At 41.8% G+C, this 72,089-nt stretch overlaps 1 protein-coding gene across 2 annotated transcripts; it reads right to left on the reverse strand.

Moving 5' to 3' along the window:
• Window positions 1-708: 708 nt before the first annotated feature.
• On the reverse strand, window positions 709-41,305 carry SLC22A15 (solute carrier family 22 member 15). 2 transcript variants are annotated; one of them, XR_009116011.1, is made up of 13 exons: window positions 41,155-41,305; window positions 27,743-27,955; window positions 24,502-24,634; window positions 23,333-23,497; window positions 21,746-21,875; window positions 19,784-19,999; window positions 18,338-18,478; window positions 17,486-17,571; window positions 15,882-16,002; window positions 14,914-14,986; window positions 12,154-12,342; window positions 7,153-9,122; window positions 709-6,015 (listed from the first exon to the last, which is right to left on the reverse strand). XR_009116011.1 is itself a non-coding variant. In XM_058045478.1 (12 exons), the coding sequence occupies exons 1-12, from the start codon at window positions 41,239-41,241 to the stop codon at window positions 9,036-9,038; spliced, it is 1,641 nt and encodes a 546-aa protein (XP_057901461.1). In that variant the 5' UTR covers window positions 41,242-41,305; the 3' UTR covers window positions 6,069-9,035. The 2 variants fall into 2 exon arrangements, 1 of the variants encoding a protein (XP_057901461.1); XM_058045478.1 differs by lacking the exon at window positions 709-6,015 and having other exon boundaries at window positions 6,069-9,122.
• Window positions 41,306-72,089: the final 30,784 nt, after the last annotated feature.

Genomic DNA, 72,089 nt, shown 5'->3' on the forward strand with positions numbered 1-72,089 from the left:
CAGGGACTCCATGAACTGCTCTCTAACAAAGCAAAGGCTGGCAGAGAAAACAATCAAATGGCAGCTTAGAACAGAGCACTGATCCCTATTCCCCTACAGTCACTTTTTCCAGGTACTGACAATATTTTCTTTGCTACTGGACAGGGGACAGGAAATGCAGTCAAGCTATTTATCACCTCATTGCCAGGTAATGAAGACAAATGTTCAAATTTTGCCATTCCCTGACGAGATGTTTGGCAGGAGCATTGAGGACAGGGACCACGGCCTTGTGCATCTGCATCCACTTTAAGAAGGGGTGTTTAAGAGACAACTAGAGCTCATGGGAACCCCCCCAGTACGTGTTAGTAACACCACCACAGACATTTGGCTATGCTAAACCCCCCAAAGTGTTTCCAGTCTTTCAACATCAATCAGCACAACTGAAGCCAGTAGTAAAATTGATTCTCACATTCCACTGGTGCCAGTTTTTGTTAGAAATGATTTGTGATAGATATGGTGGAATATATTGATTAGTACTGACAGTCCCAGTTTCCCAGGCGCTTTGTAGCACTGCCTTTCCAGAATGACCTGCTTTCCACCTTGTCAATTTTCTTCTGCAGAGTCCATTAGAAATATCTATTCTATTCTGAGAGCTTCATGTCCCTCCAGAAAACAAACAAAAGGGTCAGGCAAGTAAAAAAATCAGTACAATAAAATAGGTTTGTGGTGTTGCAAAAGAACTTGTTTTTATTGAGACATTTTGTGTCACGGGAAGAAAAGGCACAAAATAAGTTACAAAGACATTGGATGAACTGTACGAGTCAGAGGCAGTATTAGAGCTGTTACAAATCACCTAAAAGTTGGTTTCCTAACATAAGTTAGCCTCTACAAAATTCCTAAAAAAATATGTATTTAAAATTATTGAAATAATTCAGAAATTAAAAGAGAAAGTAAAGATAACCAATATTAACTTTTTGACTAAATTCACCTGGGCTTACCCATCATCACCCTCTCTTAGCAGACAGATCACTGGAAAATATTTAGTATTACAGAATTATTTTAAAAACTCATTAACACATTCTAAATTAAGAACCTGATATTGACTTTTCGTACCACCAGTGAAGTACAATACATACAGGTAAGGCAGTATGCATAGGAAATACATTAAGAAAACAGAATAGATAAGTGCAATTATTCTGAATATTTCAACATTTGTTATGGCCCCTCACTATGGCAAAGAACATCTTAAAAAGATGGATCCAACAGCTGTTCACAGAACATATGAATATATCACCATAAAAGGTCTACGGTGGAAAAGCTTACGCTGTCTTCAGTTGTGACTTCTCAGATGAAGTATTCTACAAACAGACTTTCCAGCAGTACAGCTCTGAGTTAACAACAGCACATTAATACAGTTAGAGAAGAGAAAGTACTTCTGAAATACATCAGTCCTCATTTTAACATGGGAATGCTTGTAACACTCAGGATTCCATTAATCCAAATTAAATACTTAACAGTACACACATCAACTATATACAACTTCATTTTTGAACTGAATCTGCTCCCCCTGCCCCCGTTACCAATTTCCTGTTACTCAGCTCTCAACTGGCAAGGACTTTTGATTGTTAGTTCACATTAAACAGGAATGAGAAAACAATGCAAGTCTACAGCATATAGAGAATACATAAAGATTCGTTTTCATGATGATGAAAGGTGGAGCAGCAAAAAAAGTAATTTACCCCTCTGGACAAGAGGAGGTCTAAGTTCTGTCTTCTGAAATCAGCAAAGATGTAAATGCACACAGACAGAGCTTGGCTATAAATGTCTGTTCATGTCCCTAGGAGTTTCAGTTACTTGACCTAAGACAACAGCAACACAGAACGGCAAGACAGTACCAGCCACCTGTCAGCCCAGGCCAAGGACTTGACGTGCAAGAAAACCCTGTGGAGTGGCGTATGAGCACGGCTGTCAGGGCTTGGGCAGGGTGTCCTGTGAGGGAAGATGCCAGGGACTGCCTGTGCTGGTCCCAGGCAGCTCAGCAGCAGCCAGCACAGGAATCCCAGAACGGCTGAGGATGGAAGGCACCTCTGGAGGTGGCACCTCTGGTGGTGCCCTCCATCCTCAGAGGAAGGCAGGCACCTCCTCTGGAGGTCACCTGGCCCAACCTCCCAGCTCAAGCAGAGCCAAGTACTAAAGCAGACTGCCCACGACCATGTCCCAGTGACTCCTGAGTATCTGCACACATGGAGATTCCACAACCTTTCCAGGCAACCTGTGCCAGTGCTCCACCTCCCGCGCATTAAAAAGGGGCTTCCCTGTGTTCAGATGGATCCTCCAGTGTTTCAGATAGTGGCCACTGCCTCTCAGGCCCAGTGAGTACTGACCCACTGCACTCCAACACTGCCAGAGGAGCTGATGGCACTTGGACAAAAGCATGTTTAAGATATGGCTGTAAATGCCAAGAAAAAGCGATTACAGTGCTACAACAGGATGAGGAAAAAGGATAAGCCCACATTAGCACAAGACAAACAGAGAGACAGATGAGCAGGAGAAACACCAAAGGAAAATCAGCCTGAGCAGAGGTTGAGAGTAGACTCAAAAGGAGCCACAACTCTAAATGGACTGTGGCTGGTGCTGGAGCCCACAAGAGAGCAGCAGAACAAGAAACAAAGAGTGGTGAATGAACAGAAGCACAACAGACTGATGCCAGTCTCCTGCGCTGCCTGTTACCTTGCTGAGGGGACAGAGCATGACAAGCAGCCAAGGAATTGGAGGATGGCATGGGGTAGAAAGAAGGAAGATCAGTGTCTGGAGAAAAGCAGCAGTATTTTCCTTAAGTGTTTTCATTATTTTTAATTCCAATACCAAAGCAGTAACAAAAAAACTCTAATTGGCAATAAATTAAATTGATTAAAGCCCCCTGACTCAAAACTTACTATTCCTGAAAAGTCATGCCTTCAGCTGACATTAGTATAGAATTAAGGGCTTTCTGTCCCTTTTAAAGGCAAACAATATAAACAGGAAAGCCATTTCCTAACTGTGTAATTATGAAGATCCTCAGAAGTTTTAAGTCTTTTAACTAAATTTAAAAAAGCTATTGACAAAACCTTTAAAGGGAAGGATGACTTGAGGACTAAGTAATGGATTCCCACACAAATAAAAAAAGGAAATATTTTGTTGTTTCCCCAAAATCAATTAAATACAAAAGTGACAACAAAAAGCTCAACATAAAAGAGGTAGCCTAAAAAAATCAAAATACTTATTTGATTCAGGAAGCAAAGGTAGTGCAATAGAAGTATCCATATGAAAAACATACTTCTCATTTCCACATTACTCAAATTTTAAGAGGAATAAAATAAAATCTGGGTTGGATTTTGAGGAGCAAAAGGGATCAAATACTAGAAACCAGTATTTTAGAGGCCTATTTGAAATCAAAGCATACACAACTCTCATCACAAATCCCCTAGCAGTTTTTGCTCTGTAACAGTTTTCATCAGTATCTGCAAAACTGATTTTTCCTACAGACTAACATCAGAAATGCAAGCCTCCTAATCAGGCTTCCAAAATTTAAAAATTTTGTTTGGAAACAGATGTACCAGATACCTCTCTGAGGAGATTTTTTAGTAAATACAGCTTTCAATACTGGCAAAGGTTTTCTTACCATCATACTTTTGCCTGACTCCTGACAAAACAGGTACAAAATGAGCACCTCAGATGCGTTCGTGGGATGCAGAAACATGCATGATAAAGACAGATTTCCTCTAGAAACCTTTAGTGAATGAGGGCAGGCAAGTATTTAAACATATTCCATCCTACAATCTTACTGTATACACCCCATGGTCACCCTTTATTGTGTACACATAGCAGAGAATGGCTTGAAAGAAATTATCTTTCTTCTGGGCCTAGTCAGCCCTCGCTGTATAAAGTTTTATCCACCTGCTTTTTTGCTGACAAATATGCAGCCATGTCAAGGCTGACTTGCAGTGAATATTAGTTGTAGTAGGGATTTAAAATCCATACATTATTATTTAGCAATGCCTCAAACAGTGTGTACATTTTATAAAAAACCTGCTAGATCCCAAGAAGCTCCAGGCAAACTGTTTACTAGCAATGCTAATTTGTAAGATTGATGAATGAACTAACAAATTCCAGTGTACAGTTTTTAACCAGGTTTTATCAGTCTTAGAGAGTAAACTTTGACACTTGCTACTCAGAATCAAAACAGGTTCTGCAGATTTCTCTGCAATGGCTACATGGTATAAACTCTGAATGTTCTACAAAAAGAACACTTTAATCCTTCATTTAATTTCTTTGGTTTCTCAGAAACAAAAGCTACTTAAGTGAACCAAGCAACGAAAGCCAAGCAAACAAAGGTAACTCTCTGTCCCTATAGTTTCAGGGATGCCTGTAAATACCAGTTCTGCGAACCAGTTCTGCATGGATAAAGTCTAAATAAAGGCAGCTCAAACTAGTTTTGGACTATTGCTCTCCAGCAAAAACTGTCTTTGGCACACATATAATCCAATTCTGTGATGCTACTTTACACATAGTCCCATATAAAACTGACGGAGGAAATTAAAGACTACTTTCACAAAACAGGCACTTCAAATTAGAACAAAAAAAATCTGTTCCCTATTAAGCAATACAGGAGCATTTTTCAGAATGACAGTAACAGAGAATAGTACCAAAACTGGGATGAGAAAGTTCAGTAAATTCAGACTACCAGGGTAAAAGTTTTACCCAGCTCTACTAGCCTTAAATAACAGTATCACCTGGAAAATCTGAAGGCTACAACAGACTAGACAAAATTAAAATACATTAAAATACACAGCATGAAAAAATTATTTATCAATTTGTTCACCCTCCAATTCCACATTTAGATCTGCCAGAGAGGTTCTCTTATGTAGATGTCTTTCTACCACATATCTTGCAGCAAGATACAACAAATGAGACTCAAAATATAGCTATACCCTAAGTCTCCTGTTTGGTAAACAGCTGAATATAGACATTTCTGATAGAAACACTGTGTCAGATCAGACTAACTTCCACCATCAAATGACAGCACTGCTCTTGGGCTTTTCTGACATCTTTACTGCAAGGCTCACAGTCTGCAGTCACAGATTCTGCTGTGTCAAAGAGCTGGACCACAGAAGTGCTCCTGGGGTGGGAAAAGGGATAAACACACAACCTTCAGCTAAAACAAAATACTGCTCACCCAGTCTGCATTCAGTGATTACTATCTGCATTCAGAAGACTTAAGAACAAGAGTTTTAGTGCTAATATTCCCTTTAACACACTCCAGGAAAATTTCCTCACTTTCCCTTTTTCCTGAGTGCAAGAAAAACATTCTCTTGCAAACGGCTTTTACATGCTTAGGTGAAATACGCTGCAAAATGTATGGCTCAACTGCATTCCCCATGGCTCTGTAAATCATGTCCTACTAAGAACATCCACACAGTTTGGAAAAGCTGGCATGGATTGCACACTTTGAGCTAATGAACACTAATGATGGCTCCCATCCTTAGAGCCTTGACTGTAACTATGGTGGAAACAAGCTGCAACCTGCTCCATGTTAGCTGGGTGTCTCTGGCGAGGCTCCTCACTCAGCATCCTGACCTGAACAGAGTCACCTCTGGCTCTCCTTTAACACAGAGCTTCTACGTTTCTGGTATCTCAGGGGTCTCTGAACTTTCCCAATTCCTAATTAGAGAACACTATCTTTGTTTTCAGGAAAAATTTAAAATTGTATTGTATTAAAGGGTATTTCTACCCAACAGCTATTTTGTGTTTTCACTTACCCTTGCCCTAAAGTGTTTCAGTTGAATCCTCCCTTTTTTTATTTTCACTTCTTCCAGCTCATTCTCCTCCATGCTGCCTCACATGACCTGTCACTCTCCTTCACTCTTAGGTGTATTCACTTATCACTTGTGGCTCCCCAGGTAGGTGAGGTGTGTTTGGGATTCTGCTCAGACCTGATTAATCAGCACCATGGGAAAAGCTCTCTTCTCTCTAGCATAATCCCACTAAGTGAGCTACCTGAAAAAAAAAAAAAAAAAAAAAAAAAAAAAAAAAAAAAAAAAAAAAAAAGTGGTACCTTAGTGCCTGCACAACATGAAAATGGCTTTACAGTACTGGCTACTCTAGCAAAAAACATGGCAGAAGATTATCACACTGCAGTAAACTATAGCAAGAACCTTGGTCTCAGACTCCTAGCACTACAACATGTAGTAGACTGATGTACCCAGTGTTCTACTTTCCACTAGCTCCTCATGGCAAACTTACTGCTCACACACTGAGATACAACTATCTCAATATTGTAAAGCATTACATATCATGGGTAAGAAGAAAAGTGATCCTATAGGTTTCTGTACCAGAAGGCCAGCTCATACTAAAAGTGAACAGCCTCAGAAAAGAAACTTAATGCACCTAATGGATCTGAACTTCAGAACACAAAGCTGGAATGCAAAGTTTGATGCTACATTGCTGAGCTCCTCCTGCAGGGATTCTCTCCTCTAAGCTTTCTGAATTAACTGATATGGGAAAGTATAAATGGAAGATTTAGAATTCCTTTTTAAATATTCCCTTTAGAATTTCAAAGGTAAAAGCATGGGACAGATTTAACGTTAATAAAAGAGCAGCAATTCCTATGCAAAAAAGTTGCTAATTTTGTCTTCACTCTTGTTTCTGCAATTTTACATATGTATACCAATACCATAAAGTGCATGAGCAGAGAGGTAAATTTAATTTTTATTTAAAGACACACAAAATCTAGCTCAGGTACTGCAGAAAGTAATCTTCTCCTCCTGAACCATTACAGCATCCTACTGTTAATGAAAATTCTGTTGAGGGTCTTGAGGCATTACACAGGGTTGCCAGGGCAGATAATGGCAGCTCCTGACTAGTTCCACCCAACACCCAAAGAGAGACAGAGGCAACAAACACCTAAAAACAAACATGTAAAAACACCTTGGCAACATGTTATTACTGCCAGGCTTACTGCTGTTTGCCACCAGCAATAAAAAGTCATTTTCCCAGCTGTCCATAAATTAAAGTGTGAGTAAAAAATTTAAAACTATTTGAATAGCTCCAACTTTTCCAACTATTTCTGAGTACTTTATTTGGTGAAATTTCCTTATACACAAAAGGGCCAAATAAGGCAGAAAGACTACCCACCTGGGTTAAAAAGTGCCACATCTATAACAACTACTCAACAGTCTGTGGGGGGAAAAAAAGGGAAGACTATGAGTGAGAATTCTTCCAGTGAAGAATAATACAGGCAAAAAACACAACAATATTGACAGACTGTTCATAGGGACTGAAGTTCCCAACTTTGCCCACAGTCAACACCTGGATCAAGTTCACACCCAATTGGAATGCTGCATGTGTCAAACTGCAGACTCTGGGCTGCTCTCTGCAGCAATCAGGGCAGATGCACTTTGCTCAGCATTACAGTTCCCAGTGAACAAAGTTCAAGCAGCTGGCTGCAAACGTCAGATGCTGGTTACTTTCACTTCCTTGCAAGTAAAGGAACTTCCCACTCTAACCAGGACATTTTCAGCAGACAGCTTTTTGGTATTTTTAGACCCACCTTTTTTAATTCTAAGATCTGCAAAAATGACTCATGAGCCTGAAAATATATTTACTGCCATTGTGAGCACTTTACTAGGAACTCAAAGTAAGAAGACTAACATTTTATGGAAACCAGTCTTGACAAAGAGAAAGCCACAGGTTAGAGGATGAAGATGGCAATGTCATCAAGAAAACTGAATCTCTGTAAGGCCTCATTTTTGTAGTTGGAACATTCCACATGTCTCACATTTTGGGATTCCATATCCCTCTAATGAAGCACCTACAGAAAGGTCAGTGAAACAGGAAAGTGAAGTTGTTCTCCTTAACAAGGTCAAGTAACCAAGTGCTTGAGCAAGCATTGGTCAGAAAACATCAAGTAACCAAAAAGGTCCAAAGAGATTTGCTGTCTTTTTAAATTAAAACCTTAGCTACACAAAAGATTTTAAAATAAACACCAGCAGCTTCCTGATAACAGCACCCAAAATATAAAAGCACTCCACAGTTCCTCTTACAACTTCAGAGTTAAGCCTTTTCCAGAAATAAAGACCCAGACAGGTCCACAAAAGTGAGCTATACATTCTATCACACCACACACACAGTATGTGATAAATGCCTCACCTTTGTTGCACCCAGGAAACGATATCCATCACAGAATTATTTCACTCCACAGAGAAGTTGCTGAGCTTCAACAGTTATGGCAAAGTGAGGACAAGGTAAAAGTAGGCAAAGCTATAAACAGCCATGCTGAGATGTGGGGAACACGTGGCAAACATACACAAGACCAAGAAAAAGCTTTGTGTATGAAAAGAAGGAAAAAAGTCAGTAACTTCCTGTATGTTGGCAGGCTTTGTGGCTGCTCTTTTGTGCAGTCCTTCCTCCCAACCTTCCATTATCACTAAGTTAAAGCCCAGCTCATGACTAACCACCTGTAGGTGTGCACACAGAAACCTTTTGTTCACAGCTGCCTCTCCTCCACTGAATATGCAAAAGCCATTTAAACATACAATTTCAGCAATTTGTTCCCACTGGAGTAGCACACAGCACATTCTCTGACCACTTTCACCCTTATGGAAAATACAGTGGCTGTTTCCAAGTTTACCAATTTGTACTGAAATAAAATCCACCACCTTGAAAATAAAATACTAACACACACACTGATGATCTGTCCAAATTTGTCTAAGCCTAGGTTATTCCAGGGCTTCTGAAATACATCATCTCACTCCTGCTGTCTCACCTGGCTTCAAATGCAGTCCATGCACTGTATTCTGAACTACAAGAATTGGAATGGCTGCCTCATATGGAGAACATCAGTGATGTCATCAGTCTGAACAGTACCCAAATCCCTCTCCAAGTAAGGAAAAACACAGGCACTTGCCCAATTACATTGCCTGGCAAGCAATACTTGTCATACAGTACAAGTACTTGTCATACAGCTGGACTGACTGGGCAAGAAGAGGCATAAAATAGGCCAGTGTTTCTTCTTTTCATTACTTTATCATGTGAGTCTCTTCATCAGCATCATAAAACTCCTCATCTTCACTTCCACTCCCTGTAGAGCTGTCTTTGTCTCCAGACTAGAAGCAAAAAGGAAGTTGTTTGTTAGACTGAAGCCACTAAAATCAATCTCAACATACATGAGCATGAACCATTACACTTATGTGGAATGCTGGTGTAGAAAAAGTAAGAAAACACAGGTCTAACCACTGTATTAAAACTTTATAAAAGACATTATGTGAATTCAGATTCAAATCCTTGGTTCCTCAAAATATCTTTAAAAGACATGGGGTTGTAGTGGATGGACTTTCTCTGCTCCACCAGTACACCAGAGAATATATGCAGGAAAGACTGGCTAGAGTGGTTCTGAAGTGGTAATCTACTAAGTTTTCTTAAATTTAGTCTAAGGTACCTACTCTGTGGAGAGCTACTGGAAACACAATAGTCTCACCACTGCTCAGAACACATATTACTTATTTAGGTAAAGCTTCTCCATCCCCAGTTCATACTTTTCCTTGGCTAGCACGGACATTTTACTGCGCAAGTTGAATTAAAAAGATTCCCCTGCAATACTAATGAAAGTGTTATGGAAAAGGGAAAATCATTACCATGCTCTATGTTCAGAAGGTAAAATCCCTATTATAGGCATACCTACTCCAGTCAGAGTCCTTTCCACAACATAATTTATACCACATACCCAAAATAAAGTCAGCTATTACAGCTAATTGATTTTTATTTGGCCAGTGCAGCATTTTTCCACGGAACTGACACAAACTATTCCAGTTTAAAAGGTTCTCCTGCTAGTATAAGCTCCATCTCATTTGATTATTTAGGATTTTTTCCCCAATATGCTTGCATCCATCCTAAGACCTCTGTCTGCCTAGTCATATGCTAAGAAGGGTGAGAGAGAGGGTGAAAAATAGAGAAATGGAAATAGTGCTCCTGACTGACAGTACCATGCAAGCAAAATCTGTAGCTTTAGATCTCTCTTCAGAGGAGGTTTGCAACGGCAATGTGCGTTAACTGCAAAGGAATTTCAAACAGTTTGAGCACTACGACCTGTCAGAAGATGTTAAGGGAACTGCGTTAGGCTTTTTTTTTCCTAGACTTCTGAAACTATTTGAGGAAAGTCAGGCTATTACTGGATGCTGCCCAACTTGAATATCACATTCATGTATGTTAACAGGAACAAAACCTCCGTTCTGGGCAATCAGAACACATGTTATCTTGAAAATGGTACAAAAAGACAATGGATTCCACAGGGGGGATTCAGGGTATGCCAAATAGATTCTAAATCTTTCTCACAACATCTTCATAAGACCTCTCATGGCCTTGTCAAATAGGGTTAATGTTTAACAGCTTCCCATTTTAGCAGTGCTTTCTTTGTGAGCTTGAAAATAAATCCCTAATGCACTGCAGATGTAACTTCACTGAAGTTACAGGATTAGTTAAGGCCTGAACCAATGACTTTTTAATTCGGATTCAGTAATTTTAATCCATCCTGGGCAAAATTTTTCTGAAAGCCATTCAGAACAACGTCCCCTTTTGTGGGTCCTGTTCAGGTTGGGATTTTTAAAAAGCCTACAGAAGGACAAGCAAAGAAGATTTAAACTTGAGGGGACAGACTGACATAAGCTAACCAATTTGTGGGAATACTAACAGAAAATACTTGTCACCTCAAAGGGTAACCAGCAAATGACTGCAGTTGGTTAAAGAATAAATGAAAAATGTGACTTCCCACCTGTAAGCTGGAACACCTGCACTGCTTACAAAAATTGCTTTCGTTGGTAAACCATCTGCACAATTAAGACGTAATAATTGTGTAATTACCAAAATAACAGCTGATGTCAACATATATGATGGATTTGTGTAGTCAGCAAGAACGTGGTGCCATAACACATTACCCAGTATGGCTGAAAATGTTTATAAAATAACCATGTAAAGTAGCTAAAGTATAAAATTAATGGTTACAGGGCTGCCTTTTTCAGCCTTTCTTCAAGGGTGCTTTTGTCACTAAACTGTGCTGTTCTATCAAGAACTATCACAGCTAAACTTGGTAAACAAGGCAACGCATTGAAGCTTCTGATAGGAAGCAAATGTTCCTATTCTAGAAGTATGTGATTTCTGTGAAAATAAATATGACTACCTGTGAATGTCAGAGTGCTTGACCAACAACTATTCAAATGAAAGTAAAGGTGTTAAAATGATCCTGTCTCATCTCAGCCTAATGGGGCAACTAACATTGTTTGTTACAAGTTTCCCTTCAAGTCTTCTGACCACCTATTCTATTTCTTTAAGTCCCTCCATACTTCAAGTTTTAGGACCAGGATTTAAACTTTAAAACTTTACCCTGATTCAAACATCCACTCCCAGCTCTCTAGCCACTTGTTTCTAATCCCACTTCATTCACAGAGAATTAACCATGTCAAAAAACCTCCACGTGAGTGGAAGATACAGGCATCCAGAGAGGTGTCCAGGAGTTTAATAAAATAAAGTGATCTGAAAATCACAGCTCAAGGAAACCTCATTGAAAAACATTCTGCTGCCACATTTATTTATGCTTATACCTGGGAGTTTTGTAGTTCCAGTGTTTTCAATGAATCTCATTTCCCAGAGTCAATAGTGGGAGAGATCTCAGAGGTTAGTCTGGCTTTAACCCATTCAGAGCCTGTCTAGGACAGACTTGGTAACTGGCACTGCAGAACAGCTGGGGCAGGTCAGAAGTAGTGTGCTGCCTTTGAGAGCAGCCCTTCACAAACAGGCTTCTGGTTTTGTTAACATCTAAGGCTTCTCAAGCTTCAGTGTCCAGCTTTGGCTGAAGCACATTGCAGCAATCAGTCTTTGAGATTAGAGATGCACAGACATCACTTTATCCCACAGGGAAATGTTGTAAGCTTGTGGCCTTGAAGGGATGAATTAATCCAGCTATATTTCAGCCTGCATTTCCAGAAAACATTTCAGACATGATGGTAGGGCTGCTACACTATCTTCTCCTTGGGGCCTATCCTCCACAGGCCAAGAATCACTACCCTAATCTATTTAGAGTGGCAGATTCAAGCTGACAGCTGATATAAACACAACAGAAAAGTACCAGGAAAAGAATGAGTATACCTGTGAGCCATCTAGGGCTTGCAGTGACATGGCTTCATCACCCAGCCTCCAGTAGGAGCACACCTGCAGGTCTGAAATAGTTTCTAGCAAAGGGCTGTTTAAGGTCTCTGGCAACAACAAGCTTAAGAGCCCAGACAACAGACCAGTTGCTCCAAACACAATATAAGGCAGAGACCACTGTACAGATTTCTGGAAAAAATAACAAAATTAGGTTGAGATTGGTTCCTTGTAGCTCATATTGCATATTAAAGGATTTAGCCTTTACAACCATTCCCGCTGGCAGTGTTTGTGTTCCTATTCAGCACAAAACTCACCAATCCTTCTGCCATGAGTTTTTTTGTTTGTTTGTTTAGTTTTTTTACCAGTATTGCCAACTGTATCCTGTCAATACTATTAGAACCCCACAGATTTTATAATGAACTTTAAAAGAAACATCTGCTGAATTTGAACTCAATTCTTGCCTCTAATCTATGTACTTTTAAACAAACGTAACATTCCTCTGTAGAAGGGAATGGATACCCCAGAAACACAAACATGCTGCTTGGAGATCTCTTGAGGTCATCTAGGCCAACTACCTACTCTAAGCACAATTACAGCCTCAATCAGATAAGCTCAATCACTGCTTCACATAATCAAACAGCAAAAAATCTCCAAGGATGGAGATTCCCCCCCCTCAAGCAGAGGCTGCAGGCTGCATTAAGCCTCTCAAAAACACTATTCTCCAAATTTCTTCTCTAACCCGCAAGCCAAAACCAGCGATAAACATATGCTAACAATGAGGGATAGTATCAAAAGCCTTCCCTGCTCTCCTCCCTTTCCCCATCCATACTGCCCTCCATGATGAAATGGCTGACTATCAAATCAAGCTGGCTGAGAAGGAACTGTCCTTAATAAATCCATGTCCACTGATCCCAATTACCTTCCTTGCCTTCACATGCTTATAAACAGATTCTGGGAGGTCATGTCTCAGTCCTCCCACAGACTGAGTTAGAGGTGCTCAGCCTGTCACACCTGGGTCACACTTTCTGATATTGAAGACACACACAGGATGAGCCTTTTTCCTCCCACAGCTATCAGTGATCCTTCACTACAATAGTGGTTTACCACAGATGATGAAAACACTTGATGCACTATCACAACCATTCTTACGGAATCCTACCCCATGGAATGGAAAGCTTTCAGCTCTAAGTGTTCTTGAACCTACTGCTCCTCCTACTCTTTCCTCAACTTCCTTTTTGCTTCCTCTGCCTTCTCTTTCCTCAACTGTGCTGACAGGCAGAGTATTGGAGAGAAGCTTTGTCTCTCAAGACTGAAGCACAAGTATTTCAGCTTATTCCATGTCACCCACCAATGGGATGCCCCTCCCATTCATCCACAGACATATTTTTCTTTAGCTGACAGAATCCCTAGTTATGCTCCTGGCTAGTTTTAGCTTCAACTGAGCTTTGGCATTCCTGGCATCACCTGTAACAGCCCAAGCAATGTTTACACTTCTCTTTTGATGCCTGTCCCTGTTTTCACAGTAAAGAAGGCTCATTTTAAAACAGGGAAAGAGTTCGGCTGTTTGTTTCAAAAACTCACATCGTAGAGAGCAATTCTAAATTTATGAAAATAACAGGCTGTGATCAAATAAAAGACCAACATTTCATCTCTTATCTCAGCAGTTAACTTCTCCTATTTTTACTATTATGAGATCTCCAGGCAAAAGACACTGAAAATTCTTTAAAATACCAGAAGAAATGGTGAAACACAAAAATTACTGATTATTTTCTCAAATCAGGGTTCATTTGTTATGCAACCAGAGCTACTTTCATTTTCATGGAACCCCTTCAAACATTATGATCCAAGATTTGTGTCTCATGCAGTATCAAATCTCTGGCAGACACAATATAATGAATGCCCCAACTGCTACATAAAAGCTGCCTATTAAATCCACCTGGTAGACTGGCAGCACTCTTGGCTTTGCCTGTTGCTCCCCAGAGGTGTTCACACTCTCACCTGCCCAGTGCTTCGTTCTGCAGATCAAAAGGCTCTCTGTGCTCACCTGCCCTTTTGCTAACCTTCTGCCTCACATGTAAAATGGCAAATGGCAGAGAGGAATATTAACTGAAATGAGATCTGTCACATTAAAGGAATTGCCATGGGGCCTCAGCAAACAGCTGGGAAAAACTGGCACACTTTTTCCTGCGTACACATAACACACTAAGCACAGGAAAATAATGGTATCATCCCCATGTTTTGTTCTTTAGAATCTTTCTTTGCCTTGCCAGTGTATCTGATCTCCACATCACCTTCGTTTACTGAAAGGCAAATTGCTTTGCTGATATTTATAACCCATGGATATTTAATGAAGTGTACTGACATTAAAACGAACATTTTCTCAAAAATATGAGTTATTGAGCCCATACGCTTAATTTTGATGCAGTTCTTTTAACCACATGGGTGTTTTGTTATTGCTTGTGCAGGGTTTAAAATTTGGTATCACCACCTTGGTGATTTGAAGTATTTTATTTTAATGTCCATTAGATAGGTCCCAAAATTCCTACAAAGCTAAAATACCTTCTAAATTAAATAATGCTGAGATTCTGTCTAATCACACAGAAGATATTGCAATTTTGGCCTACCATAATACTGTTAAGACAGGCAATTTATGTATCTTAATTTATAAATGAAATTTATCCCAAACATTCCCATCTCTGCAAGCCTCTGATACACCAGAACCACAAAACAAGAATATATGTAACAGAAGTTCAGACAAACCAATGAAGGGACAAAAGGCGCAATGATTCCACCAACACGGGAAAACATTGAGCAGGCACCCATTCCAACATTCCTATAAAAAAAAACCAAAAAGAATTAATCTTTTGAAAAGTGTCACTGAGCAAGGAAAAAGATTCATCAGTCATTATCCTGAGCACATTAATTGGCAAAGGAAAGTCAAATGTAATATCCTGAGCACATTAATTGGTAAAGGAAAGTCAAATGTAACTGAAAGCATCCCAAGACAGGAATGAAATGTGTTTTTTGTGATTAAAATGAAGCAAAAACCCCCTTTAGATTCAGAGTTTTTACATACATACGTAGGCAAAACAAGTGCGATTTCAGTTCATGCATTTGGCCTGTGTCTAACACTGGCTGAATTCATTTATTCAAATCCTACTTATCATCAGATTTACCCACTGATGAAAAACACCACAGTACGGTTTCACTGGTGGCTGACCACCATATGCACCTCTATGGCAGAAGCTCCTGTCTTCCCTGTCAGCAGAAGCAGGGGGTGCTTCTGCCCTTACTGTTGCTCACACACAGCCTGAGAAGCATCAAGTTACTTCAACAAAGTTTATTAACCAGCCATCTTCAATGCTCCTGGTTAAGCACGTATGATGATAGAGTTGTCTGGTTTTATAAAGCGCTCATTAAAAGAAATATCTGCAGTGCTACAGTTACCCTCATTAGTAGGAGGGAGTTGTAAGCAGGCCAAGCAGATAAGGGTCTATTTTACTGTTACATAAAAATACACTCAGTCTGAAGAGAACACTGCAAACTTGATGGAAGAGGGAGTGAGAAGATAAGGGAAAAAATTTCAGACGTAAAACTACGTCTAACCTTTATATGTGACTGAAAAAATAAAATTAAAAACTATAGTTAATAGAAAAAAAAATAGAGGAATAAAAGATGATCATGTAAGAGAACCAGAAAAACGAAGACTTAAAATTAACTTGTGTTACCTTATGACTGTGGGATAAAGTTCTGATGTGTAGATGTAGACAATATTAAAAGCAGCACTGATTGTCAGTTTTCCCAGCAAAGACAGAGAGCGACTGTTCACCACAGCAAACACTCCAGTATCTGAGAGAGAAAATGTGACCTTTGTAAAGCTTTTGAGCACTCCAATACACCTCGAAGCATTTCAATCACACAATAGTATGGTGTGAAAAGGAATCTAGTGAAGAATCTAAAAGCTGAATCTACAACAGTATTTTCAGTCTACCACTAATTAAATACTAAATGAGTTCTATCAGAAAGTTCAAGAAAAGTATAACAGATACCTTTTCCAAAAGTGAGTACATGTTTTTAACAAGAGACATATTCATTGTCATTTCTATAGTATGACAATATTCTTCTAATATTATTACTTTGAAAGGAAGATGCTGTGAAGAATCACACTAAAATTCCCATCCAGCTTAGTTTATTAGAACATCCAGTGCTTATCTGCTTTTAACAGCCAAATCAGAGCTCATGCCCAGTGAAGACAGGTGCTTGCTTCTGGCCAGTGAGCCCTTTCACTTCCCCAAGCACTTCACCCCTGCCTGACTTGGGCAGTTCAGTACACAGCTGATTTCCTGGGGTCTCATGCTTCTGTCCTCTCTTTTCACATCTTATGTTTGGAATGACAAAAAATACTTGGTGACTGGTACCAGGCAAACCAGAATATTTCAAAGTGTCCATGCTGGAAAAATTCTGAAAACTTAAGTTGCATCCCTTTAAAAAAGCTTTACCTATGAGACCCACTGCCATCTAGGGCAAATTCTCTACTCTGTCATACATGTTTAATTTCTTGAATCACTCTTCAAGCATTTGAAACATTCTCTTACTTTATGAAAGGTAATATACATCCATATATCTTACAAGCAAGGTGAATTTATCTATCTGGTTTTAAAAATAAAAATTACTACATAATCTGAAAATTAACATTAGTGCATCTTCACACAAAAGATGTTAAATTTCACATTTTTTAAAGACTCCCCAATTCAGAAGTTTATCAGAATGCTCTCCTGAGCTGTAAGTTGTGTAGCCACATTACTACTGCCACAACCACACCACTTTTGAATATTACAAAGCAGTGTGGGAAAGATGGGAACTTGCTCCAGCACTCAGTTCTTCACATCTTCTAATACTGATCTTCCCCTTGGAGAGTTATATCCAAGTTGCACAGGTACCACTTACACTAACCTGTCATCTAGCTATTGGAGATACCACAAGAACATAATTCATTGGGATTATGTCAAAAACACTGGAAAGGAGCAACTGATGTGAACAGAAGTACAGGGCAGAATCCAAAGGCAAAAATTCAAATCCAAACCTTACTAACAAGTTTTCTCTAAGGTCTTAGGGAGGTTAATGCTTATTGTTCTTTTTCTAATGAGTTGGCCCATTAGAAAAATGAGCTTCTCCAGCTTCAAAAATTGAGACTCACATATGGTATGAGAGTATGGTATGAGAATATGGTATGGTATGAGCCTAATCTTCCAGCAGTCATCAAATTGTTATGCTGTAGGATGCTGCTTTTACCAGTTCTTATCACATACTCCAGAAACAAAAAACTACTTACCTCTCTTCTTCGGCAGAAACATGACAATAAGACAGGCCAATCCTCCCAGGAAGAGAAATGCACTCAGCGTTCGCTTCCGACCAAACCTGATACACAAAGATAACAAAGGTTTATATTTATATTCTGCATTAGGTTTGTGGGTTGCAGAGTAATGAAACCTCTGAATTCACACTGACTCCTTCTTTGCAGTTGGGAATTCTGAATTCCATCTTCCACCAACACCTCCTCTCACACCGTTTTTAAACAAGCTTCTGCTGCACACTTAACAAAATGAGTGCCAACTTTATACAGCGACTGGCAGTTTCTAGGATTTGGGGCTGCTTCCCGCTGTGTGTGACATTTGTAAAACTCCTCAGGAGACACAGAGCAGAGACTGGGAGGAAATTCTACAAAAACTGAGAGGCATTGGACAATGGCTCTCAATGTATCGTGGTTCAGGAAAAGGCAGAATATCTGCTCTGCTCTCACAGTAGCTCAGAGAGGTACTGCTATTGCAGGAGACCGCAGGACAGCCCAGGCGGAGTGGAGTCGGGATAGCTCTGTCCCAGCAGCGAGGATGGGATCACGGGGCAGCGGTGGGAAGGACGCTATCTAGTGTCAGCCTGCAGGCAGCGCAGCTTCCTCCCAGCTACACCAACCCCACCCAAGCCAGAGGGACGGCTCATGGTGAGGTGTGTGACTGAAAACAAGTTTAACTGCTATTTGAAACAGACATGAATCAATGGCACTTTCACATCGAAGTGTAAAGCCCACACAACAGATACAGGCTAGGAGGTGTGTGATACACAGAAAACCTATATTTGAGAAAAGTTATAAGGAAATCCTGAATGGGTTAATAAATTCCATACTTACCATTTTTGGTTAATCAAGTAAATACAGACTGGGTATGCTGGGATTTCTATCAAGCCTGACAGGGCTAAATTGGCATAAATATTTCCGCCTAAGTCACCCACATTAAGGGTAAGACCGTAGTAAACCAAGCTGCACACAAACCTGCAAAAGACAGGAGAAAAAAAAAAGCGAAATCAGAGCTGACACTTTGCCTGCCAAATTGAAGTACTGGTCTGGCACAATACAATATAAACTATATCTAGTGTTTCAGCAGATAGGTGTAAAATGTTTCCCTTTAAGTGTATGATGCCTTCTAGGCAAATAAAACATTTTGTCCCAGCAAAGACCCAATTCCTGACTTTCTCCTGAGTAAAACTTAAAACTACACTTATGAACAACATGCATAAACCAGTATAAAGTAAAAATACAATCATGACTATATTTATTATTTAACTTCTTATCCCTTTTGTTTTTATCAGGTTACACTTTCATCCACACTTTTTCCAATTGTGTCTAAACCAAATTTCTCAAGCAGTTCAAACAACACTTGAACCTTTTTTTAATTTCTACACCCTGGTCCCATTTTATTCATTCATTCTCCAAATCTGTTAACTTTTCTAATCCTATTGTCATGTTAACCCCTGTAAAAGGGAGTTGTCTTTACAGAGAGGAAAGAAACTGGTCATGAATTTGTTCTGCAGCAAATCAGCAATTCTCATTTAAGGAACAGAACTATCAACTATTTATTCTGCAGTTAGCACTTTGAAAAGCAACATGAAAACAGTTCAGTGCTGTATGCTGACAAAACCATTTGTTTTATTCTTAATTGACACATCTTACCCAAATATATGCATTATACAAGCAACTATATGAGCAGTCATGCCCAAGGACCTGCATACTATGTCACACATAAGGTTTTTTTAAAGAAGCAGCAAAAGACCTTGGAGCTACCAAGATATCTGAAAAAAAACCCAAAAACCAACAGGCACTTTTGGACTTAAATTTCTGCTAGTAACTGGAGGGAGCATCACGGGCTCCTGCTCCTCACTGCAGCAACAGCTAGCACTTTCTCTTAAGAACTGTTGCCTGCAATGTCTACTCATTAGACAAGGTAGGCCACCCACCTGCTAATGGGCTCCTTAGACACAAAACAAGAAATAATCCATGTGAAGAGATACTGACAGCTCTGGGCCTAAGAGGAGGACGCTGTGACCAATCTCAGCAGCCTTGTGGGGCAGAACAGAAGGGGCAGTTCTCAACTATTTTGAGACTCAAAACACAAGATAGAAATGCAGAGATAAAACACCTCAGAACTGGACTGTAAAAATGGCTTTGTGCTAGCAATGTACTAAGGAAATACTCCAATAGATACTTAAATACTATAAAGGATCCTTTTTAGGTACACGGTCCCTAACAATCTGTAGGATGAGGGAATCCTCAGCACCACATTCTCTCAAAGGCCAGTACCAGGTGAACATCATGATCAAGGTGCGTCCCAGGAGAATCCTGTATCGGAACAGGTCCAGAAAGCTGCCAGCCTCTCTGGAGCTCCTCTCCGCTGGCAGTTTTAATGAAAAAGTGCATTTCTGCTTGCGGTTCCTCCTGGCAATGAGGTAGAGGGCATCTTCCGCCTCGTTCAGACGGCCCTGGGAATAGAGCCAGCGGGGGGACTCAGGAATGAATCTGAAACACACACACACACACACAGGCACCTTTAGGGGTTTTCTTCTCCATGAGGCTGGACTTGTCTAAAGGAATAAGGCTGAAATGCACTTCAGTATAATAAAGAGTTTTCAAACAACCCTTCAGGTATAAAATTCATGTACTGAAAAAGAAACAAAGCATGTTGAAAGGAAATGTAAGCCGTACATAATTTAAATACCAAAAAATTACACTGAGTGCATACATATATACACACATAGAATGACACTACAAGTATGATTTTATACATATATACACATGTACACACAAGTACGATTAGGATCCTGTCTTTGGAGAATTCATAACAAAGGAGGCACACATTACTACAAGTAACACAGGATGCTTTTGTAAGACCCACTAGTTCCGTTTCTCATTTTCCACAAGACCAACTTCCACTTCCCAGTTTTCAGCTTTTTACCAAATTCTCTCCTGTAGACAAGAAGGCAGAAACTGTGCAAAGGTCATGCTCCTTGCGTGCACTCTTCACCTGACAGGTCTGTAACTCCAACAATATCTACTACACACATCTTCTATTATTTTGAGACTTCCAGAACTAATTTAAACTTCAGCCTTTGGCCAGAAGCTTTTTAAGATTTTTGCCTCAGACCAAAAATCTTCTTTTTCCTCTAAGTTTAAAAGAATATGATTTTGTGTTTTCACCAAAAAAAGAGCTTAGAAAGGAACATATTTTCTTCCCCAGGATAAAAATCTGATAGTATTTTCTACATTGAGTAATTTTTTAAGCAACGTGGCAGGGAGGCAGTGTGAAATTCGGAATTTAAAAAAAACCATTTCTTACAGGAAAGACAGGTTTCTGAGCACAGCTCTGAAGTCACGAGCATAACTCACTTCAATAAGTTGTACATATCAATCTGAAAGTTAATTTTTTTTCCAAGGGTGCCTATCCCCACAAGGTTTTAAATATCCAAAGTGTCATCTCTGCCTTTCACCTCATAAACAGCCTCAACCCTTCCCTGAGTTCTGATGCTTCCATTGAAAGGGTTGTGTGGATTTTTTGATGAGCAAAAGTTTTATTCAAAGAGTTACTGAAGTAAAATAGATGTTGGAAAGGAAAAGACCTCTAGTTTAAACAGCAGCTAAAGTTATTTTGCTCTTTTAGTTACTGAGACTTAGATGTCAGAAAGCAAGTAAGAAAAGCAGACCACACTGCATCACAGAGCTTTCAGTGCTAAAATTCACAAAGCCCCTACTATCTCCAAAAAGATCACATTTGAAAAATTAAAGGCAGCTGCCAATTTTTTCTTTTGCATGCCACTTTTAAGACTGGACAGGCAAGCAATTTTGATGCTGTTCCCTCTGTGTAAACACAGGAGCAGCATCATGTTCTCACATAAATACAAAATCATTCCTGTATCTTTTATCATGTATTCATAGTGCCTCGTAGCACACCAGTTTAGGTTATCTACAGCACACCAGCTAAAGAACAGGATGTGCTTCTCTTCCACCCTAGAGACTGTTCCCATCTACAGGAATACTGCACACACAGTACAGTGTACACTTACAGGCTCAGATATTGCAGCACTACTATTTGAAGAAACCACATACCATGTGGGGAGGAGGGGATGTGTACAAGTTGAGAGAAATACCTTATTTACATCATTTCATGCCATCCTAGAAAAGCAACTTGACTTAATAGTTTGGGTACTCTGTTTGATTTTTTTTTTTTTTTGACATCTTTCTTTATGAAACTCAGTTTCAACAACTTACAGAGAGAAGAGAAAGACGACTGCTCCTTCCAGATTAACCACAACAGCCAGAGTCCTCCAGGAACGAACGAAATACCCTAATAAAGCATACTGGGCAATTCCAACAGCAAAGAACAAGCCACCAATAGAACCTAACACACAAGTAAAAACAAAACAAAACATCATCACTTCTGTAAGAAACACTAGTAAATCTCAACAAATGGGATCAGACAAGAACTAACTCTTTACTAGTAAAAATTCATTCAGCAATTCAGGCAAAACCACAGTTCTTTGACCAAAGAACACCCTGGCCTTCATTCATGCAGAGCAGAAGTATTACATCTAATTGCAAAGATCAAATAAAAGCCCCTTCTACATCCTCCACACCCAACAAAGCCTTGTGAAAAATGAAGTCATCTAATTCCAAATATGTGTATGTATGCAGCATAAGTATGCACCTTTCTATGTGCAAAAATAAATACTATGAAACATTGAAAACCTGGTAGTTTTAGGAATATGTAGCATTCATTTACAGCTTCCATTATTTATTAGACACCCTATTTTAAAACAGGCTCAGCATAGCACTTCTTGGGTTTTGTAAGTCAGGCCCTGGAGCTCTAGTGATGCCTTAGGTTTTAGCTTTCATATTTTTCTGATTCTGTACTGCTTTAGTATGTAGTTCTGAACTCCATAATAAAGGATTGTAAGCTCTCTTCACAGAATAGCTAGACAAAACAATTATTTTTCTAGCTTGGGACCAAGGACCACTGATCCTAATTTCAGGCCCACGAGCATAAACAGCAGTGGACTGAAGAGAGAAAAACAAGATGGGACTTATAACCTAAAGCTATAGTTGGACAATTAACTCCAATATGCAAATGGATCAGAACTTATAAAAATGAGAGACCCCATGACCAGTTGTCCATTTTGTGACTATTTTGGTTCATCTTGGGTGTAGTGCTGGCTGGGCTCTTGTACTGCCCAAGGTGGATCCATTGAGGCCTTTTAATAAACACCTACTTTACTCTTTAACTCCATCTAGCCTCTGTTCCAGATCAGCCTTCACAAGGCATCAGTAGCACTACAGGTTACACTCATTTCTGAAGGACAGGTCCAACACTAGCAAATCAAGACAATCAAGGTCTGTATCTTCTAAATTCTAAGGGCAATTACTACATGGTACAACTTTTTAAAATAACATATAACAACAGTTTTCTCATCCTCCTATGACACAAAAACACTTCTGATTTCTTTTTAAGAACTGCCAGGAAGGAAACAATTATATGTAGTGTACGAACACTTGGCTGTGTTTAGCAGAGTCCAACATTCTGATTAGTAGAGCTCAGTTGTGACAAACCTTGGATGAGTATTTAGCTAGTAACATTCATGGGAGAGGTTTCAGCTGGATCTTTGTCAACTTGAGTGATGCAGAGATCTGAATGGCCCCAAGTCATCTGCCCTGCTTGTCCAAGGTTCATATTAAACAAGCAGAGTTCAAAGGCTGTGATCACAGATATGCTCAAGCAGAGCTAAATTTGCAACTGCTTTGTATGCCTCAAGTGGTGTGTGAGATTGAAATCTATGAATTCTGACAATAAAGGCAGTTTACCTGCTAATGCCCAGTAGGCTGTACCCACACACTCATTCAGCAGAACAAAGGCTACCAGGGACATCCCACCATTCATCATCCCTACCAAGAATCGGGAAACGGCAAAGAATTCATACGAGGGTGAGAATCCGTTTGCAACGGCAAACAAGATGTCAAGTGCAAAACCTGGAAAACAAAGCAAAAAGATTCATTTTAGAAGGGTACCTAAAGAAACAGAAGCAGTTACTGGTATCTTTACTTGATGCCCAGTGGCATCTGTCCTGAGCCATCATAGTAAACACCATCACCACAAGTTTGGAAAGAAATTTAAGTACCTAGAGTCACTATCCAAAAGGAGGGGACACAGAAGGAGTGCTTTTCTGATACACAGTTTGCAGTTTGAACCTTTAAATTCAGTTCATAGCACACAGTTTTTTTATACAGCCAGAACCACTGCCTGACTCCTGTTAAAGATGGCTTTATATTTATCCCTGATACAGAAGCCACCAAATATCCCTCCTCATTTTTAGAGAGCCGTGTAAAGAAACCAGAGAAGAGAAACACTGCCAGGGGACAATACATGATGGGTTTGCACAGAGACCAGGCCCACCTTTTTGTGCTTTGAATGAGTGCTGTTCCTTCGAAGAAAAACAAAAAGCATAAAACATTTATTTAAACTCTACATGCTCATGCATTGACACACAACTTTATACATACACAAAACATGCAGTTTTAAATGCTGTTTCATCTGGGGACAGTTAGAAAGCTTATGAGCTTCAAAAGAGTATGAGCATCACAAATACATAAAAATTAAATCATGCAGACAGGGGACAAAACATGCAACAAATGCCTAACAGGTTATACAGGTAAGAATGCAGTTATAAAACTACTAAACATACTAATTGCAACTTGCAGAGATCCCATGAGCTCAACATTGCACGAGTGAAAGCCTTTTACGGCATGACTCACAAACCCAGAACGCCTCGCAGAAATCCAAATGGTGACTGAATAGTGAAATACTGATTTGTTGTCTCAACTTCTATGGCACAAGTATATTGGAATGCCAAAACAAACAAAACCACAGCACATGATTTTCAGCTGCATATCAAGCTCTCAGCAGGAACTGGGCTGCTGCCACTGATCTTGAGGGACACGACACCTTCACGCCATTAATGCTGTCGAGGGGTTACCTGTGAGATAGACTTTCTTCCTCCCGAAGCGATCGGACAGCTGTCCAAAGGAGATGGCTCCAACAAACACACCACTGAAGTAGAAAGAACTGGCAGCACTGACTTTGTACGATGCATTGCCAATTAAAAACCACTGGACGGAGGGGGAAGAAAAACCAGAAACAACAAACCAGCAAAAAGGCAAATTAATCAGAATCCAAACAGTTCACCAACAGCTAATAGCTGGAGGGGATGTTACAAATTTTAACGATCAAACTCTTCATAAATCTCCTAAGCATCATATTCAGTAAATCATCATTCCCCACTGCTGTCTCCCAAACTCCTTGCAGGATACTAATAATCACAGTTCTCCCAAATCAAATGCAGTCTTTGGTTCTGAAATCAAGAACAGATTCCTCACAATACTCTAATTTTTGCAGCTTTCTCCCACTTTCCTTCTTCTGCCTTCTTTTACATAAAGCTGTTTACCTAAACCGATTCAGATCTACCTACTGACATGTGTCACTGCAGTGTGTAGAACACACATTGTGAAAAAATAGTTGTGGTTTATGTCTGAAGATACTCCTGCACATGCTCCTCTTTATGAACTGTCTTGTCCCTGAGCAATACTTTGGTAGCAGGCTAGTCAGGTTTTCTGCACACACTCATCTTTTTCACAGTGTACTTCATCACTTCCAGTTCTCTTCAATTCCAATACAAATACATCTTGAAAGGTTTGATTCTTAGAGACTTAATGTCTCAAGTTGAACCTGACAAAATTCTTTGCCCCACAGAAGTGCAGAATGAAAATAGACCATGCTCTCAATGTACAAAAGTTATTTTCTTTTGTATTCTAAACACTCCACATCTTCTGTTCTTTTCTTTCACTATTCCTCTTGCAACTTGAGATAATGTTTCCTTTTAGTGACAACCAACTCTTCTTCCTGTGCTGGTAAGCTGGTGATTATGTCATTATCCCTGCAATAACTCTCTAATCTTCTCCTCATAATCTCCTCTTCCTCTACCAAAATCTCATTAAATATCCTCTCTAGCAAAGCTTATATTATTTCAAAGCTCAGTTATAAACTACCTCATCATGAGAACAGAGCCATGCAATTAAACCTCACAAAGATTAGGATGCTAACAAAACATCATTCATAAGCTCCAAGAAAATAATTTGCTTACTTTCTCTATCTGCTTCATTTTGAATTGTTACTTTAACAGGCAGGTAGTTACTGATAATAGTAGGAAATGCATCCATAAAGTGCCAAGACTGACAAAATTCAACTGAAACCAACCATATGACCATAAATCAGCTTTTGAAACTTCTGCAAACTTCAAAAACAATTGCCAGAAAAATGCATTTGTTAAACAATTGCATATGAGATTAATTTTATCCTGGAAAAACATGGTCAGTTTGTTTTATAACAGCTACAAGAATCATGCCCCAAATTTTGGTATAAAAATTTTAAAAGCTGCCAACATGAAAACTGTTGATGTGAGACACTTTCTGAATCATTCAGGGATTAAGGGATAATTTGGTTGTAAAGCAAAATTTCTTCTCAAGATTTATCTCAATGTCTAAGCCCTTTAGAGAGCTCAAGGCTTTTCTACATAAAAACATGCTACATATACGGTTATTCAGAAATCAAGCTTTTTACAATCTTTTTCAGTGTAAATTTGTAATGGTCATGCTATCAATGATGCCACAAGGTTAAGCATTGACACGTCCTCTTTCAATGTAGGAAAAAACTTCTTTACAATCAATCATGAAATTAGATTAATAATGAATTAGTGGTGAAATATTCTCCAGCTATGTATGTTCTCTCTTAAAATGCTTGTGCTTAGCACATAACCTCCAAATACACCAAATATTTAGCTAAAAATTCATAAAAACTGTACTTTAATAGAGGGAAACAGAAGAGGTATGAAGATTTTATTCAAATGGGCCTCTACTGAAACATATGCTACAGAATTAGAAAGCAGACTCTACACAAGTTGCCTTGAGGTTGGGGTTTTTTGGGTTTTTTTTGGTTGGGGAGATTTTTAGGTTTTTTTCTTGCTCAAGCAGGCTTTGTTCTTTACCTGCATTTCTTAATTATGCAACCAAAATGTATAAAGATCAGTATAAAATCTATGTCTTATGCTAGGCTCTACAAGCATGTCTGACTTGTCAAGTTTAAGAGAGTAAAAGATTCTTGGGCAAGTTAAAAAAAAAACCAAAAAAACAAAAAAGAAGAACCCCAGAGAAAATTTAAAAACCTTACCGAGTTTTAAATAATGCTTAAGAAATTCACCATCCATTAAAATTTTAATTTAAATGGTATCACAAGTACTCATATCCTCTTTACTGAGAGAATAAGAAGCAATGCCTTTGGTACACAAAGACTTGGTACTGCTCCAAAGCTGGCCATTTTGATTAATATGCTCCTAACCAATAAACTGCTTTACAGGAGTAATTTGGATAGCATTAATATCTCAGGATAATAGCCACAAACTATCAAGTGGAACTACACTTGACTCCACAGTTCAGCTCTACATTCAGGCCTTGTAACCAATGCACTCAGGGCTCTCATAAAGAGAAATTTGACATTAACAGTTACTGACAGACCCAGGAAGGGCAGGTGTTGCACACATCAGTGCAGAGTCTGGAATCATTCCTGTAGGGACTATGGCTAGACCATGAAAGAAATCACTTAAAAAACACAGAGGTCGTGCCAACAAAGCCAAAGCTTGTTTTGGAATAGAATGTGAGGGATCTGCTTTGTCCACCTGACTCCCCACTGCCCACGTTCTTGCATGCGGAGCTGCAAAAACTGCAGGAGCCAGTTCCTCTCCAGTTCCTCCAGTGCTTGCTAACTGCATGATGGATGCACTACATGCACTGGAGCTCAGCAAGAGGATGGCCAGAAAGAGCTCAGAGTCCATAAAGGATTGTGAGCAAATTAGTAAAATGAATGTCATGATTCCAGCTCAAATGTGGAACCAGGCTGCAGGATGCAATAGGTAACCTCTACACAGAAATGGTGGAAGTTTTGGAGCAGAACACTGATCAAGATCTGCATAGCAACATAAAGCTAGCTTTTGTTGCCAGTAAAGACATGAGCACATTACCTGGGCTCTAGCTGGAGGTAGCACATTTCATTTGCTAATCAAAACATCCATTAGTATGCAAGAAACAGCAGTACAAAGAGACCCCCAAAACCATCTCAGTAAGATTTACTACTCACACACGAGACTGCCGAGCACAACTCAGACTCACCTCAGAGACAATGGACGTGAAGTTGCTGCTGAAGTGTACGTGCTCGCGCACCTCGCTGCTGTTGGCAGTCAGAAGCCATTCCCCAAAAGCTCCCTGCTCGCTCACTGAGTGGTTGCCATGGCTCTCATTAGCTGAGAGCCCCTGGAGATCCCACTGGTAGGGAGGAGTTGCACCCACCAATGCGATGAGGATGGCTTCAGTGGCCACATAGAGCTGGTGTGAAAGACAAAAAACATCAGAGATGCTCAGCTTGAATCCAAGTAATGTCTCCTCCACAGCTGTGTGAAAAATGCCAATCACTTAGTTTAAAATTTTAAAAGTTTAACAGTAATAAAATTATTATAAAAATAGTAATACAATTAGAGTAATAATAATTTGGGCAATTTGATTTAGGACAATATGAGACAATAGAAACAAAGAGTTACGGACGTCCGGGTACCTTTTTCTGGGCAGCATAAGCCCAAAAAGGACACATATTAACAGAGGATTAACTCTTAAAAGCAACAGCCTGTTGCTTTTAAGCATATTCATATATCTCACACATGATGCATAAATTCCATCCAAACACAGGATTCTGTCTGGTCATCATGAACTTTTTCCTCATAATCCTAATGGCATGATCCTGCCCGAGCGAGGAGGGAAGAAGTTCATTTCTCCTGACAATGGAGCAATAAATTCTCTTTCTCTGAAAGATTTAGGTGTCCTGTGACTGCTATCTCAGTGCGAGTCCATTCTTTAAAAAAAACTATCCTACATAGCATAGTTTCTATTTTAACATTTTGTTATAACCTAAAACTGTATTTAATACACTACTTAAGAGAATTAATACAGCATTACTTTCTAACACAACACATATAATATTCATTTTAATATCTGCGAAAAGCCAATCATATAATACACATTTTTCACAGCCGGATTGAATCAGTATTAAAAGCATTCCTACTTTTCTATTTGTCTTCTGCCACTATGAGATGTCATGTATAGCCCTTATTTACCAAACAGCACACACTGAAGAACCACAGCTTCAACAAAGTGGTTCTTGCACTTTTTATGTGTGCAATATTTGAGAGAAGTTTCCCTCCTGACACCTTTCCCTCAGTCAGAGAGCCCCAAGTCCCACCCACAGCAGGTACAGATCATGGATGGAGGAAAAGCTATTTGATGTAGGGTCTCCTCAAGCCAGGTCTTATAGGCTCTTGGAGATTTATATCACATGGCATAAAATGGCATAAAATCAGCAGGATGGCTTCTGTGGCAGTGTTGGAAACAGAAAAGTTTTAATAAAAGGCAAAATAACAAAGCTTTTTACAGAGAAAAATCGAGCCAGGACAAGAGGTTCTTGCTCTTGGTAAATCACCTCACAAAATCAATTAGTTCCTTTGTTCTCTTCTTTTTCTAGTAAATTAGTTAGGCGGGACTTTAGGGCTTCTGTCCAATTTGCTATCCTTAAGTTTGAGGTGAAGTCTCCAAGGTACTACGAGGTGTCTTTCTACCTAATTGAGGAGAGAAACTCATGGGCGTTTTTCCTTTTTCAGGAAACAAAGGACAGTTTTGTCACTCCGTCAACAGGGGGCACATTCCTACAGCTATTTGGATGTGCTAAGGAGGAGAAAACCCCTATTCTTTAATGCAATATATTACTCTTCTATCTTCTCCTTCCACCTGTGCAGTTCACTCCTCTAATTCGGTATTTGGGCTAGATCTCCTCACCATGTTTTCATATCTAATCCTTCCCAGTTTTGACAAAATGAATTCTTTGCTGGCTTTCTAACTTCTGCGGACCTGTTTTGCTTTTAGAAGAGACAGGAACACCACACATGCTTTTTTAATATACCTAAATAATAACAGATACACACAAGGTCTAAATAGTGATCAAGTCACCTTTGTTTAGGAAAAAATAAATAAAACTGCCGGAAACCCAGACATTTCAAGTCTGGTCCAGAGCTGGTTTGCTGCTGTTTGCTGAGAAGAATATTCATAGGTCACATTACAACTACAGCTTAAAACCCCATGGTTCGAGACCTGTTTGAATATAGAAGTGGCACAAATTCTGCCAGAGAAGATGGATCATGAAGTCTTGAGAGAGACAAAAGGCATTGTTAGTAACAGCCCCACACTCTCCAAATAAAACTGCTTCATCTCAAGCCCTTATTGATGAACTGTACTCGGCACAATGGTTCCTGATAAAACAAACCAAACCCTTCCTCCCAAACTCATTCATGCCTCTCCAACCTTCAAACCCTACTTGGGTACCTCCTGAACAGTCCTTGCTCTGCTCCCAGCATCTCCTCCCCATGTTCTTGGGAAGAACATACCCACAGGACGTGTGTTCTCTCAGAAGGCTGCTTCACAAATAATTCACAAAACTGGGAGAACCATGGGTACAAAAAAAGCAGCCTGAGGACCTCTCAATTCTGATGCAAGCAACACCAGATAATACTGCTCTGTTCTGCACAACAGCTGAGCAGCTGGAGTTACACCCAGATCTAAATGAGAATTACTACTAAGCTAAAACAGAGCCTCGAGTTATTATCTGAAAGCAATTTTTCCCATTAGCTCCTCTTTGTATTCTACTTGATAAACTGCTACTTTAGTGGCAGGAGGTAGATAAATATTTTTTTAAAATAATTCTCTTTCAAGTTTCCATTTTCAGAAGAAATTTGGAAAAACAAACAGTTGAGTGTTATTATTTAAGTTGAAGAACAACTTCTAGATCGACAACAACGAAAAGTAAAAGAGCTCATCTGGGAAAGAAGGCAATGACTAAGATCACATGGGAAAAGAGATTTTAAAAAGCTGAGTGACCACGTTGCTAGGGATGTGTGGATACAGTACTCTCAAGAACAACTTGAAATTACTGAGAAATGAGAATTACAGGTCATGATGTGTGGTGCATCCCCCTACACTGACTCACTCAGACAATTATGTGCCATGGCTAAGTGATAACATCCTTGCTTTTGTTCCTGTGAAATAATAAGCATATTTTTGAAGTAGGTCAAGAAGATAAATCCTCAAGACATTTGGTTTCAAGAAGGAAAACATAACATTTTCCATTTTTACACGAGGTGAAACCAGCTGTAGAAAACTGAATAGAAAAATAAGTGATTGCAGGCACATGCAGAAACACTACAGCAATAATCAGCCTTTGACATCCTAGTGGGTGCAGCAACTAAGGATATCACAAAGACAAAAACACTTTCAATTGATTTGTGCACTCAGCAAACCACATGAAGATAGAGATGTGTTTTGATATTATCAAATAGTATTGTTCTATACTCAAGTTCACTGAATCACTGCTGATACAAAACTCTCTTTCCTAATGGGCACCTGCCTTGTATTCTGGATAAGAGGTACAGTAAACCCTATTAATCTCATTGTGGAAACAAAACAAAGCCCACAAAACACCCCCAAAATTCACTGACAATTCTCAAGGTCAGAAGCATTTTCTAGAAGTGATTTTAAAAACATGATGAAGGAAACTCTAGACTTAATTACAAAATAAAGCTTTCATTTAAGTAAGAGTTGTGTTAATGAATCTGAAGATTTCTCCCTTAAGAACTCTAAATGCTTGCATTTAGTATTAGTAACATACTTGTGCAGACTGGTGAACAACACAAAGCAGTAACAAATCAAATAGAAATGTTATATAACAACTGCGTAAAATATAAAATGACTACATAATATGCATTGTGGCAAACAAAGCCCTTGATTTTGCATTTGTTCTATAACCCAAATCAAGTCAAATATATGTCATTTAGTGTATAGTTCCCTTTCATAAAATGTTTTAATTGGCTCTATATGGATATTAACAGTTCCCTACCAAATTCCCTCCACTGATCTGTATTAATCAGGATGAATACCAAGTAAAGGGGGAAAGGCACCAGCTCCCAGTCACTGATGATGAGATGCTTAGAGTTCTATTAGTTGAAGTTTCTCCTATTTGTCAATATTCTATTTAGGTTAAAATTTTATAGTCTGCCTAAATTAGAAGACTGTGGTGTAAGGGAATTTATTAAAAGGCAATGCCATAATAACCTGTAAACTTTCATGTTCCCTGCTAAGTAGAAGGGATTTTAGTTAGCCAGTTCAAGCTATTTCACTAATACACTTTGAAATTAACTTTAAAATAATATTAACAGAAGTGACCAGTTTTCCAGGTGTTTGTTTTCATAATAAATTACAACCAAGAAAGACGCAGAACCTCCAATAAGACTAGCAAGGAAGGGGAAGAATGAATTTAAAGTTTCATTTGTGTATAGTGAAATGAGCACAAAAATAATGTAAGAAACTCTTTTAGACCTTATAATTTACCCATTATGAAGCACAAATGAAAAAACAAAAGCAAGACTTCGATTCTAGGAAGAGGAGCTTTCAACATGTTTTAGTCAGCTCATCAGCAATTCTCAACTAGCCTGGTCATTCTAGACAAGTATCAGTGGAAGCATTCATTGCTGAACAAAATAATGAGTAAGACAGTAACTTCTGACATTTCCAATACAGAAACATTAAAACTGCACCCTGAGGAAAGACAGAAATTAAGGAAGAACAATGAATGACCTTGCTCTGGCAGAAGCTTTGGATAGAGAGATGGTTACAGTTCAGGATTAGAGTAATTTCTTCTGAACCCATGATAAGCAGCTGAAAAGCTGGAGGGCAACCTCATTTTTGAAAATCTGACGATGTCATCTGCTCTAAGTCATCTCCAAAGGGTGATTTGGCTTTAAATTCACATTATTTTTTCTCCTCAACAACTCCTATGTAGAAAAGCCCTACAATGTCTTCATGCCTCAGAATTATTTTTTGCTGCTGACAACACATTCCTCCATGAAAGTATCCTTCCCTTCCTGGTGGCATGGTAAGAGGGAGAACACAGTAAGACAGAGGAAAAGCTGTAGTTAAAGCAAAGAATCACCATGTGCAGAAGAACATGACATCTCAGTTCCTTACAAAGGCCAGACCCATTCTGACAGGAAATACTTCCCATGCAGAATGCAACCATTGTTGGTTGTTATAACCTGTGACACCAAGGACAGAGTGGACACATATTTTGAAAGACCTTAGGGTTTCTGCAGACAAACAGAGAAAACAGAAAACCTACACAGTTTAGAGTTTTTAAGCCTGAAACTGCTGGCCTCCAAAATCCACAGCAAAAAGTCCAAAATCTGTCCAAAACCTTACATAACTTCAACCTAGAAATTCTTTAACATCCACAATGGAGACAAACACTGCACAGCAGACCACAACTCTTAGAGCCTCACCTCCGAAAGGTTTGTGGAAAATGCCCCTCAAGCTTCCCCCTCCAGTTCCAACTATCCAAATAGTTTATGAATATAATGCAAAGCCCAGGAGGGGACCATCCCAATGGTATTATAGGGTAACATGAAAAATAGTCAGCAACTGCTGGCAAAAAAAGCAGGAACTGTGGGCTGACAAGTACCAGGCAGGGTTTAGTCCTGCTTCCACAAGCATGATTATTCTTTTGTCTGCATTTCACGTTTGCCCCTCTTTCTCTCCATACTTTGCAGTCTGTGTTGGCTATAAACTTACCTGAGTCACAGGCAGTATTTTAAGAGATCAAAGTCCTCACCTGTGCATGACATTTTGGGACACTGCCAAGGAATACTGGGTGAGCATCCTGCTCTCAGAGAGGCAGTTCTGCTAAGATTATAAGAAAAGCACATTCTTGGCTCAAGCATTTAACTTGGTAATTTAGTGATTACTTCCAAAGTTCTTGTTTAAGTATCCAGACTAAAAGACAATGCTGACATTTGTATAAGCTACTTTCATTTATTTATTCATTTTAAGGACCTGCATGAGGGCAAGCAATTAGATCTACTTGTGTTTTGTTTATGGGTTTTTTTAAACTGAAAATGTCTTCTGTTTACTACTATTTCAGAGCATGAAATAGTAGTGTGATGCTCCAGAACTGAAAAAAATACGCTTTTCCAGTTACATTGTGGAACTTGCTAAACCATTAATTTTCAGCTTAGAGGCCTCAGAATTCACTGAATTACTTCTTAAAAGTGCTCAGAAAAATAATTAAGAATTACAAAACTGTTTCAGCACTCTTAAATTTACTGTAAAAAGGCATAACCTCTTCAGGAGGAAGTCTGTCAAGGGTCTACAAATTGAAAGATATTAAAGGACTCTGATATTTATATATTTTTAAGACATCACTAACTAAACATCACACCACAAAGTTTTGTAACCTACACACACAACTCGCTCCATCTTTCCTTATATGAGGATCTCAAAACCTTCATCAAGCCTTCCAAGGCAAATTCTTAACACCCTTTCACCCTGAGCCCACCACAACTGGAAAAAAGACCAGGTAAACACTACGTTTAACCAGGTTACACTGCAAACTTAGTCAGAGATCATATTGTAAACAGACAAGACCTAGAAAACAGATGTTATTGCTCCAGAGGGACTCCAGTCCCACTGGGCTAACACTTGGAAAAAGCAAACAGGTTTTGCTTAATGTAAACAATACACAAGAAGCACTGTCTTAAAGAAGTAGTTATATTAACTATTCCAGTTAAAATAACAAAGACATTTGAGAACACAAAACTTTATCAGAAATGAAGAGCAACTACCTCATGCAAGTGGCAAACAACTACTCTGAGTTCAATTACACACCTACTAATTCTCTCACCCAAGAGGAAAGGAATTTAGAGCCTCTAAAATGGAGACGTGTCAGTGAGGAGTGCCTTGATATTGCTAGTGGAAAAACACAGGTAATTTATTGCCTACAAAACATGGCAAGTCAGAGACTGTGTGTACACAGGGGCAGAAAAGAAGGAAGGGGAGATAATGTGTCATAATACAAATATTTTTAACCCATAGTGTTTGCTACCCAGTAGAATTTTGCCTGTTAACTCCCAGGCTGCTCTTCCAAGGGTGCTTAGAGGACAGACTGGCTGGATGGATTGCAGTTTGCCAGACTGAAAGGCAAACAGCAGAAGATGGGATTGCTTCAGCAAGTCCAAATATGATCCCATAACAGCAGAAGATGGGATTGCTCAGCAAGTCCAAATATGATCCCATAGCACCAAGTAGTCTTCATAATAACAACTTTATTATTAAGAAACTGAAAATATCTCCCCATATGTACCCACAGCCCATACAAAGATGACAATCACTATTGACACTGTGCCTGCAGGCACCTTCCATTCCCTGTTGGTAAAAAGACTTTGCAAAAATCAAGGCATTCAGCCACAGCTCCAGCAAAGAGCCCCAGAGCAAACGCCTTCTGACAACTTCACTCTACACACCATGTAGCCACCTTTCTACTTTTTTTAAAAAAAGAAAGCTGGATTTTGGTTTGCTTTTGGGGTTGCTTTTTTTTTTTTTTTTTTTTTTTTTTTTAACAGGCAGAATACTCTACTACATTCCCTCTGTAGGTAAGCCTTCAGCATGCCTGCTCTGTGCCTCTCTCAAAACTCACGCTTCTTGCTACGCCCATCAGCAGTAGTCCTGCTAAGGTCTTCACAACAGCACACTGAACAGGCATCTTCTTGGGATGAAGTCAGCCTTGTAAGTTAAATTACAGAAGCTGAGCAAAGGTGTTTATACAGGCAGAAACCACACAGAATGTGTGGTTTAGTGTCAGAGTGAATGTTGTGATCATTAGAAGAGCAAGAACATCCAGCAACTGGCACTTAAAAACACCTAAATATGAGCTCAACTGCACGTGCTTTGCAGTTCAGATACAGCTAAAGAAGGAAAGGTCTTGAAGTCACAGCTCACATTTCTTCTCTCCTCGAGCTTGCTCTGATCATACTCTTGCAGATAAATGTAAAGCAGATAGATAAATGTATGTGAATGGTGCGCTGGTTTGATTAAGACACAACATAACTTTAAGGGAAGATGAAGGCGTAGGCAGCTGATTACATGTTCCTAACTTCCCTCCACTAGGGATTCTTTTTTAAAAAAACAAACAGAAGCAAGTTAGCTTTTTAAATTTCATCAGTAAGGAGACAACTGTTAGCATCCAGATTTCTGCAATCTATCTGACAGTTAAGGACCACACTGCTAATAAGGCATGTCACAGCCCAGCATGGTTGTTTTAGGTTATCTTCAGAAAACACTACAATGTCTGCATCAGCTGCATTCATATTTTTAATGTTATATGTCATATGTTATATATATTTATAACATATATTTATGTTATAAATATAATAACATTAAAGGCAGGTGATTGTCTCTCTTAAGTAAGTTAGTTATGGATCTGAAAGAAGGACACAGACCAAGGATTATTGGCTAGCACCACTGAAATCAAATGTCATGTGTGAACCAAGAACTACCTTTTTTTCTTGAAAGATTCCCCCCACCCAATTGAAGTAAATGGTAGGATCTGTCTTCACTTAGCAGTTTCATCAGTTTTCAGATGGAAATATTCTTAGCTAAATCAGTAGCAGCACATCTTTATGCATCAATAGCTTACATACTCACACCCACCTCATTTACTTGTCCTCCCAAAGAGGAGTATGCTATACCAGAACAAGGATTTATATTCAGCGATGCAAGTACTCTAAAAGCCTTCATCATATTTACATGGAAAGCAACAACATCCTTCAGAATAAGCATGCTCTGACTAGGATACAATGCACAAAAATATGTGACAATACAAAGCTTTCCTTAAGAAAAACATTTGCGTCCCTACATTTTATGTTTGTATTCATGCCACATCTAAAGCCTCTCCTCCACGGAAGTGGCTGCACATGTCTGACACACATTCTGCTTTATTGAGAATCAGACAGACTTAAAATTCATACTTCTCCCACATACAGAAAACAAAACAAACATTGAGGAAATCAAACTCAAAAAAGATTACACAGAAATTCTGAAAATCCTTTTTATATCTGCCACCTTGCTCACTTACCTTTCAGACACCTGTACTTGAACTGTGTCTAAGTTACAGTGCAAGTAACTTTGGGTAAACACCGTCCCTGTCATGATGCCCCTGGAACAACTGCAGCACACTATACCAGAGTTGTAATGCAATTTGTGAAATATCCCTCTCCTTTCTTAATTTTAAATTGTTCATTACATTTCCAGTTTGTTTTGCGCTTCCTATTTAGAGAAGTTCAAATAGTATATATCATCAAGGACTGGGAATAAGTTGTTCAATGTACAGTTGTTCAGTTCTGGCTGGTTCAAAGAAGAGTTTAAAAGATTCAAGCAAATGTAAGTATCAAAAGAAGATTCACTGACCAAGTATTTCATTACTGTCATTGCAACTATAGAGTGATGTCTTATGCCATTAAAAGAGGTAGAGTATGCACAGGGCATAAATAAGAAATGTCAAGAAACAGGCAAGGCTACAGAGGGGATCACATCTGCATCCTGTCTGAAGACGGACATTATTCCTTCTGAGTTATTTCTAGAGATCTGGAATGTACTTAAGCCACATGCCCCAGAATGCGCTTTCCCTCAAAACATTTGTGCAGAGGATTAAAGACCATCTTTGTGCACTGGGATGTTGTAATGACATAAGTCATACATGATATTGTTGTCATTAGTAAAGTGATGTGAGCAACAACACTCATTACAGCTGCACTGCATCACAAACAGTTTAAGGCAAAGGTGTTATTCAAGCAACTTGATGTAACTATCTTAACTGTTTTTACATCCTCCTCTCAGTTAGTAAGGAGTTCCCAAGATGGATGGGAACCACCACCCTTGGTAATTATCCATATTACTGTGCAAAGCACATTACTCAAGGCAAAGGCTTTTTCAGCTGTGCAAACAAGAACTCCCTTCTGAATTTTAACATGTTTTTTAAAGCCTTTTAGTGGAGACACAGTAAGAGCACATCTCCATTCTGTTTGGGCTTGGGCAATCCTGTAGCTCCAACTCACTGGCACAGGCCAGACTCGTTCAACCAGGTATGTTGAACCACAAGAGACAAAAAAACTTTTTATTTTTAAGTATGTTTGTGTGCTCTCAAGTATCTGATCATGGTGTGGGATTTTGCTCACATTGCTACACACACTAAACACCAAAAGACTATTCTTTAATAATACTTCAGTATAATTTCTTCAAAACGTTGTGACAACCTTTCCGGTAATCAACAGGCATTGAGTACTTACTTTAAGCTCAAAATAAAGTCCTAAGTATTTTAAGAGTTATCAGCTCCCTTTGTTTCTTCCTCACTTTCTTAAAGATATACTAGCAATGCAAGACTAATCCAGCCTTAATTTCACATCATTAGTCATTCTTCACATTCTTCAGGTAAGTCCGGTGTTTCTGTAACTCCATGTTATTTGGAAAAACATTTCTCTGTTGTCAGTCCATTATAAAGTCAGCAACTATTGCTATAGAATACACCTAAAAATCTTCCAAATTCCTATTAACTTGGTAGTGAATAAGCCAGACATACCTTGATATAATAACAGCTCAGCAGGTTAATGAGTAACAGCAGCAGGTAGCAGAGGATAATAGAAATCAGGGAGGATGAAAGAAGGAGCCCACAAGACTCACACTTTATCTAGTTTTACACTGATAACACAGAAAAACATTTTTCTAATTAGAAGCAACCTGGAGGTTTTTGCCAGAATGTCAGTAAGCTCATTCCACATATCAAGTATCAGTTCACTCAAGCTCACCTAAAATTGACTCGTGTGGAAAGTCTCACCCCTACAGACAGAAGTGTTTGGTAGAGCTTGACACAAAGAAGGTATGTGAACTAAACTATGTCCGTAATTAGAATTCAGAGACCAGATACACTGGTGTATCACTAAGGCTAGCTGGTGCAAGTAGCTTACTGTAGAAATTTATATTTAAAAAACCAACTAAAACGAAGGAAAGTACTTATAAAGTAGAAACTCAAAGAGATTAATAACATGCAAAGATGAAAAAGCATAAAAGTCTACAACAAAAGCCAGTGCACCTGCCGGGAATCTTACTGGGAAGGGAAAGCACAAAGTCTAAGGTCTGGATATTGGCTACAAAGATGAAGGGACTTGACACAGCAGACAAATATTTTCACACATTGGGTGTTCTTACCTTTAAGAATGTAGAAATATTTTTTATACCAACAGGCCAACATAAAGATATAGGCCAGCTGCGGGAGCACATGGAAGGGGACAGGGAAACTAGCAACAAAATGGAATAATCATGGCACAGCCAGTGATACAGACTACCAAGAATTCTCATTCTGCTGCCATATGCTGCATCTAATCCACTACAGGAGCCCATGATTTCCTAGATCTACATTCTACATCACACACACAAGATACATCACTTACCTTTGGGTCCATCCTCCAAAGGCTGATGATAAACCAGACAAAAGATTAACACCACTCGTGGAACCTGCCTTCAGCCTCACTCCCGCACCTCCCAGTGACACATTATGTAACTTGGCACCAATAAAGGAACACAAAGAGCAATCAACCACCCAAGCAGGAACCAGATGAATAAATCCAAATCTACCAATGAACTGAAAGACAACAAGCTTCACATCTAAACTCCTTACAGACTCCTATGCCTGCATGATCTGAAGTAAAGAAAGCCTATGAGTTGGAGGATGATACTCAATTGGTACAGTTCAAGAATTAAAGATAACATGAGAAGAAAAAAAGCAGACCTGCAAACCTGCTATCCTTCTTTATTTATTCTGAATTAGTTCCAGGATTTGCAAAGACTTTTCTGTTTACTTGTCCCATGAGAAATGCAAGTTAATCCATTAAAAACAAAACAAACGAACACAAACATTATGGAACAGATGACCCATACTAAAAATTCTGGAAATTGACAGAGCACTTGTCATGGCTTGCAGTTCATTCCAGAACGTGACCAGCACTGGAAAAAGAAGTAACTACTGCCTCCTTAATTCTTAATCTTCAGTGAACATATACATTTACTAGCCAGCTGGCCAGCAGAATAAGCAATGTCTAAATTCAAGAATTTATCAGCTAAATCATATAAATCAGAAAGAAAAGAAAGAAAAGAAAGAAAAGAAAGAAAAGAAAGAAAAGAAAGAAAAGAAAGAAAAGAAAGAAAAGAAAGAAAAGAAAGAAAAGAAAGAAAAGAAAGAACGAAAAGAAAGAACAAGGAAATAGAAACCTACAAAGCTTTTGCTGTTTATCATCAAAACTTTGCAACCCAGTATAGAGCTCCCATCCAACAGGACTGGGCATCTTAATCTTCTTTGGTCATCTCATAAAGCATCTTAATATTTTGGTCAGTCTAGGGGAAGTAGGGGTTGCCACGAAAAGACCTCTTCAGTCTCACAGCTCATGACTGCAGTTCTTGATTAGTACAAAATGGGTCAGCAGAGGAGGGAGGACACTTACATTCCCCTCTTCCTTCCTGCAACTATTAAATTGCCACAGTGGAAGTAACCCAGCACATATCAGCCTAGCTGAATTCATGACAATGAAGTTTGTGAAGCTAACATGGGGTAAATCAGACTTCTCTCAGATTCAAACCATACTTCAGTCCTACGCCTGACTGTGACAGTTCATGTATTATTCTTGTCTTCCTTTCCTGTCCTCACAGGAAAATGCACAAAGATGAAACGAAATTGAAGGGTGACAAACATGGCTGCAGAGCACATCAGTTGTACATGCAGGCTCTGAAACTCTGTCTCCAGAGAGCCTGTCTCTTCTAGAGCACTAGAAGAGTGTTCTCTCCTCTAGCACTCTACTGTTATTTTGGACTCCACTTCTATCACGAAACTCAAGAGAGTTCCAGCTTTGTATCTCGCAAACCTGACTACCCAAAATGCAGGGCCTCATCCAATACCTAATGGAGAGACACTGCCCCTGTACTCTAAGAGCTAAGTCAGGGCAAATCAAAGCACCATAAGCAATCATCACCTGTCAGCTGGTTACACGAGAGCTTCTGCATACAGAGGTATCAGTGGCCACCTGTCACTTTATCAGTGACAATCAAGCCACATGCAACCTAGAAATTCCCAGCCTAGCCCATAAACTCCAGGCTGCGCAGGATTCCCAGCAGAGCCTCTTACAGAACTCCACGTCTTCCAGTCCAGGTCACGGAAACCTCCGTTTAACCTCAGCCAGCCCTTCACCTGACCAGCTCCTGACGTGCTCCCCGAGTGGCACAAGGTGTACCCGCCCAGGAAATGCGGCGCAGAGAGCATCAGCTGCCTGCCCCAAATTCACTCTGCCCAACTGAGCGCTGCCTTTGGGCAGAGCTCACCTGTGTCCCAGGAGCGCAGCAGCTGCTGCAGGACAGACCCAGAGGGGAGGACGTGTTAGTGCCACAGCAGCCCCCAGCAGAAGCCCTCCCACACCAGCCTTCGCAGCGGACAGCGCTCCCCGCAGGGACATCCAGCCAACACTTTGGGAACAGCTGTCCACCGCAGCCAGAGCCTCCCCCTCCCGGCACTGCTTCCCCCTCGGGACAGGAGACAGGAGCGGGCGGGAAGGGCGGCCTCTCACCTGGAGGAGCACGGCCAGCAGGACGCACAGGTACACCTGGTAAGGGCCCATCTGCCCCACCAGCGGGAACGCCTCCTCCACCTCCATCCCGCTCCCCGCCCGCCGCGCAGCTCCTTCGAGCGGCCGCCGAGCAGCGCATTCCCGGGGCGGGGCGGGGCGCGGAGCGGCGGCCGGGCCCTCGCGGAGCTGGAGCAGAAGGAGAGGGAGGAGGAGGAGGGAAAGGAGGGAAGGGCGGGAGGCGCGATGCGGCGCTCATGCGCAGGCTCCGGGGAGAGCAGCCGGGATGCGGCCGCCTCCCTCCTTCCCGGGCGCCCGGCGGGGAAGCGGAAACGCGCGCGGCCTCAGCGCAGGCGCGCGGGCCGGGATTCAGCGGTTTGGGATGGGGCGTGAGGGGCGGCGGGCGGCGGCAGCGCCTCGGGCCGGGCCCTCACAGTGAGCTCGGCACTGGGGGATGTGCCTCCTGCCGTCGCACCTGGGCACGGCTCTCGGCAAGGGGAAAGGGCACAGAGGTGTTGCCTCTGCACCCTGGCTTAGACCACGGAAGCACGCTGGGCGAGAAGGCTGCACTGGGTCCGTGCTGGCGAGGTGTTCCCGGTTTTATGGCATTGTCCGCGTAGCAGCTGCGCTGCCGCCGTCCAGGGTCATCCAGGAAGGCACAGTGGAGTCCCAGTGTGCACTTACCGTGGGAAGCTGTACCCACACAGTTAGCTTCTGTCAGTTCACAGCGGACCCCAAAATGCTGACACACCTCAGCTGTGGAATACTCTGTAATGATGCTTCATAGCCTACCTGCCGATAGTTGGGGAAAAAAAAACAAACCCCGAATCTGACATTCTGCCATAAGGCTATTGTGTAGGTGCCACTAGAGGTCAGTTCAGCACCCACACAAATCTTGCTGTTCTTGATTTAATGCCTGGTAAGGACGTGCCTCTCTCCGTTACTCCAGTTTCCACAAAACTGTAGTTGTAGTGTATTTTATGGAAAAAAAAATGAGAGCCTACATGGGGTAGAAGTTCTCACTTAGAAAGAGACATGGGACTAGTTTGGGAAGGAGCATGAACTCTACTGCATAGAGAAGGGAAAGGAGATAAATACAAGTGAAATAAGCATCTTGCAAAATGACAATGATCTTTTCATGGTCCATTTTCATTACACCTTTACAATATAGCTCCAGGAACACAAAACAAGTTATATTGTTGAGACTTTTTTAACGTAGCGGTACCGAGAAGCAGCAGCAACATCTTTATGCTTGTAGCTTTTATTGTATGAACAATAGAAAGGAAGAGAGTTGTCATGAGTTATGACCTTTAGGACCATGCCAGAAGCCTGGGAAATAATACCATTTCTGTGCTGAAAAAATCTTGGCAAATCGACAATCATCAAAGCAATTTACTCTTAAAATGAAATTCACCTTTGCCCTAAGCACTTCTTTTCATATTTGAGGCTTAGTACAGATTGATTAAAGGCAAAACAGCAAAGGATTTCTGAAATGTCAGGACCTTTTTGCTGTTCACCCAACTGCACTTGTCTCATTTTATTGCTCAGCTAAGATGTGGAGGACATGTCCTTGTGTTTGGGAGTTCTGCACTCATCTCCGCTGCATCATTCCCATTCTTGCCAGTTCAGCCACACTTTGTGGCAGCCACAGCTTTATTCCAGCTTGTCCAGTAGCAGGGAGCTTTACCATCAACACCCAGCTCCTCCCTGGCTCTTGAGCCAAGGTGAACAGACCCTGGGGAAGGATGTGGTACATGTCAGGACTGTACTGCCCCCGAGCGCACCCTGCATTCCCCGGCACTTCTCATCTCTGTCGCACTTGGGACCTCCAGCAATCCTGTCGGGGGGTTTTCCTCCCTATGCTCCCTGCTTGCTTACAGCATTCCCCAGGCACTTCTCATCTTTGTCTCACTTGGGACCTCCAGCAATCCTGCCTGGAGGTTTTCCTCCCTATGCTCCCTGCTTGCTTACAGGCACCCAAGCTCCAGGCTCTGCCTGCTATAGGGGCAGCAGTTAAGAACAGTCAGCTTTCTGCATTCCCCTTCATGGGGTGCTGCCTTCCAGATGATGCCTCTGCTCTGCTCCTGCCACGCCTCTGCTGAGATAACACCTCTGATTCAGCTTCCAGGCCTGACCATAGTGAAGTTACAGCACTGGCCTTACAGGTGTCAACACTGTGCAGCAGTGCCCTGTGCCTGGGGAAAACAGCTGTCAGGGAGCTGTCTCCTCTGGTGCTGCTGCTTCCCAAACTGAGTCCAGCAGAGAGCCATGAAGGGGATTAAGGGACTGGAGCATGTCATGAAAGGCAAGGCCAAGAGATGGTACTGTCTAGCCTAAAGCTAAAAAGGCTCAGGGAAGAACTTCACAATGTGTGTAGATAACCTGATGGAAAGGAATGGAGAGGAGGAGCTCAGGTTCTTCTCAGTGCTGCCTTCCAACAGGACAAGAGCCAATGGGAACAAGTTAAGAAAAACTCACTGGCAATGAAAGGCCAGTGTCCCATGAGGCCAGTGGTCTTGGAGATGATTGGATGCAATATTTAGAGGTTTCAGTCAACAACAGTACTGCACTCCACTTAGCCAATGATCTGCCCTTGCTGGAGCCCTCAGATCTTCCCAGAGAATTACTGTCTGTGAAGTTCATTAATGTACAATTTGCTACCTCCTCCTCCTCATTAATAACTATGTCAAATAAGACTACTCTTAATACTCCTGTCTGTGGGGAATTTTTCTTTTAATGAGAGCAAATCAGGCTTCTTACTCAGCCATAAATGTGGTGCCCTCTAGGTTTTTCCACATCGCTCCCAACCCTTTCTCTGTTACTACTGCTTCATGGGTTTTTTCCATTAGAGACTTACACATCAAATTCATCTGGGCAACCCAAAACTGAGACAGCTGCATGGCTTCTTTTTCAGCCTTTCTGAAATAATAGTTCCTGATATATTCTGCTCTTTTCTGTCTGTATGTAATGATGACCCAGAGCATTCAAAGTACTAGATATATGTAAATGCAAAGGGATAACCCTAAGCTATGCTTCTCTCTGGGAAACAAACAAACAAACAAAAATTTAAAATAATAATAATAAAAAAGTAAAATCCGTGTTTTAGAGCTAAAAACTCATTCTGGTTCACTGATGTTGTTTCCAGATTTGCTATATTCATTTGTAGTAGATTCTGATAATGGCCAGTCATTTTTCTTTGGAAACACAATCAACAGTAGTTTTAAAAAAGACCTTAAAAGAACTTCTGATGTTCCCACCTTCTGGCTGGGGATTGCTTACCCCCATTCAAAGGTGTCCACACAAATTGTTGATTCAGCAGTTGGCACAGTGAGATCTGAAGACTTCTTCAGTGAGATCTGAAGAAGTTCTGTTCCTGATGGAGGAAGTTTCAGGTCATCCATGAGTGGATAGTGTGAGTTAGATATGAGACTCTGTAGCCAGGCTGCTGTAGATGACAGAAGATAAGTGGGTTCAAGTGAAGGATCAACAAGTACTAAACAGTACAAAATTCCTCTGAGGTTTATCTAAAAAAGGAAACACCTCTGACTCTGAAAAGTCCCCAGGAGCCAAATTGTTCAAAGCAGGTATCTGAAGGAAATATTTGCCTTCTCTTGTGATACTCCTATGTAGGCATTAGCTTTGGGCCACAGCAAGACACAGCATTTGGGCCAGAAAGGACATTTGCAGTCCTGCTGCCACTTGTGCAATCTTGCACTTCATCAGGTTCCCATCTCCTCATGGCCTCCACCCCCACCTCACAGGAGGTTTCCACCACATCAGCTGTGCTGAATGCTGAGCACTGAATGGCAAAAGAATTGAGGTCTGACTGCAGCTGTGAGAATGGCAGTGAGAATGGGAAGAGTGGTGGAAATCTCTTCCACAGGAATATAAAAGGGTTGTGGTTCACAAAACCTGTTACTATGAAACAAGTCCAGGGCTAAGAAGGGGTCCCTCCTTTAGGATGAAAATAAAGCAGAGGTTCTCTTGATCTCTTAACTTCATCTGGTCCACAGTACAATGACAGGAGCAGTCAGAGGGTTGACAGTATCTGCCAGAATGCTTGCCTTTGCTGGCCCCCTGTTACAGAAAATGAAGATTTTTTCCAACCAGACTAATCAGCTGCTTGTTGCAGCTGGCTTACCCCATAATACTATGCAAAGCTAGCATATGGCTCATTACAATATACCCTGACTAAGTGTGCAGCCAAACAATCCACCAAGGCATTTTTGCTTCTCTGATGTGTTGTTTGCACTTTTTGCAAACAAAGCAACAAACAATTCCTTTGGAGGCACTTTTCAATTTTAGATGAGGCTTGGGGATACTGAATTTCTGTCTGAACTGCGAATGATGTTAAAAGCTGATTCCCTGTCCCTTCCTAGACGGACAGTTGTCTGTTGCAAAACAGATCCAGTTCAGGTCCCTGAGAAATCGGAGCTTGTTCACATATCATGTATCTCTGGCAGGGGATAGTTGCTCTCAGGATGTCTCCCCTGGTCATGCCTCAAAGTGCATATCTGTGACCAACACCTTCTTGGCCAGAAGCTGCTGTAACTCTCAATCCTGCTCAGTTTCCCATCACTTAGACATTGCCCAGTGTCCATCCTGGGCTGGGAGCTCTGCTTTCATCACAAAAGGGGGTTTCAGGTTTGAGAGGGGTTTCAGGTTGAGCAGAGGAGTTTATGAAGCCCACCTCTGTGCTTAAACATAGTAAAATCTTAGACATTAAAAAAACAAAACAAAACAGGGTAGTCTTAAGAAGCAGGATTGGCCTCTGTGGCCTCCCAGCACTGACTGGGACAGAGATGACAATGTTGACATAAGGTGAATGCTTGTACCTCTAAATGTCTCTGTTGAACAGTTGAGCCACACTGCCTTTGAGAGAACCCATGTGTTCTCTGTAGGTTCTTTTCTTTCCAAGCAGTCATCATTTGGCTGCAGTACTGCTCATAATCTTGACATTTACACCATTCCTTCTCTGCCATATCACCAGCATGCAAAAGACTTGTTTGGACCATGCCTCGCTCTGGAGACTGATGAAGATCTCCAGAGAAGTAAGCAGAAGCACTTACAAGTGGTTTGTCTGCAGACGCAACAGCACTCTGGATTTGGAGGCAGAGAGGGCATTCGGCAAGTGATAGCTTTTTCACAATTCCTTCAAAATGCAAAAATTAAGGATTAACCTCATGGATTTCAGCAGCTATTTCTTATCCCAGGTGTGCCATGTAGTGCAGTACTGGTAATTCTGCTCAGTATGTTTGACCCCCCCCATTAAATTTCTTAATCATCTCTGCTGCAGGTTATCAAAGGAGTAATGCACTTTCAACAGCAACTCCAAACTGAAAAAATAAGGCTTTTGTTCCTGTCCTGCTCTTACAAGAGAAGTGTGATAATTTAGGAGCACCCCTCAAAAAGGAAGGCGTAAAGTCAGCAGACACCAGGCAAGTGTTGCTGAGTATAAGGTAGAAGCTCATAGTCAAAATTATCAGAAGTTTGGAGACCTAGGAGCACTGTGGCAGCACCGTGGAAAGTCTGATGAGGACTTGCTTGTTGGACCTGATGGGCAGGCACAGACTGTGTTATATGGACTGCAGCTCTGCCTGGCACTAGCTCAGGGCTATCCAAAGTATGATCTGAGGAAACATGTAGATGTACCTTAGGCTTCTGCACACAACAGGGGAAGCATGCATGGATGATGGGATTCTGTATATCTAGCTCTAGACATGGGAGGTGCAGGATACTCATTATGTGAATAAACAGAATTCCACAAAGAGGTTTTTTATAGGTAGTTATTAGGACATTTCCCCAGCAAACAGATTTGCACCTTGGGAGAGTTCCAAAATCACAAAGGTCTTGTGGACTTTGTTTCTCTCAAAGAACTGTAGTTCTCAAAGTGATCTTGTAGAGCATCTACAAAAGATGTTGGCAAGAGAAGACCCTCACTCAATAATAACCAGGAAGGTACAGTAACACAGTCTGGGTTTTGCAGCAAAGAAGTCTTTTGAAATTTTATGCATCTAGGCAGTGGAAGAAGATAATCCCAGGTGCTTCCCTTGCTACCCAAGGAAAAAGGAGGTTTCAAGTCATCCTTATGTTCTGACATCGCAGTTCATTTGTGGGTTAAAAAAGACATACAGGGCACAGTTTCATAGTATCATATAATTGTTAAGGTTGGAAAAGACCTCTGAGATCATTGATTCCAACCATTACCCCAGCAACCGCCATCTTTACCACAAGGCCATGTCCCCCAAAGCGCCACTTCTGGATGGTTTTGAGCATTTCCAGGTCCCTGCGCAGCAGTTGCAACGCCTGACCACTCTTTCAGCAAATAAATTTTTCCTAATATCCAATCTAAACCTACCCTGGTGCCACGTTTCTCATGTTTCTGCTCGGCACCCCTCAGCAATTGGCCCTTAGGGTAAAAGAGCAGGGTGGGAAGGATGGCAAAAGCGAGCCCCTCTGCGGTCAGAGGCTCCCTCCCAGCCCCCAACTCTGGCCCGACGCGGGTGGAACAAACGGGAGGGCGGAACCCTTCCACCCAACAGAAGGCAGGAGCCGAGGAGATGCCTAAATCTCTTTTCAGTTCGGGACAAAACCCCTCAATAAGTGACCAGCTGGCGGCGTGTTCCTGCGCGCCGCGAACAAAGAGCGGCTGCGGCGCCGGCGGGGGCCGGCAGGGGGCGGGCGAGCGCTGCGCGCCGGCGGGGGGGCGCGGAGGGGCGCGGAGGGGGCGCGGGGCTCTGCGCGCCGCTAATTGGTGCCCTGCCAGCCGCTCGGGCTGGGCGGCACTCGAGCATCAGCCTCTTGGCGCGTCTCCTGGAGCATAGGGCATGACAGCAACTTGCACATCTTGCTGCTTAAATGTGCTATTTAAATAAGGCACGGCTGAAATCTGGGCTTGGATGCTGTAGCCTGGATTAATCGTTGACAGAATATGAAAGCGGTCTCGTCGGATATTTCTGGCAAAAGATATGCAAATCTGCCATTCAGACTTGTAAAGATCTAGTTCTTAATTGCTATGACTATTAGTCACTGTGCCCATCACTACATCACGCTATTCCAGCACAGAGCTGTGATATACAACAAAAGCCAAAGAACATTTTTCTACCAGAGGTGAGAGCAGCAGCTGCTTTGCAAAGGGTTGACTTCCACAGCATGGCAATGATAAGTACCAGTCCTACCAGTATATCGTCTCTTGGCCATGGTGGTCATGTTTTCCAGACTGCTGGAGTGTTTTAAATTGCCATAAGAGGTACAGAGTGGCTGCAAAATTTGTTTATGTTGGCAAAACCTAAGAGAAGGACAGAATGAGACCCTTCCCAACTCTAAATCACATAGCTGAATTCCTGAAGGTAAATGCATGTGGCAGTTTTACACGTTTTTAAGTTTCTGGGCTACTGCACAGAAGCAATTTTATCTTGAGTTAGTGTAGGCTGAATGGGAGAAATCCTTTTAGAAAACTGAAATGGTAGAATCCAAGTCTTATGCAGCAAACTCAAAGACTTTTTAGAAAATCTGAATGATGCTAAAATCTGAGAGTCACTCTTGTCCTCCAAATAGAGAAGGATTTATCCACATTAAAAATACATGATCTTCTGAATCAACATGTTCTAGAGGAATTCAAAATACATTCAGCAAGAGGCAACCACATTTCTGGTCTTTCTGGATTTGTATGATAAAGGAAAGGGAGATCTTATTTCCACTAGTATTTCTATCATGTAAAATTATGGGTGATTTCCTGAACAAACATGGTGACTCTGCTGCATTCATTCCAGGACAGTTTCTGTACTCTGTAGGTCTGCTGGTCTCCAAAACATCATGTTACTGTTCTGGGTGTATTTCAGTAAAAGTTGTTACACAGCTCTATGGGGGTGGGTTTGGATGTCTTCCTCAATCCAGAGTCAAAGGCCACTTCAGTTCCTGTAAGTGTCTTATGGCCACAGGAAAAGCCTATGTTGGCCAGAGTGGGCTGTCTGACTTGGAAATGAGCTCCTTCTAAGATCCAACTAATCCCATTGACCCTTGCCAGTGTCATTAGTCTGCACCTCATATAGAAGTAAGTGTAGAGTGTCTCAACAAAGATCAATCCTGTCTCTCCCACTGAGAAGTTGCAGATACCAAGGGAAGACTATGGGCAAGGTGGAAAGTTTACCACAACATTTCCCAGGCCCCTTTCCCAGTCTTCTTGCAATGTGTGGCTGGTTCAGCCACAGCTGATGCCTTCATGCCTAGCAGGTCTGGATAGGTTCTCTTCCATTGTCCAGTCCCTTTTGAAAGTCCTGCCCACTCTTTTGTTCACTGTGTCTTGTAGCAAGGATTTCCACCATGTCACTGCATGTTCTTTGAAAGAGGACCTCCTGTTGTTATCCTGACACCCGCCACCTGCCAATGCCTTGTTCTTCATTTGGTGAAATTGGAGGAGATTTTGCATCTTCCATGCCACTTATAGTTCTGTAAACTTTCACAGAATCACAGAATGGTTTGGGTTGAAAAGGACCTTAGAGATCACCTAGTTCCAAACCCCCTCACCATGATCTTCCACTAGACCAGGGTGCTCAGAGCTTCACTCAGCCTGGCCTTGCAAACTTCCAGGGATGTGGCATCCCCAGCTTCTCTGGGCAAGCTGTTCCTGTGCCTCACCATCCTGAGAGTAAAGAATTTCTTCCTAATATCCAATCTAAATCTCCTTTCTTTCAGTCTAAAGCTGTCCTCCCTTGGTTTTCACTACATACCCCTGTGAAAAGTCCCTCTCCAGCTCTCTTTTAGGCTCCCTTCATCAGGTACTAGAGCTGCTTTAAGGTCTCCCCAAAGTGTTTTCCTCTCCAGGCTGAACAGCCCCAGCTCTCTGAGATTGTCTACTTTGTTACATCTGCTATTGTTTTGGGACAGTGCACGGAGGAAGGATTACCTGGGAAAGCTCCTCAGCTGGAAGCGCAGGGGAAAAGTGAATAAAAGGTTCTCAGATGTGTGATTTTCTGTAACCAGGTCCCAAAGTGCTTCTTTCAGTCCGGAGCTGGCCGTTTGGAGCAATCTCAGTTAGGACAGTTGATATAAATGAAGTAAAAGCACTTTATATAAGTAAAAGTGAAGGAGAGCATTTTTGCTGTCAAAAGTGGTGCGTGCTGAATTCAAGCTATGCAGAGCCTTCGTATCTACACACTTCTAGAAGAGGTTGCAAACAATGTTCCTGCTCAGTTTCCTCCTTCTGTGGGAGCTCTGGACTGTGAGAACAATCCATCCAGCTGAGTCTGGTCTCCCAGTCTAATTCTTTCTGGTAGTATCAAGCATGCATTTCTTCTCCCCAAAATCTGGTTATCCACAAGCTGTACTTGTCAGTTGGCCTCAGACCCTGCAATTCTTGATGGGATTGCTCTGCAGATTTGCTCTGAGGATTGCTCACCCTCAGACTGATCTCCAGGAGACCTGTGTGGAGCCAAGGAAAGAAGTTTCCTGAGCAGGGGACAGTTCACACAAGCAACTGTATTAGATTTTGGTGACAAACAGCATCAGTAGGAACTGACATCAACTCCAAGCCCCAGCAGGGAGCTGGAGAACTTCCCTTCTTCAGTTTCCACTGCTGGCATTCAGGGCCTGAGGCCTCCTCTTGGAGACTGGGTTCATTCTCCATCACTTAGCTCCTCATTGACTCAAACTGCCAAGGAGGACATCTGGTAGCAAAGGGAGGTGGTGCTCTTTCTGAGGTGGAAATACAGCGTCTTTATTAGCTGCTGCATTTAGACTTCTAACTAATTTCATCTAGGCCACTGAACAGTTGTAGAATGACAGCAACTCCACTGAGTTTTGAGGGTACAAGTGTACCTAAAGGCTTCAGCTGTATTAACATGTTTGGCTACTGTGTGACAGATCTGCCGTGGGGTATGAATTCAGGGATGGCATTCTAAGAGGAGCTGGCATTTTTGATCGGTTCGTTGGTCATGACACCTGAGGCAGGAGTTTGCATAAGTCTCAAACTCTATTTCCAACGCCTTTAATGATTGCAGTCACTGAAGTGCATTGTGTCGAGGGGGCAAAGGCTGCATTTGGAGGGATAAAGGAAGCACAAGTGTGAACAGCTGCGTTACTCTTCAGTGAGCCTGGGATATGCATCCTAACCCCAGGGTGGGCAAGAGAAAGGGCTCCGAGCTTCACAGCAGAGATAAACTTCCTCACTGCCTCCCAGTTTATTTTTCAAATCCTCACGTGTGAGTATGGGGAACTGAATTCCACCCTAAATTACCAAATCTCCTAGGGGCTAGAGTGGAGCAAGAATTCAAAAGTCAGTTTTAGGAGTCTTAGGGAAATGGACACCATAAGCAAAGCTGATTTTTGTCAGCTCTGTGAGATGCACAGAGAGTCAGCAACAGTGCTGGAAGACGTTATGAGATCTTTTTTCAGATCTTTTGCCAGTTGTGAAGTGGACTGCCACTGTCCCAGGTCTTTTTGCAAAGACTGGGCTGGCAACCTTCCTGCAAGGAGGAGACCAAAGTTAGAAAACTCACAGGATAGACACATTAGGACAACAGATATCTGGGAGGATAAAATAAAGTCCCTGTAGGGATTTGATTTTAAATAATTTGTGAGATGCACAGGGAGGCAGATGGGTTTTAAACAAAGATTGTAGGGACCAGCTCATTTCTCAGTCAAAGAGTACCCTGATCCTGTTGATGCTTCAGATGTGTGCCATTTTTTATACCAAATGGAAAAAGAAACCCGACTTCTTGGACTTGACTTGCTTTGCTTCCTGTGAAATATGTTTCTAAGGATCAGTTTGTGGAGCTGAAAGAGATGCATGGGACATGAATGGAACATGGTGCAGTGAAGCTAACACACCATAACATTTCCAGTACTCTGAATTGAGTTTCTCTGCATGGCACAGTGTGGACCTGGCAGTTCATTCAAAGCCAGCTTACAACTCTTAGACTTGATATGAACTTGCATACCAGACTCAGCCATTCTGGCCTTGCTAAGCGGGACTTTGATTGTTGTTTCTTCGCTGAACATTTTTTTCTCAGTCAAAAACTTCAAGTCAGTTCAGCCCTGTTCCATTCAAGTTACAGTGTTGAGAGAGGGAAAGCTACCAATGTTTGCTTTCTGTACTGAGAACAATAATGTTGGAAGCACTAATGAAGAGAAGGAAGGGTGTTTTCATAGAAAACATGTTGCCTACGTTCCATCTGAGAATGCGAAAAAACTGTGGTTGCCAGCTCTAAACTTGACAGGTTGCTGCCAAAACAGAAGCATTGCCAATAAAAGCAAGGAGAGATTTGCTAAGAATACAGGCAGAGCTGATTTTGCTCTTCGTGAGTGGAGAACAGTTGGAAAGTGATTAGTCCACAGTGCCACTTGAAACAACTTTATCATATGTGCCATATGGACTTCAATACAAACTTCTCTATAGTTTAATACTTGCTAATAAAGAAATCAACAGAAAGAAGCTAAGTGAGAAAAGTTACATCTATGTCTATGTAGACTGAAAGAGAAAAAGCGAAAATGGAAATTCAGAAGGGTTTTTTTTGGCAGAGATGCACTGCTAAACCTACAAGCAAATAGTCAAGAGGTGAGAACCACAGATCTGCCCATGGGGAGGACAGGAAAACTAACAATCAGCCAGCATGGATGAATCACCTCCCAGGAAAGGTAAGGCAACACTTGAAGTGAATACAACACCCCCTTCCTCAAAACGTGCTGTACCTTTAGTTATCTGACCAGAGTTCTGTGTTCTCCTCTGTCATTTTCTGGCCCATCATGCCCACCTAAATTACATTACCAGTTACATTATATATGATCAGTTAAGTTATATTTCTAACACCAAAAGAAGGAATCACACTCCATAACTGAAACAAAGATCTATATTTTCAGTTATTTGAAAGTCAATAAAGACTTGTCAATTGAATCAATTGAGTGCTGTGATCAGAGGCAGGTCTATCTTCTATAAAACACTTGAGCAAGTCAGTTCCTAGATTTTAGGTCTGGGGATTTAGTTTTTCTCTATACCAGGAAAATCTGGGGTCAGACCTAGATAATCTAAGATATTTTCACCCCACAAGTCAGAACGTAGCTTTTGCCACCCATTCTGTCCATCTGATCCATCCATCCATCCATCCATCCATCCATCCATCCATCCATCCATCATTAATGCCTCTAAGCAAGATTTTTTTAAATACACTCATAAATTGCTGATTTCTGTAGAGTTCCAGTTAGGATTATTTATGTTCCATTTCCAGTTATCTGTAAATAAAATGTAACAGCTACAAAGACAGCAAAGGAGGGCAAAGGCAGAAATGGAAGAGAGAATAGTCAAGAGGAGCTTTTTAAATTAAAAGAAGTTTTTCCTTAATTCATGCTATATCAAATCCACATGAGACTTTGGGATTTTTTATATTGGAAAGTTTCTTGAAGCAATTTGAATTTTCATTTTGAAGTTTATCCCTTTTCTCATCAACTAAACATCCTCACGCCATGCTCAGTACTTAAAAGATCTATGCATTTATCTAGTGTCAGTCTCAGATTATCCAAGCAGCAGCAGACAAGCCATTTCACCTCTGTGCCTCCATTCCTCCTCTTACCCTTCAAGAGGAACCAGAGTATTCTTCTTGCCTACATGCTAGGATTTTCCAGAACCCGCATATTTCCTTATTTTGTCACTGATCCAAAAGCCACTTAAGGTCAATGCAAAGATTTCAACTGATCTTTGAGCTTTATCTTGGTTTATAAATATACTCACTCTGAAGCCTTTGGACAAACAGCACTGTACAAATGCACTGTTGGTGCTGCTGCATCTTACACTGTCTCCCGTCCCTTCTTTAGCTGGCGATAGTCCCACAGAAGACAGACTGAGTGAAAGCCAAGTGTCAAGCTCCAGATTTCACCCATTGTCTTCTAAAACAACTGAGTTGTAATGCAAATTGTTCTGCTTTGTTAGGAATGAAGTGCAGCAACTCAACAGAAGTGTTTATTCTCAGGGATATTTCTTGATAGACAAGCTGTATTGCGCCCAGGCGGGGAGATTTAGCTTTTTGTTACATCCTAGATGGTGCAAGCCGAAAGGGAGCTTCCCTAGTGAGCAGAAGTATCCATATTTCCTAAGCAGGGAAGGCAATGACAGTTTAAAGCCAAACTCCTGTCAGACAACAGGAAACCTCCCGTTAGCCTCAGAAGTGCCCAGATTTATCTAATGAATCGGCAGCACAGGCAGGGAACTGACCCAGAGCTCACATGAGCAAGAATATCTCTGCAGATTGGCCCCATGACTCTGCTGCTTCTTTTAGCATTGTCTAAACTCCTTGCATTCATTTAGCCATGTTGATGAATGGCTGTCGACTTTTGCCATTCATCAGTGCTGAGGCTGGGAAACGGCGTGGAGGCACTTCTGGCCTTTTCAGTCCCATTTGGTTTAACACTCATCTGCTGAGGTCTCTGTTTAGTGCTTAAGGCCCTGACAGGAATCTTTCTGTGGTGAAGATCCAGCACTAGTTAATACTGGAAAGGAATCCCGCCAGACAGAGAAACCCTGCAATGCTTCCTCGGTGTCTCCCAGGCTAGAAGGGTTTTACCTCTTAACAAGATCGCCGAGATGAACAGATGTGCCCTGACCCGAAAATTCTCAGCGTTTTGATCAGTGTATTAACACACAACACTTGAATTGTCAAAATCATTTACACCTCCAAACACATTCCTTTTGCCAGGCAGTTGGAAGAAGTGTGTTGAATGTTTAAACAAAGGCACTGACCTGTGTGTGAGACTCAGCAAGCTCTTTGGATCGCTCACCCTGTAATATTGCTTGTCAAAGCAAGACAGAGGTAGGAGTTCCCAAGTCTGAATTGCCACTCTGGAGTCACACAATACAAAACAGACATTTCTTTCTGGCCTAGAAGTGGTGTCACGTGCAGAGAATCCTCTGTAAGTTCATGCAAGTGCACTGTGTCAGGTGGATAAGCAGGGAAGGTCAATCATACTGCTCCTCAAGGTGTTTCCCAGGGCTGGGCAAGAGGGGCAGCATTTATGGTCAGATAAAAGTCAGAAATCAACAGGGTTTAGGGTACATTTCTATGTCTGTTAATAAGCAAGATCATCTTCAGATCCTTTTACAGTAGTGTGTTGCATCATTCTTCATTGAGGGTGGAAGGGCAGAGGTTGAAGATTTCAGTTTCTGTAGCCTGGGATATTCTGTAGAAGCTGCCAATGTCTTATTTCTCTCTATCAAGTGATCTACCAAAGCCATCAGTTCATCTTGGAGAGGATCCAGGGAATAAGAAAGAAATGGGTAACAATAACTCATTATTAAACCTGGGTTGTTGATTCCTTCCACCAGTGAGTAGTTTAGATATCAGGGATCAAAGGCATTGCTTCCAGCAGGAGGCATTTGCACACACATCTGTTTGGCACTAATAAAATAGCTGCTAGACAAAGTGGAGACTCCAGCCTTTGAAACCTATCCATCTGTTGTTTGGGGCTGAGGGCTCACAGTTCCTTGGGCAGCATTTGGAGTGATTTTGAGGATCCAGCAAAAGACATCTTTTCTGATGTAGCAGTCTGTGTTGAAGTGGGAAGGAAATATTGGAGGAACTGCTAAGTCAGTTTGCACATGTATTTTAATGCTATTTGTAAAAAGATGTCTCATCCCTAAGGAGACGTCTTCTCTTTTGTAGCTGGAACCTTTCTGGTTCTTACCCAGTGAGCATGTGGCAATATAGAAGAGGATGACTGCCTGCAATCCTGTGAGATCTACAGCAAGAGTGAGACTACATGGAAGGAAAGCATCCTGCAGAAATGGTGCAGGGGTAGTCTGCTTCAAGTTTCAAAATTATGTGCCCTAGCCTGCAAGGAAGTGTTCCTGCTTTGATTTTTTTATCATCATTGGTTATGGGGCACATGAACACAGAAGTCAAAGCTATCCCTTTCACATCTCACTCTAGTAAAAGGTTAAGTAGTGAGTGAGATACAGCAAGAGTACAAGTTTACAAGAGTAACACACCCATACCCCCATGATATAGGGAAGCCTGCAATATATTTGGTGAGTACAGTAGCCCCAGTGCAATAAGAACTGAGAGGGCTGCTTTTAGGGAAGTGACAATGTATTATGCTTGTACAAACATACCACGCAGAATAAACATAGGCAGAGGAAGAAACATCAACAACAAAACTCAGTGAGCCTCACTGAAGATCCTGCAAGTGATCCTACCTGTGAACTGGGAGAACTCCAGCTTGCCCAAAGACACAAACCCAGAGACAATTCAGAGAAAGCGTAGCATGGGGTCCTGAACTGAACAAAAAGCAGCATCAAAACCATGGCTGATACAGAAGAACATGTATTTTTCAGAGCTAACAGTTTTCATTAAGCAGGAAAGCCAAATAATAAACCATAATCCAGGACACATCCCACAGAAACAATTCAAGAGATAAGGTGGATAACATACAGGTCATGAGCAGGTGTGGAGGATGATGGAGAGACAGCACCATTTCACTTCCCATTGAGATCTCTTCTGCAGAAGGAAAGCTGTATAATGGATGTTAAGGTACATGACACAGACTTCCAGTGCAAAGGATTTCTGTAGTGTGACAGCAGAGACAGGGAGATTCACATATGTGAGGCACATCTCTGAAGGCTGTCATTCAGCTACCATTGTAGTAACTCTGCTCTGAGATCAATGACCAATGTGATTTCTGCCGGACTGCTGACCCAGCTGCCATGCAATACTAAGAAAAATGATAAGCAGGAAAATGAGCTGGGAGAATTATATCCGTGTGCTGATTATGCATTGGCCAGTGGAAGGTAAATGCAATTCATAGTAGAAAATGCATTATTCTGTACAAGAAATGGCAACCTATTATGCCCCGGAAACAGCTAAATATCCTGATCTCAGGAAAGATTCAAAGAAAGCAATATGCTTTAGAAGAGTCAAGCAGACCCAGAACAGCATGCAGAATTTCAGTATTGATGTGTGCAGTGTACTAAAGCAGGATTACCTGGGTGCCAACATCTCCCTGAAGGTTATAGACATGATGACTTATTTGTCTCTCTAGATCTGACACAACAACGTTGGGCCCTTTCTCCTGGTAAGTTGGCTCCTTCCATTCTCCTGGAAAGCTGGCTGCTTTTTACTGCTATGGAGTTGACCAAACAGGATGTGCCTGACAGCACCAATACCCGTCCAGGAGCAGCATGAGAAGGGCTGCTCTGCTAAGGAGGGCAGGCAGAAAGCTGGGCGTGACCTCAGCATAGTCAGAACAGCACCTTCACCCACACGGTCTCTTAGTTCTGGAGCAGGGCAGAGCAATGGCAGTCCACTGCCTGGCCTGGACAAGATGAAGAGGTCAGAGAGCTCAATCAGAAGCTGCAGGAGATGTGGTCAGAGCTAGGGCAAAGCTGGTTACAACACAGGTCTGGAAAACCAGCCAGTGAGGCAGGGTAAGGCAGAGGCACAGCTCAGTCTAGATCTGGGCATCTGTGCCCTGAGCTTACCTTGGGTCTGTGGCAGACAGCCTAACAAAGGCTGTGTGAGATGCTGGTACTCAGTTTATTGTATGGGATCATGGGGGAATGCCAGAACATCCTTGTCATATGTGAGGATGAAGAGGTTATTGTAGGTCTTATCCAGCTCTGTACCAAAATACTTCAAGGAGGTGAAAACCCTTCAACACTAAGATAAAGTTAGATAGTAACCCCTTTGTGCCATCTGTGAGACTAATGAAGCTGAGAGTTTTGCTGGCCTTGACTATAAAGCCAGAAAACAATGAAGAACATCTACAGATGTTTTCTGACAACATGAAGAGAAAAATACAGTGGCAAGAAGATTCCTGGCTCTATGACAAAAATTAAGTATGCAGTTTATTACAATTCATGTTCATACACAGCATTAAAATTATAATTTCTGCAAATGGCTGGACTCTTAGAAACTGAGATACATTAAGGATGTGACGGAAATCAAGGACCTTATGAGAAGATGCAAGAATCAGGCCTCACACTTGGTTTCAAGTGCAAATCTGGGTATATAATTAAATCAAACATACTTCATGTCATCAGTACACACCTAAGTCTGCCTTCACTGGGGGCAATGGGAGACAGTTTCCAGCCTGAGGCTGCCACCATGATTCACATGTACCATCACAGCTAAATGGATGCATCAAGAGGAAGGAAAACATCCATCTGAGAACAGGAACAGTGCAAACAATGAGTAGGAGAGGGATCCAAAGTCTGGCAGATTTGAAAGGCAGCAATAAATGTTCTTCTAGATGGGTCTGTGTGTTGGTACTGCGGGGTTTGGCAAGGCAGCAAACATTCAAACAAAACAGACCATCAAAAGCAGCTATAAAGCAAGAAACAGCAAGTTGTGTGGGCCATGGAGCTGTGAGTGCAGGCGTGGAGCAGCTTGGGCTTTGGAGAATGCACTAGGAAGTCTGTCCAGCCACATGCAGACACAATGACTGCTGTTGCTGCAATGCCTCCAAAACAGCTGGTGTTGGTGAAGCACAGGTTTACTCTTAGAAACATTGCACTTTTCTGTGCTGTGGGTCCTACTGAGCGGTGCATGAAGCAATATCTAAAGCTACAGTCCAAGCTGAACACACTGCCAGTGCCCCCAGAGACATTTAAGGCTCTTTTCCTGCCTTATACTCCAACAGCTCCAGAAGAGCTCATGTGTCTAGAAGAAACCCAGATCCAAACCATACCAGGATCTCTGATTTTCCAATTGTTTTGGTGTTTAGGCTGCTGAGGGTGAGCAAAGTGTGTGATAAGACACACTGGAACATCTGACATGAAGCCCGTCTCCAATTCTTTCAAAACAAATAGCATGCAAAAAAGGAGCAGGTTTTAACCAGCCTTGGTCTGCAGCCAACATGGGCACATGGTTAGCTTTAGCAGGACTGGACAGCATATGGCACAGCGACCTGGCTTGTTGTGAATAATGGAGTATAATAAAACCTGTCAAACTGCTATTGGCAGCTAGGGTGAGGAAAAGTCTCAGTGCACAGACAGTTTGAGAAAACCTACTTGTCACTGCCATGCAAAATATTTTATGGCAGTAAATACGCATCATAAAGTGCTTCTCAGCCCTGCATGTTTTATCCTCAGTCCCTGAAGTTGTACAGGAGTCCAGCACAACTGTGGGGATAGCAAAGTGGGGAATGCTAACAGCTGGGAGGAACAAAAAGAAGGTGCACGAGAAGGTGAAGAAGATGAAGAGCCAAAGTCCAGAAGCAAGAATAGCAGGAGGAGTTAGAAGGGGTAGTAGGAAGACAGAGGAGTGTCATGGCACCAGCAGGTGTGTTGGCTGAGAAACACGAGGGGGCTGCCTGTTGGCCCGGATGGCAGAGGAGGAAATGGTGTGTACTCAAGGCAGGCAAAGGGAGGAGGAGGCAGGATCCTGTTGGAGAGGGCAGCACTGTCTGGCTCTAGGTTGGAGGAGGACTTTGTGGCTGATGGGAGGGCTGCATTTTGTGTGCTAAAGCTTGAAGGCAAAGAATCGACAGGGGAATTTCTTTGTTGTTCCATCCACACAGCCAGCAGGGAAATGTGGGATAGGCATAATGCAGCTCTTGACCTATAAAAGTTCAGCCAGTGCCTGGCCCCCACAGCATCTCTGAGAGCATGTGGGGCCATGAACTAGGCTTGCGAGGGCAAATCCAGCTGACATGCAAGGACTCCAAGCCCCAGTTCCATCCCTGGCCTTGGAGCACTGAACAGAATTCTGCCTAAGCAACGCAGGTCAGAATTAACCTCGAATTTTCGTGTCTTGAGTCATCAGCCTGAGCCTAATTTTAGGCTGCATCTCTGGAGAAAAGTGAGTACTGCAAGGCTTAAGGGCAGCTCAGCCTGGGCTTCTTTGTGCCCTGCAGTGCTGTTCTCCCTCTGGCCTTGGATTTGTCTGGTTTCTGGAATTGTCCTGCTCTGCAAGAGCATAACAAGGCAGTAGAAGCACTGCTTAGTCATTGCATCCTGCCATTTCAAGCACCAGTCTTGGTTTTTGTTTTTTTTGGTTTTTTTTATTTTTTAAGAAAACACTGAAAGTACTTCCCTTACAGACTTAACTGCCTTAAATATTGCTACTGCTGCTTGGGGTGCCTTGTTTGTAGTATCAATGGCCTGCCTTAGCTGCACTAAATGCACTTACATGGGAGCAATAGCAACAATCTGGAATTCAGAAAGTCTACAAACAGGCAGGCCTGTTTTAATTAGTTGAGTACAGAGACTAATTAATATGCAAATGAGGAGCTTACCAATATTAATCATCTGTTTTACTAGGCTGTGTTACTAAAGAGTTTCTAACGAATTTGCAGATGAAGTTTCCATGACATTAAAAATCAGCTAAACACCTACCTGAGAAATAGTCTCCCACAATAAAAGGGAAAGAGAGAAGGGGAGAGTGATGCTTTGGTTTTTTGGAAGGAAAACTTCAATGACTGAAACTAATTTTGTCTTTGGCAAGTGTCACATAGGCTGACTGAATCAACTGTGTCCAAACCCTAATTGAAAGCATTTCAGTAAGCGAGACACCAAAAGGCACTTGGACAGTAGCAGCACACACATGTCCATGTGCGCATATTTCCTTCTGAGAATTGAGTAAAAAATTGCATGAATGACTAAAAAATTGCATGAGTGACTAAAAAATTGCTGTCTACCTTTGACATCTCTCAATAGCTGTCAACACTGTGGAGCATAACCCCCAGGTAAGATCACACTGAGTTGTACCTTCTGTGTACTTTCCTATCTCCGCTCCTGTTACCAATGCCTTAGAACACGGTAACCGAAATCCTGCCCCTGAGCTACACCACTCTTTCCTCTGTTAGCTTTACATTTTGCACTTCACTGAGCTTCTGGGTGGGTTTGGTGGAGCTTCTTGTCAAATTTGCTCTCTGATTTTCATACTTTAGTTCAATGCAATTGCATATGGGTTCCCCTCACTGCCCCGGGGAATGCAGAAATCAAATAAAGAATGTTTTCATCTCTAACAAATCTGTCAAAGCATTTCTGTACCTCCTGGTTTTCTTTTCATATACCTTTACCCCTGTGTTTCCTCTATTGAAAGCAGAGCCTAAATTCTTGGTGTGATGTGCACCTTTAAGTGGGAAAAATGTGAGAATGAGATTTGCAAATCTCTTCTTGAGTTACAGGTGAGACCAAAAATCCGCCAGCAAGATACTTCAAAAAAAATTAAAGACAGCCCTAAAAATGAATCCAAATCCACTAGCTGATCTTCAGGGTGAGTGAATGGAGCTTGGCGGGTGGTTTGGATTAAAGAGGTTCCTGAGGTTGCAGAGCTGGAAAATGGAAATAGCTCAGCAGCACCTGCCATCACCCCTGAGATAGCCTTCTCCCTCCCAGCTGAAAATGTGGAAGATACACATTTCATTTATTCAGAAACAAGACAGGGGCTGAGGCTGCCCTTGCACTCCATTTACCTGCACTGAAGTCAAAGCCAGGGGTATGTTTCCTTCCTGAGCTGGGGATACTGAGATGAGAATAGCTGAGCCCCATCCTGACTCCCGGCACCTCCTGAAAATTCCTGCTGCTGCTAACTGGTAACCAGTTTTTCTGTAGCTGTCTGAAACAGGGAAAATAGCTTTAATTTCAGTTTTTGCATTTAATGTGGGAGCATTGCTCATTCTTCATCCTAGCACCAACTCTTTTTACCACTCCTTCCATGATGCATTTAGCACATGACCTCAGGAGCTCTTGATGCAGTGTAGTAGGTGCCAGGAGAGCCCCACCAATGGGGGTTCCAAAAGGCAGGACCTTGTGGGGGACAGGACGGGGCAAAGGGGAAAGGATGGGCTATGAGTCTGTTTTTGGGGGATTTTTTTGTGTTTGGGAGTAAAGAAGGGAAGCAGAGAGGGGGAAGTGAGGAGTGGGAGATGTCATGTTAGTGTGGGAGGGTTTACAGGCTTTAAATCCACCTCAGAATTAGGATTTCATACCAACTACCCCACCATTGTTTCTGCTTGAGCTCCAATAGTACTCATTGTCCTAACAACCCCAAATCTGGCTTTCATGGAAAGAACTGTGCACACCATGGAAAGAGGAATGCTCATGAAACAAGGACACTTCCCTGAATGGTTCAGATCCTTTAAAGGGGCTGGGGTATTAGCCAGGTGCATAACCCCATCCTGGACCCCATCCCCATGCTCCCATACACCTCCCACAGGCATGAAGGTCTGAGCTTCATTCCTTCAGGTGTTTATGGCATATCCCATCTCATCTCCCTTGATGTGCTCCCTAATTCTCCCTGCCTTCTGCCCTCCAGAGCTGGAAACACCAATCCTGGCACTCACAAGTCCTGAGTCTCAGCTGGGGATGGAACAAACATAGAGACACAGGGCTGGCCTTGAACCCTGTGTTGGTTCAAGGTCCTCTTCTCTGTGCATGGTGCCTCTTCAGGCACTTGAGCCACAGTACTGGGGTGATAGAAGTGTTTCCTTCTACAGAACTGCTGAATGGCTTGGACTCATCTTTCCTAGAGAAATACACCTTTGGGTGGTCATGAGAAATGGGCAGACTGCAGCCTCCCGAACAAACATTTTAGAAAGTTATGAGTGACTGAAGATTAGTGAACAGAACAAACTGTTTCGCTGACTTTAGCTGTAGCTGTCACTAGCACAACACCCACACCAGCAGGTGGAAAGGAGGTGAGTGCAGGAGTTGGAGAGGTGTGATAAATACAACTAAGTAGTTGAAAAACAAGAACTATCATTTTGCTGATACAAGCGATTTAAAGTAGCCTCAAATTTTAGGATCTGTGAAATGAGCTCTTTCCATGTTTAAGGCTAATAGCACTATTCTCATGGGGGGGGGGGGGGGAAACCCCATTAATTGGAGAGAATTCTAACAGGAAATGTTTTTTTCTCAGTAGTAGCAATGCAAATAAGAATAGAGTGCTAGAGTTTGGTAATGGAAGGATTAAATCATGTAGAAAGTCACTGAGAAAAAAGGAGAAAGCATGACATTTTTTCCATGGAAAAGTAAGCAGAACTGAATGAGATTAAAAACACAGGTAGGATGTTTCAAGCTGTTTATACAAGAAAGTTCCATTGTGCCATTGGACAAACTTCTGGGGTCATTTTGTTTTGGGGAGTTTTTAGGAAAATTTACAGGTTTTAGTATGATGTCATTATTTTTACAACATATTAAAAGTTTCAGAGGAAAATGAGCAGTCTTCCTATTCTTTAAAGGGAGCATAAGGACAAGAGAAAAGACAGAAAGAAAAGAACAAATTTGGATAAACCGAAGCAGTGGAGTGTCTCATCTCTGATACAGAATCCCACAAAAAAGACCCCTGAAATGGTTTTCCAAGCCCTGATGCCCTATATGGGTATAATCCCTTCAAAGTAGTGTAAACCTCAGTGATTATTAATATAATTTTGGTTGTTTATATGAACCTTGAGGGGGAAAGGAAGCTTCTGCCATTTTAATTCCTTTGTTAATGTCTTTATGAATGCAATTAGCACTTCATTCACGCTTCTTTGTTTCTGGATCCCATTACGATATGGCTTATGCCAACTTCTCTCTCCCAGGAGAGGTGAGGCATCATGCAGCACTCCACTCAGCTGCGTGGCTGAGCACTGACAAACTCAATTTGCTGGAGGAGAGCATGAGATGACACGGTGCAGTCGCTGCTGCTGTGATATGGACAAATGGCCTCTTTTGTTCCAAGCAAGACGTCACCTGTCCTGAGGAAGTGCATCTGTGCATAGGTAAGTGAAAGAAAAACAAGGCTGATTTACCTGACAAGAAATTAGCCTACTGCAGCTGGTTGTAAAATGGAAGTATCTAATTATTTAGTCCCTTTTTTACAATTGCACCATGCCTATTCAAGTACCTCTTCAGTTGTTTTAAATTTCTTACGATGATGCTAAAGTCATCCCTTTTGTAACACCATCACCGTCTTCAGTCCTAAACCAGGGATGGATTTGACCCCTCAGTTTTTTTCCTGACTGCTCCAAAGGGCTTTGATGTGAGGTCAATGCCCCAAGCTGAGGTTGCACAGCTGGACTCATACAATCATATGAAGCAATCGTGAGTTGGAAGGATCCCACAAGGATCCCACTGAGTCTGACTTAAGAAAGCTTTACCTTTACATTAGCAGAATCTTGGGTTCATTTGGGGCTGATCCTGTCCTTGGTGTTCATCAGGGGAGGCCCAATGAGATGAGTGGGCTTGTAGTGGTGTAAAGTTGAAGCCAGGAGGAGCTGAAGCCTGTCATTCTGTGAGGGCAGCTCTCCAGTGCTACATGGTCATTTACAGATGCAGGGACTGTGAGCATCAGGGGCTTGGGCAGCCCCTCTGGGCAGGGGGGAGCCTGTGTGTTTCTAAATATCCCACCAGGTACCAATTCACACCTAAATACTCTTGGAAATGCTGTTCAGGACTTCTCTGAGGAGAGGAGCCAGCCCTGATTCAGGAGTGTGTTAACTGAACACAGCCAAGGAAATCCAGAGAGATTTGAGCCTGTGGGAGCCCAGCAATGCTCTCAGCTGCAGGCTGATGAAATTTTTGCCACCTCCATCAGTGAGAGGATTGAGCTAGGTGCAGTTTACCCACAGGATTGATTCTTTAAAATTACCACAATATCCCATGAAGGGTGAAGAATGTCTCTTCCCAAACAGGGATGAGGGCAGTGAAGACATAAGCTGTTCCTCCTACCAGAAATTTCTGGTGAGGCAGATGGGAAAATGCTGATTTACAGACCGTGTTGTAGAGTCTTTTTCCCTCTTTTTATGTTGATCCCATGCACTCTTTACCATACCCAGTGCAACCTGGCATACAAAGCACATCAGCAGGCACTGAAGTCCAGACACTCCCTGTGGGCTCCAGGTCCTGTTTTTACACTGCCCCCACATCCCCAAGCAACCTACTGCCAGGTAAAGGGGATTGTTGTTTCCATCACAAGACAGAAGGGAGGGAAAAACTGTAGGCTGAAAGCCCAAGGAAAAGAGACAGGAATTCTTTATCGCTTATTAAATGTGCAATTCAAAACCTGGTGAATAGGGAGATGAAAAGCTCCTGCTGAGAAATGGAGAGAGAAATTGCATTTTGGCCTTGGGGAAACCTGTGCCTATAATATTAAAGATGTGCAAATAAATAAATAAAGGCAATAGCTCGATTTACGTGTCTAATATCCTTGCATGCCGTGATCAATGTCGATATTTTACTTTTTTATGAGGTTCTCCAAAAATCCATGGCACTTTCCTTTATTAATTGTTATCCTCATTGTAAAGGTCTTTCACATGTCTCCAGCAACTAGGTCTTAGCTGTCAACTCCATTAAATTCTATTATAATGTGGCATGATTGAATGCTCCAGTGGGATTGGCCAGCCAGTGTGTATTAATATATTATGGAGCATGCAGAGGCAGGCACCAGCACCTTGCTGCATTCACAAAGATGCTGTTGTGTTTACATTTTTTTCCCCTCTCTGTGCATGTCCGCTGTTTCAGTGGAAACTGGCTTTACCATAAATTATCCCTTGCAAAAAGAACAATGTAAACTGTGAGGGAGCTTTCCCTGGGACGTGGAAGCCAGCAGTCTTCCCTCAAGTGAGCAGATTCTCATTCTCTGCCTAGGATGTATTTGTACGACTTTAATTAGTTTGTGTTTGTACAGTATGAAAATCTAGGAGGCCCATGTTATTTAACATTAGGGAATATTGAAGAGCATAGGATTTCCCTGGTTATAAGCAGGGATGTTATGCTGCTGGGAGGGAGCAGAATCAGAATTCAAATAGATGTGATCATAGATTTATTTTTTTAAACAAAGGAGTTTGGCAGATCACACATAAGCACAGTTTAAGACCTGTGCCTTTTGGGGGTGGTGCATGCACACTGGATAGGATGTCACCTGCAATGACACCCCTTAGACAACTTAATACCATCCTCAGTGCCTATTTGTAGCCTGAACTGAGCGACCCAACTTGGGCACCTTGTTCTTCTACCAGGAAGGCAAAAAAGCAAAGCAAGACCACAGGCTCCAGCTAAAAGTCAGTCCAATTCTGAACTGGGAAAGAGAAAATTAAAGGCATATCCAGCTCTCAAATCTTTCTTTGTCCAGAGATGCTCTGATTGGATGCATTCCATAGTTAGCAGCATTAAGTCAGCACTTCTGGATCTCTGGAGAACTCTGATGGGTCACCAGCCTCTCAGCCCATCACAGCCGTGCTCATTGCTGCTGTTATCTCTCTTTGGCTGTGTTTACATTTGCCATTTCTAAAGCCCTGTGTGCTACCATGAGCAGGAACATGGCCAGGCAGCAGCTGCCCTAGCACTGCAATGGGTGAGCTTTGATGAGCACTAATGCCTTGGCTGCAGCCAGACAACAGAAGATGTAACCTGATTGCCTTTTGGGGGCCATGCTGAGGTCAAATCAAGCACAACTTGTGTTGGACCAGGCAGAATATGGCTATCAGAGAACCAGACAGGGTGTACCTGGGTGGTGCACTATAGGCAAACTTTGTGAAATTCTTGGATTATTGAGGGGTGTCTGCCACAATGGCATTGTTTGAAAGGCAGCAGTATCCTTCTCCTCCCCTGATTCATGCAGGTTCATATTCTGCACTGTGTAGTTTTTGTTCCCATGCTCCTGACGCACTAATTGCCATGGGCCAGGATGTTGCCATGCCCAACTCAATCTGCTTATAAAGACAAGAAACTCACCTAATTCAATAATTCATCCTTAGGATCACACTCCACTTGCTTCCAAACAAAAAATAATATACAGATTGATTGATCTTTTACAAGCGCTGAAGATGGTCTAGTGTTAGGGGATGAGGCCAGGGAGAAATAGATACTGCTCATATACTAATAAACTGTAATTCTTTTCCCAGAATACCTGGGAAATTGCCTTTAGTCAATTCAAGAGACTAACCAATATAGAAGAATAAAAATAATCATTATGGTTACAACAGTGACTGGGGGGGATTAAAAAAAGGTAAAAAATCAAACCTTTCAGAGAAGCAGAAGGGGAAAGAGAAGCTTCTCCCAAAGATGTGGTTCACTTTTGTGCCTGTGCCATGCAGAAAGAAAAACAAGTCTGCTTTGTTCCTCCTCGAGCCAAGTCAAAGGGTGATGATGTAAAACAGAAGTGCAGGCTACATTTTCCTGGATCTGAGGAAGATGTAAATGCGTAAAATGTGATGGAAGAGCTTTGATTTTTATTCTTTCTTTTTTTCTTTTTTTTTCCCCCTTTCTTTTTTTTTTTTTTTTTTTTATTATTATTTCTCTCAGGAATGGTCTGACAGCCCCAGGCTGGAGTATGTGTCTCTCCCAACTACTCTGTCACCCAGGTAACCATGGAGACCATGACGATCGATTAGATGCCATCTGATCTCAACCTCATAAAAAAAGCCCCACGTGCACCCGCGCGCGCGCATACGCGCACGCACTCACACAAAAAACAACCCAGGCAGCAGATGGCAACCAGGCCACTAGACCTGTCTCCAGAGAGAGCGAGCCGGGGAGAGGGCCTGAGACACACAGGCGCAGGGAGATCATGAGGGAACAGGGTAAAAAAAACAAAGGCAGAAAAAGTGGGGAGGAGGGAGACAAAGAAGTGAAGAGATCAGGAGAAAGAAAGGAAAGAGAGAGAGGTGAGAAGAGGGTCCGCAGCTGCTGTGATTTCTGGGGGACTGCCTTGGGTGGAGCAGCAATCATTTACACTGCCTGCAAGTCTGTCTCCTTCTGAGGGTGGAGATTGAGGCTGAGAGAGATCAAGGAATAGAAGTATGAAAATACCAGGTCAAATCCAAGGAAAAGCCCACAGAAGTGCAGTAAATGTGCCCTTGCGCACTTCTGCCCCAGCGACAGCTGACCCCTCCTTGCAATTGGTCAGGCCAAACAAGGTCTCTCTGTAAGGATGTGAGAAGGGCTCTGAACAGAAATCAGAGCTTCTCACCCCTCCCCAGGACAGAGTGGGTACAATGTGAGAACTGCAGCACCAGCTCCATGCCGCCAAGAGGATTGCAGCTACCATCTGGACATCTTATGGGGATGTGAGAGATGGAGCCAGAGGAGCTGCCTCACCTGCAGCTTACCTCTGAGGACCTGTGCATTGTCTGGACATTCTCACTAGCCTGGAGGTGACTGGCAGAAGCAAAACTGCTGAAACCCTTACCAGCAGGAACTCCTATGTCTGTACAACACTTACAAAAACCAGGTCTCTCCAAGGCCCTTGTGGAAATGCCAAATAACCAAAGAAATGGCAAAGGGCTCTTGGAATTGTAGGACAAAGGATTGGAGTAAGATCCCAACAGCATCTCAAAAAATACTGGTGTTTGTACCATCACTTTGGTAGGGAGATACCAAAATGGGACAGGTTAGAACCTCTCTGAAATCTTGCAGCAAGGGTGTCCATTTTTTCTGCTGCTGTCAGCTGTAGAAGAAATGGACTTCCAGTTCCAGTATGAACTGATTGGAAAATGGATGGGCCTAGCGTGGAGGTGCAAGGTGCAGAATTTCAGATGGGGAGAAGGCCAGACCTATGTATGTGACTTGCATGGGCCTCTTTTGGAAGCTGGGGGTGGGATTTATGTGATCAGTGCTGAGCATCTCCAGTCATCAGTCTGAACTACTCTTACTGGGGAGAAACAGGTCCTTCTGGTGAGTATTTCACATCCCTCTACCACAAACATCTAAAATAAGCAAGATGTGTCACATCATCATCATGTCTTCTTTTCTCCAGTGAGCGTAAAGGGAGCCAGGAGGAACTATCTCAGATGAAGTGGGGACATAAGAAGTTAACGGGGATAAACCCCACTCCAGGCATGTCAATGGCACCAAGACTCCTGCTAAATAGCTCATCTTTATCCCTTCCATTGTTCTTCTACAGACACAAATGAATTCACATCTCAGCAAATGGGAGTTGGTCCCTGGGGATCCCTTCCCAGGATGCTTGTCAAGAATAGTGAGGATGGTACCTTCATTGTGAGGAGATTGTCAGGTGAGGAAAATGGCTCACGTTCAGAACATGGGGATTCAGGTGACCTTGAAAATTGTTCTCAGGAACAGCGGGCAAGTTGAAAATTTGGTAACTGCCAGTGCCTGAAGTTAACAATATCTAGTTTAAATACCGAAATGACAATCATCCTTTCCTAAATATGGTACCTGTCTGATGTCAGGGGAGGCAGGAGAGGGCAGGGGACTGATGGTTGTGTGAAGTGGGGCTTCTTTGAGACCAGCTCTCAAGAAGGTGTTAATCTGCCTCTACTTTAAGGAGTGGGTAGAGAGGACCAGATCTGTATTCCTGCTCCATAAAGATTAGTCATGTGCATGATCTCTCTTTCCTGGAATTTTGTGGAACATTTGAAACAGGATATTGACCCCACTGATACCTAACATTACTTCATAGATTGACCTTTACTCTAGTTGACACAACAATCCAAACTTCAGCAAAGAAAAATAGCCGTGAGCATTATCAAACTCAGAGAACAGTTCTGCAAATCCTGAAGATGGCCTGTAGCCCAAATCCTTATTTTCAGAAATGTCAGATTTCCTGGTTTCTTCTCTCAATAAGTCCTTTTAAAAGAAAGGTTTATTTATCTCTCCTCAAGGAAGCATAGAAGGGAAGCAAATCAGAAAGCCAAGAAGATGCTGGAGATGGTGAACTACAGCTCTGCAAGTATTTTTTTTTGGATGCCTTCAAGGAAGATGAAGGCACAAAGTCATCTTCTATTCTCAGCCACCCCTGTAAAAAGTCACATGGAATATTTCTGCAACAATAAAGTTGCTCTGATTTGCAATGAAGAAACTGAAAAGGCAACATAACAAGTCATCTCATGGCAGTCTGATCACATCTAATGTAATCCTCCTGACCACACTGGTTATTTGTCTGAAGCCTTGTCATTCACCAGGAGTGTCCTGCATCTCTCTGAGTGTAAGGCAGTGACACTGGATTAGTGTCACTAGCTGAGGGACAAAATCGCCCTAAGAAGGCTAAGAATCCAGCTATCATGTGTGGGATTGTTGAAATGAACAGAAACTGGATCACACATGCAGGAAGAGCTGAGTTCCAGGACTGTCAGAGCAGTGTCATGTCTAAAGGCAAGTTTTGTTTCAGATAAAATTTGTTCCGTTTACTTGATTAGAAGCAGATGGTCTCTGACCTTATATGACCAGAATGACAACCCCCCTAAACATTCATGTCTCTGTCTACTTTTCAGTCTTCCTGCTCTCCTGCAAGAGTTTCAATAGTGTTTAGTGTTTAAACAAGTTTGGTACTCATGGCCAGCTCCCATGACATTTTTTTCCGGGATAACAAGTCCAAAACCTATGACAGAATTGATGGTTCTGGTTCTGTTAAGAGTCCACCTGGAGTTCATATCAAACTTCCTAGCTCTCCACTACCTTTCCCATATTGTGTCAACTGATGTAGCTTAAGAGAAGTACCAGGGATTTACTGACATTGATTGTACAGTAAGAGATGCTTAAGGGCTCCTCACCAGCAGCAAGGATAGACGTAAAATGTAAATGGGAAGCCTAGCATCAGGTTGGGTATAAGCTGGCAGGGCACAGCATGCTCAAACATTTGCTAATTACCAACGTATCAATCTCCCAGCAGAACTGGGTATTTGTTATCCTCAGGGCTGGAGGGCACCATTATTACTGCAGTGTTTTCTCACTGAACTATCACACTGAGAGGTGGCAACATGTGATACGGCATTTTTAAGCAAATGATCCCAAATCTCACTTGATTTGTGAACCAATATGAAAACCAGTTCAATTCCATCTCAGGGATTTTGCAAGAGGAACAGGAACTGGGCAGTGGGCTCAGTTTGGTCTGTTGGGTTGACAGGGTTTTGCTTGACAGTTTCTCCTGCCTGCCAAAATATTACTGAGGTGCCCTGTTTGGAGCAAATCACCAGAGCATTACCCAGGGAATTTTCTGAAATACACGGTAATGGAAATCAATATCCCATAATGATGTGACACAGGAGTACAAGAAAACTGGCATGTTTGGTGTCTGAGAGAAATTCTGAGTAGTTGATTTCTCTGTTTTGGCTAAATTGCTGTGAATTACATGATCACATCCATAGGAGCAGAGCACAGAACATCTTGGTTTGGGTGACCATAGTTAAGTTCCCAAAAATGAAGATACCCTGAAACAAATAGGGCCTTATCTTCAGAGCTCCTGTACAGCCATAAATTCTCTAGCCTTTGCTGCTGTGGGAGATAAATGACACTTTTATTTAGATGTTAAGATCTGAGATTAATTTTATTCACTCAGGTATAAAAATATGAGCCACTGTGCTTGGATAGGTAATTAACAGTGCTTGTGAGGATTCTTCTTGAAATGACACCCATTATGGCTCTCATCAAACACAGCTCTCTGTTCTTGCTCTTTAGATAATATTTTCCCATTTAGTTAAACTGGGAAAGGTAGCAGATTTCTCTTACAAGAAAGTACTTTCCTACAGCCTGTTATCACCTGCCCTCATTTCCAAGAGTCCTGTCAGCCAACCTATAAGCCATAAGGCCTCTCCTCCCTTCAGTGGAGGTAATATACCTTCTACTTTTATTTCTTTTTTCTTTTTTTTTTTTCCATTTCAGCCAAACTCAGTGTTTTGCCATAAATTTGCATGCTGATCTTGCAGCTCATTTTCTGTCTGCACACTTAGCCCACCTGACTCAAGAGACTGTGGCCCACTCCAGCCTCTCCTATGCCAAGAACCACTGGCATATTCAAATTTCTCAGAGCTTTTCTAAGTCTTATTTAACCAACAGGGTAAGAAAAATATTATTACTGCATCCTCTGGCTCTTAAACTCAAAAGCATTTCCTCACTAAAGAGTACAAGCACTGATATAATTTAAATATCTCCAAAATGTCCTTTTTGCCTAGTGAACTAAATGTAAATGCCTGATTTGCACAGACACAAGAGCAAACTACAAGGAGAAACTGAGGAACAATAGAAATAACCCCAAATTTGGGAAGAACAGTTTTATTTTGAGGAAAGAGCATGG

This window comes from Melospiza georgiana, chromosome 2 (genome assembly GCF_028018845.1).
Source record: "Melospiza georgiana isolate bMelGeo1 chromosome 2, bMelGeo1.pri, whole genome shotgun sequence".
Taxonomy (NCBI): Eukaryota; Metazoa; Chordata; class Aves; order Passeriformes; family Passerellidae; genus Melospiza; species Melospiza georgiana.

Excerpts from the sequence above, each read along its gene's own strand:
- SLC22A15 (XM_058045478.1), bottom strand. The coding sequence starts at position 41,241 with ATGGAGGTGGAGGAGGCGTTCCCGCTGGTGGGGCAGATGGGCCCTTAC. Across the intron at positions 23,498-24,501 it reads GAAGAAAGTCTATCTCACAG|GTTTTGCACTTGACATCTTG; the intron begins GTAACCCCTCGA and ends TTTGTTTTCCAG. Across the intron at positions 14,987-15,881 it reads CTTTATCCCACAGTCATAAG|GAATGTTGGAATGGGTGCCT; the intron begins GTAACACAAGTT and ends TTTTTTTTATAG.